Source organism: Tauraco erythrolophus, chromosome 1 (assembly GCF_009769465.1).
Source record: "Tauraco erythrolophus isolate bTauEry1 chromosome 1, bTauEry1.pri, whole genome shotgun sequence".
NCBI classification, from domain to species: Eukaryota; Metazoa; Chordata; class Aves; order Musophagiformes; family Musophagidae; genus Tauraco; species Tauraco erythrolophus.
Genome location: NC_141465.1, coordinates 36621358 through 36692670, shown reverse-complemented (window position 1 = coordinate 36692670; position 71313 = coordinate 36621358). Strand labels below are relative to the sequence as shown.

Below are 71313 nucleotides of genomic sequence, written 5' to 3'. Positions count from 1 at the left end.
TAGAAGACAAGTCTAGACAGGGATGATGATGGTGTTGCATTCAGAGACGAGCCAGTGGTATGGCTGGGTTCAGCTGCAAGTAAAGTGAACCCTAAGAGAGAGAAAGAGGAGATGAACATGGGAGGGCATCACATTTGGGCTTTGCCAAAGCTGGGAATAGGAGTCCAAGAGCAGTGCAGTAGTCACCAAAACCCCAGACCTCTGAGGCCTGGAGATGTGCAACGTTGGCTCTGCATTCATGTGCCACATGTAAAAGCAGAAAAGTTGCATGTTTCTAGGCGCACACCTAGACACTCATTTTGTGTCTGAGTGACCAAATTAATTAATTAATTAATTAATTAATGTGACTGGGCTGATGCTCCTGTCCCACTGCAGGACTTGTGGGTCCCTGGAATCCCCTCAGGCAGGCAGCAATAGGCAGGGCGAGAGGAGGAGGAGGAGGAGGGCCAGCCCCGAGCTGGAGCAGAGCTCGGCTGGCCTCGGGCAGCACCAGCTGCGCGCGTAGCCCTGGCAGCAGCGCAAGCCTGGGCAAGGCAAGTGTTGAGGTCTGTCCTCGGGCTTCCCAGCACTCGCTTTGCTCTTAAGCATGCTCAAAACCAGGCTGCCAAGGGTTTATTGCTCCCCTTTGCGTCTGTCTAGCTTTCCCCCCGCCTGTTTCTCCCTGTGGGAACTCAGCCAAGACAAGAGGAGGGCAGGGAGCGAGGAGAAAGGATGCCCGCTGCCCGCACGTGACCAGCGCTGCAGCCACAGGGATCAGGCTGTCCCCGACATTAGTGAGCGCTGGATCCAGCCTCTGGCCGGCTCATGATGACGGCTGAAAAGGAGTGATTAGCCGGGTTTGTAGAGGCGTGTCCGCCGGGACCAGGACTGAGATAGCCCAGCAGGGCCCCTTCTCGCTGTGCTCTTTGTTATTTGAGCCCCTCTAGAAGGATTATATCACGTGGCAGACAGTTTTTGGTGTGTGACAATACTTTCTTCCTGAATTTCCTGCTGAGTTCGAGCTCACTAATATTCCTCTTGGAGCATGGCAGATGACTTCCCGTACCACTGACACAAAATTTTAATCACATGCCCAGATGCAGCCGTGTGGTACCCGCTCCTAACGCCCCCTCTTGTCTCTGGGGAGGCTCCTGGGGAGCCAGCGTGCCCTGGGCTTGGGGCTGGAGGCGACCCCCAGCCCTCCTCGGCGGCTGGTCCTTCTCCTCCCCGTCCCACAGCCGCTGACATCCGCAGACGTTGGTGCAAAGCGGCTCAGGAGGCGGCACGAAAGGATCAAGGAGTAAAGCCGAAAATTGAATTAGTGCTTATTAGAAGGGTGGCTGGAGAGGCTGTGGGGCAGCCACGTGTGAAGTCCTGGGTCCGACATATCGCACATGAGCAGCTGTGGCACATGTGAGACAGCTGGGAAGTGCCCCTGCGCCTCCAGTGGGCTGCCTGAACCCAGCCACGGCGGGAGAGCTGGATCCAGCCCTTCTACTCCTCCTCCTCCTCCACTGTCTCCTCCTCCTGCTCTGCAAAGGACACACGTCAGGGCCAAGGCGGTGGCATCTGCATCAGAAATGCTCCATATTGGAGAGGCAAGGGGGGGTGGTGGCATTAGTGAGCTGAAATATCCCAAGCAGAGGTGACCTTGGCATCATAGAGGTGGTGGCCGTGTGTGTCCCTGCTGCCTCCCCCACTTGAGAGCAGCTGCTCACTGTTCTGTAAGCAGTTTTATTAACCACCGAGTGTGTGTGCTAATTGCATTACTAAGCATAGGCAAAGTCCCCATTAGAAAGGAGATCAAATGGGAGTATCAACTTAGTATCAAGCCTGTATTTGGGGAAAATTTACATTAACACTCATATTAATGCTCCAGCTGTGGCACACTGCAGACCCTGGGATAAGCAGGATTGATCTCTACATCAGTTGAAACAATCTTCATAGGAAACATCAGCATGATGTAGCAAGTCACCAAAAGTCCATTTTTGTCTGCTTCCATGTCATGGGCATCGGCTGCCAGAGCTAAGGAAGGCCTGTGAAGGGGCTGGGTGGGCTTACCTTAGACTGTCAGGTTTTATTTCTGTTGCCTTCAGCCCCAGATGGATCGACACATCCTCTGTAAAGAGGCCAGTGCCAAGGGGGCTGTTTGCAGCTCCACGCTTAATGAAAAATGCCTGGCTACTGTTAATCCTCCTAATAACACTAGGTCTGCTTGTAGACATAAGTGCTAGTTATTCATTCAAGGAGTTTCTTCTTTGTTCAAAAGACATAAAGATTTCTTTCACTGGTTTGTACCTGCCCATCCTCCTTGCAGGCAGTTTGCTTTGTAAGCCAAAAGAACTCTGTTTCACCAGGTCCAATCTGTTAAAAATGCTACCTGTCCCAAATACAGCATCCTAATATTAAATATTTCACAGTGCCGCGGGGGAACATGCTACCTCAAAAGCAATTTAGTGCTTGATGCTTTTGACACTGAATAGTTGAGAGGGCTCAAAACACAGGATCATGTGGCAGAAGAGGAAAACTGGGGGGGTCCAATGTGGGACCTGGTCAAGGCCAGCCTTCTTGAGGGAGCTGCTCCCTGGGACAGGTACTGTGCATGTGAGAGGAGCATCTCAGAAGCAGGCTGGAGTCCCAGACATGCTCCCCTGGTCTCACATTACTCCTGCGTTTGGGTCTTACAGCGGTGCTGGTAGGATCTTAAGTGGGAGCGAGCTCTCCTGAGCCTCCTCTCCCACTGACCCATATGGGACAGATTGATATTTGATGGAGCTGGTGCAATACCAACCAGCTCACCGCAGCAAAGGCTAAGTGTACCGCAGAGCCCGCAGCGTGTTAGCCCCAGCCTGATCCCTCCTGCAAGGCTTGGTGGCTGCTTGTTGGCTTGCAGAGAAAGCTGCCCCCATCCCCCTTGTAAACACCGTCATGCTGCTTGCTGATCATGGGCTTGGCATGAAAGGTTTAAGCTTCCAGCTTTATCTACTGCCTTGGTGTTTGGGAGGGAGACTGCAGGCTGGCAGGAGGACAGGGATGAGACCACAGGCAGGTGCACGTGGGGAGGAGGAGGAGAGGGATTTGACCTACACAGCTTCTCAGGGCTCTGCAGGGACACAAGGCAGCCTCTGGTCCTCTCACCAGCAGCCAGCATTCACCTCGGTTTCACCATGTACATGTAATTCTCCAACTTTATAATACGTCTTACCCTTTCCCTGCACTGTTTTGTTTTTTTCCCCATGCACTGAGCACTGGTTCAGACGATAACATATCCGAAATCTTGTGATTTCAGGATCTCTCAGCATATACTGGCAGAGCGTTGCTGTTTCCAGGTCCTTCCCTCAGGGCACACCGTTCCAGGCTGTGTCACTGCTGGACTTTGCCGGCCCAGCCAAAGAAGGGAAAGACAGTGTCATTGCAGATGGATGCAAAGGGCTGCCTTTCTTCTCTGGCAAATAAGAAACTCTAATAACTTTGAGTCACTTAAAGTATTTAATTCAATCACAATAAATGCTTTCAATGCTTTGCTTCTATCTTTCACTTTCTCTTCTTTATCCTTTTTAGTGATGTTGGGCAAGCTTTGAAATGTCCCAACAGTGAGCAGTTGTCTTTAAAATGTCAAAAAGAAAATGCTTAGATTTTTCCTTGGGCTGAAATATTTGCCTGATGGAGCACAAATCTACTGCAAATGTATTTCGACACAGGACTGCAGGGTTTCAGGACCTATAAATGATTTGAAAAACATGGACTAGTTTTATCTGTTGGGCTCAGCTCTCCATCACTCCGGTGAGAATACCATGGCTAACAGGAACCTCTTGAGCTCAGTTATATGGATATTAACATTTACTCTGCTGTAATGCTCACAGCTAGAGACGATAAGTGATTTTTTTTTTTTTTCCAGCATTACCTTAGCAATCCTGGTATCCACAGGGAAACACTAGCACATGGCATTTTGCACTGAGCACCTATGGCAAACTTTGTTGTATCGACTGACATGATTTGGCTCCAATCAGAAAAACACAGCTCTGCTACACCTTTGTCTGACAGGCAGGGAGTTTCTATAGTTACTTACCACCCTAATAAAACCCAACCAATCAGCCAATTATTTCTCTTTAGAGTCAGATTTAGTGCCTGATCCAGAACTGAGCAGTCAGCAGAATCACACTGTATGGGCTGGTTCATTTTGCACCAGACTTGTCGTGGGGCTGCATGGCAAAACAGCTCCTAGTGCACAAGCTTTTAATGTATCGGTCCACTGGTCCATGCCCACCCTTTGGCTTTTCGGGACAAGGAGGGAAGAGGAGAGGGCATTACAACACCTCTTGCACTTCAGTGCTGCATACATAGAAGACATCTCAGACATTAGCATTAGAATGGGGAGGGACTGAGAACCCAACACAAGCATGGGTCTCTAGGAGGATCCCTGCAGAGGTACTGTCAGGCATAAGCCTTACCCCAGAGCTTGCCAGGCACCAGAAGGAAGAATTGGCAGCCAGCAAGACAGGAATATCAAAAGGGGAATTTTTCAGCTGGAGACCCAAGCAAGTGACTTTATCCCAGTCCCCTGATATTCTATCAGCTGAGTACAGGTTGCCCAGAGAAGCTGTAGATGGCTCATCATCTAATGAAAGATGTCCCTGCTCATGGTACGGAGTTTGGACTAGATGACCTTGGAAAGTCCCTTCCAACCCAAGCCATTCTGTGGTTCTAAGAGATGAAAAAGAGGCTTGGACAACTGAGGAGATGTTGGAGTTGAGTGAATATAAACATTTCCAGAGCTCCAGGTGAAGAAAATTTCTCACGTCTTCCCCCTTCCAGTGCCCTTTTACAAAGATAAAATGAACATAGCCATCAAAAAAAAAAAAAAGGGTGAGGGGAGAGATTAAAAAAAAATAAGTTAAAAGCTCCTATCTTATAGTTCAGGAGTTCCTGCACCATCTGTGAGCAAGCTCTAGGGTGCCTCACTGGGAGCAGAGAGGTAGATCAGTCTTGCAAAACCCATGGCTGCAAAGCACTTGGCTAATAAACTGAAACCCCGGATAAAATCTTTGTCTCTGCTTTTGCCTGGATGAACTAGAAAAGTGTGTCTTCCTTTTCGAGAGACGATACTGCTACAGATTCAGCTGTGCCTATATAGGCTGCAACTGGCTGCTTTGTTTCTTCTTCCAATTTCCCACAAATATAACCTATTACCAACGCTGTGCTTTTCTTTTGTCAATGTATTACTGGGCTTTATCAGCAAAGCTTTTATTGCAGCTCTCCCTGCGATGAGCCGGCGAATAAAGGTTAAAAAGACCAACCCCGAGCGTATCTGCGAACGTAGACTTGCATAATCAGGGAGCGCTGCTGGTGCAGGGCTGCGTTGACGTAACCAGCTGGGGAAAATTACCGAGACGCCTGCTGAGGGACAGAAGTGACTAACTCTCATCAGCAGAGTCCCGGCTTCTGAAGGAGCTGCTGCTAAGGCGATGGGCTAAAATAGACCCACAGGGAAGCTGATTTTGAATGGCAAGGGCCTTTTTATTTATTTTTATAAACAGCACTCTGTGCAGATTGCGTGTGGACTCTTTGTGTGCCTCTGTAGAAATCGGAGGAATAAACAAACCTGGGAGCAACTGCTTGTGCTTGACATCCTTTTGTTGGCATTTATCAGCCGCTGGCAGGATCCCCGTGAGGTTCCCAAGGGCAGCTGAGACCCGGCCAGACCGCAGGCTGTCCTGCTCCAGTCCTGCCTTAGATAAGCAGAGCTGTCCTCCAGAGCATCACCCCGCTCTTAAAAGGAGCGAAGTATTATGGCTGAGAGCTTACGTAAGGAGTCACAGCCATCAGGCATAGGTTCTTCTCCAGCCGGCTGCGTGCTGCCAGGGATGCTGAGTGCTATCTGAGGCTGTGCAGCAGCACAGGTTGGAAGCCATGACATCTCAAGGGTGATAAGAGCTGGAGTAAAGCCCCGGTGAAAGCCCCAGGAGCCCACCCAGGGCCAGAGGTTCAGGGTTTGACCCTTGATCTAATCCAAGAACAATCCCACCCATGTTACATGGGGTGGACTGTACCTGCTCAAGGCTGGAAGAGGGCAAAGTTAGCTTTCCAGCCTTACCGCATGGCTTCGTGCTTGGTGGTAGGCCAGGAAGACCCTCCAATGCTTCCCATGGGACAGACAGGAGGAGCCGAGGAGAGGGGAAGTCCTTGGCCGTGAGCTCCTTCAGGGCCAAGCTCCAAAGCAGGGGTGTCTTTGCTCTGTGCCAACCCCATAGCCAGAGGTAAGGCACACCTTGTCCCCCTGACCTTGCAGAGAGACATGCTGGCAAGGTCCACATCCATGCTGTGACTCCCAGCCCCACACCTGACCCTTTCCCTGTGTGACTTCTGGGCTACAGATGTGCAACGACACTTTCCTGTCCAATGCCGTGCAATCATGAAAATCCATCTGGACTCAGATCAATAGGAAGTCAGACCATGTCTCATCTGCTGCCAAGGTGGAAGCCAGTTACAAATACAAAGCAGAAGCCTCCTGCCCTGGTTTCCTCTGGAAAGGCACAAGGGGCTGCACATAAGGAAAGCAGCAGATCTGTGCCGCTGGATCTGGTCGCCATTAGGAGAAGGATGCCAGCTTGTCCCGGCTGCAAGAGGTAGCACTGACTTCTCTTGCTGCCGACGGTGGGGACAGAGATGCTGCCCTGGTCCAGCCAGCAACTGAATGCCAGAGCCGAGAGGCACAAAGACATCTGAGGTGGGACACGCTTGCGCTAAAAGGGGCCTTGCTGGCACAGCTGGAGCATCACCTCCACCAGCTGTGAAGTGCACAAGCAAGTGGGATTCAGTTGCTGTGTATCTCCGGCAAGATGGATGCAAGAATGAGATCTGAGGCTGGACAGCCAGACCAGGGGAGCCTGGAAACATTTTCAAGGCTGCGCGATCTTCCTCCATCTACTTAGCAGGCACAAAGCTTTTGGACAAATGTTATCTGCAGTATGGGCCAGTGCAACGAGCAGCCACTTTCTACCAAATCCTGTGCACAAACTACGTTACTACCAGCATGTGTACAGAAGCTGCAGCTGTATTTATAGAGTATTGGCTGTTTTAATGTACCCATGTAGGCTTTCAATCCATGCCTGGTTTTCTGATGATTGGTTTAACCAGTGCTAATTGGCTGAAAATGAATGAAGCTACTCATCAAATGTTTCTCCCATTGTTGTTTTCCCTCAGGCAGATCAAGAGGTGCCTTGGGAGGGAGAGAAAAGCCCTGGGAAGTGAGGATAGCTCAAGCTGTAGCCACGAGTCTGTGGGGAGCCCTGGGGAACCCAGAGATGCCCATCACAAGCCCCCAGGAAGCCCTGTCCCCTCCATGTCCCGAGCGGTGTCGGCTGTCAAAACACCAATAAGAGAGACATAGAACTCTCCAGGTGAACCAGATCAAAAGCAAGTTGTCGCCATCAGATCTGTGACAGTAGAGAAACAAAGACTCCTTCTGTGCATCTCTGTCTGGCTTTCATGTAAATCTGATCTCTGCAGGGGGTCTGGGAGCATCCCCCAGATGCATCACTGTCCCTCATCCACAAGCAGGTCAGGCTATGGGAAGACATATGGTCATGGGGTCCTGGCCCTGCCCTTGATGTCATCTCATCTATGCCAGTCCAGAGGGATATTTTGCCTATTCAGAGAGCACACAGATGTGTGCCAAACCGTCAGGCTAGTTGGCATCCCATTTAAGGCCAACACGAGGCTTTTTGCTGTCTGCTCATACTCAGTAGCAAACACCACCAGCTTGTGCTGTGTTTTGTAAGAGGCTCTGAAAGGTGTATTCACGCGAAGGCAATGTGGGAGGTGTGCGTCGTGGTGCCATGTGGTGGATGAGTTAAGATTTAATTGCTGACATAACTCCCTCAAGTGAAACAGAAGTAGACACGCCTGGAAGTCAAAGAAATTGTCTTTCCCCTCCTCTTGATACTTGAATAATCTTTTCTACTTAGTTTTAACTCATCTTAGTTCTAACTCCTACCCAGGAGTGCACAGAATCACAAAGTGGAGAACTGGTCCTTCACAGGAGTGTCAGCCAGTCCTAAGGGTACCAAAATCTGCCCAGAAGTAAATGTTTAGGCAGTAGCTGTTTGCATTTTGTCATATTGACTAGACAAAGGCTCAAACCTAGTGCATGGGAAAGTGCTGCTCTGCTACGGTCCTTCTGCATGACCTTGTGGTGATCATGTAACTCACCGCACTTCATCTTCTGGAACAGCATCATGCATCACCCAGATCTGCTGGAAGATAACTCAGTAATTGCTAGTATGGTGGTTTGAGAAGCTTTCTTCTAGCATTCTAGAAAGAAATCACTATTGCAATTATTTCAAAGCTGAGCACCTCGGACTGGCTGGAAATGGTTCAGGACAAGAAAAATGGACTTTCATGACATGGGGGTCCTTTAGGGCACAGGATTTGAGCTGGATTAACAGTGAAGAAAGAATTCATTCATTGAGCAAGCACAGGTGTACTTCCCCCTGCACTGCAAAAGTTCTGTGGTTACTTCCTACAAAACAGGTAGAAAGAGGTCACCATATATTTGCTGTATCTAATGCCACTCCTTGTGCACTTCAGGGATGTTCCCATGCAGCCCACGTATTCTCATCCATTCTTGGGGCTTTGCACATCCAGATGACTGGTGTATGATCTACTCTACAAAGGGAATATATATTAGGAGATACAATCCATAACAGCAAAACATTTCACCACAGTGTTTCTTTTTTTTTTTTTTATTTAAATCAGACTCATCTTGGGGATAATGTGATGAGAGCACAAACGATGGGGTTTTTAAAGAGATCGTACTCCATCCTTCTCTCAAGCAAGTGGCCTGGGTGCCTGTCCCACCACAGCAGATCTGTTTCTCCATCCAGCTGCATCTCTGGGACATGTTTTATGGGGGCAGATGGAGCTTGAAGCACAACCTTTAGGACCCCCAGCCACCCACCCCTACCAGCACCCACCTTTTTTGCTGTAGAGTTTGTGTGCCATACTTGGCATGGTTGGTTCTTCCCAGGCTGCAAGTGGCAATTACCTTAGTGATTATGAGAGGTATCCGGCTCAGAGCTAGAAAAAGCTGGTGTCTCTCAGCTTCCTGCAGCATAACCAGAGGGAGCAACTGGCTCTAAGTAACTCCCAAACAAGTTCAGGAGGGCCAGAACAGAAGAAATGGATGGCACAGAGTTAATTTCCCAGCAATATTAGTCATCTATTGCTTTTCCTCTGTTTCCCTACTTTCTTTGTACTCAGATACACAAGCACACTGTGTCATTAAAAAAGTTTCAGAGCTCCAAAATGAGGAGGAGAAAGAAGGCAGATTTTTTCCCTTGCTTAAAATTTTAAAGCCACCTCCATTGTGCTGTCTGAAGGATTTTTGAGTGTGGGAAAAAATAAAGATAATATTGCAAAAACATTCTGAACTGTAAGAATATTATACCCACAAAAATGTCAGCCTGAGCTTATAAAACTTTAATGGTGATAGTATTAAAAATGCAGAGGGGACTAACAGAGAGCAAAAGGGAGAGCAGTAAAGAAAAGAAGAATCTGGCAGGGGGAAATACACAAAAATATGTGGCTTAGCTCAGGTACTTTAGGCATCAGCCCAACATTAGTAAAATAGTTTGTCACCCCAACATAAACTTTTTGTCAGCAGCAGCTATTGGGGACAGCACAGGGCAAAGGGAAACGGATGCCAATGCCTGAGATTTATGAGCTGAGAGAGAAGCGGAGATAAAGAAAGAGCACATCAAGTCAAGGGGACAAGGATATCTCTAACCCAGTGTGCGGAAAGGACCACCATTTGCAATCACAGGGCTGATAGCTATGGCTTTTCATGAAGCCACCAAGCTGAGGACTGTGGAAGGGGACACAAGAAGAGCCAACATCGTAGCTGGGAACAAGGAAGAAGGGACTAGGGAACGCAGTGGGGGTAGTCATGCATCAGTTCATCCGGCCAGCGCAGGAGAAGGGTGTTGGGACAAATTCTGCAGGAGGGATGGAGAAATACAAAGCGGCACATGATAAATCGAACAAAGGAGGTGATGGGTTTTCCAAATATAGTCTGTGCCTGGTTTGCTTGAGTCAGGGCATGAGGGAGACCAGATCTGCCTGATTCCTTGTTGCCAAGCAGGAATGCGCTCATTAAGATGAGGTATCCTGAAAGAGATTTAGGCTGGGTCAAGAACCAGCCAATGGGTAGAAAACAGGCTATGCTGAAAGAGGAATTAAAATTTGGCAGCCAGTTCCTGGTGGAGTTCATCAACAAGCTCTCTTGGACGCTATCTTAATCCGTATTTTCTTTAAACGACCCTAGCAGAGAGAGCAGGAATGACGTGAAGCTGGGAGTCACTGCTAGTACTGATAAGGGTTGGAATATTATGTAGGAGGAGCTGGGTGCCCTTAAGGATGAGACTGAGACAAATGGGATGTAATTTAGCAGTAAAAAATGCACCGCCATGTACTTGGACACTAGAAACAAGAATTTCTGCTATATGCTGGCAGCTTATCCACAAAGCAGCAGAGATAGATCACTCAGGCATGAGATGGCTCTGAGCCACAAGTATCTCACGGCTAAGAAAAGGCAAATGCAAACGGAGGTAGCATCAGCTAGAATATTTCCAGAAGGGGCTGGAGAGAGCAGTGCCAGGGGATGAGGACCCGCTGAGACCTTGGCAGTTGTTGGGACCGTGCCTGAGCTGCTGGGACATCTCCTTATGCCAGTTCAGCCCTCAGCCCTCTGCCCTTATGGACCTTGACAGCCCCCTGCAGGTTGGGGGGCTGCATGGGGACGTGGCGACTCTCTGTAATCACTTCTTTTTCTAACATGTCCACTAAGAAGGGAGATGAGTTATTTAAGCTTGAGGATAATGCTAGCCATTGAGCAAATGCCTCTAAGCTATTCCTGGCTATGTTTAGATGAGAAATGACAGAATTAATGACTGCTGGAGGAATGAAATTCTACAAAGGCTTTCCTGCAGGAACCCTAGGAGCAAAGTGCTGCCTGGTTTTAAGCTGGAGCTTTGCAAGCCTATGAAGGGGATTGCATAACCTGACTGTGTGTGATAGAAGAAGATGCGACACAACAACCCAGGAGATCCTGTCCAGTCCCATGATTTTAAACACATTATCTGTAAGCAGAGCTATAGAAATCGATAGAACAGGGACATCCAGCTACACACGGGTATTAAATCTGCAGACGAATCACGGCCAGTACTTTGGGGCAAATAAAAGTTATAATTTATTTCAGATTTATCTTCGGAAAGCCCCACTCATGACCTGAGAAGTTAGAGTCTTCAGGGCAAGGCAAGAAAAGGAAGCCAAGATAGAAAAAGCCACTGCATCAAAATGCCTCCTTTGAAGTGCAGTGTAGATCTCTGCTGTGCCTATAAAAAGGCAATACCAGGGCATACATGGCTCTTACCTGTGCCAGCTGTCCCACAGGCTCGAAGGGACCTCTATTCTTGCCAGGCCTGCCCAGACTAGAAAGCCCCAAACCAGCCCATCCTCTTAATCCAACTCATTAGTTACATAAGTGGGCAACATGACAAGAATCTACCTGAATGCTACCTTCTTCTGTGGTCTGGCCTCAACACAAAGAGAATTTTTATGGTGCTCACCTGGAGTCAGTTAAAAACCATAAATGTTCCTATTACATCCTTTTTAATCAAAATGACCAAAAGTCATGACCAACATGACAGTGACCAGCTTTACCCATCACTGCATGCCTTGTGAATAGGTTGGGAGGGCCAACGTGTGTCAAGGCAAGCAGGGTGGTCACCTCTCAGGACCAATGGTGGCTGGAGGGTTCAAGCAGGTCCATAGCAAGGGCAGCATCTCAAGGGCTATGGTGCGTCTCTGCTATCTCCAGGGTTGGGGTTTTGGGGCGTACTGAGCTTGAGGTAAGCCAAAGAGAAATGAGGGCCATTTCTGAGGCTGCGTGGGGTACCATCAGCATCTCTGGCGTGACAGATCCATCTAACTGGCATGCATACAGAAAAGGGAAATGGCTGCCTGAAAAAAGGATTGGTATAGCAAGAATATCAGAAGATCTGTGTAAAGGTAGAGGGTCTCCAGCCCATAGCATAGGGACTGACATCTCTAGAGGATGCTGATGATACCTCTAGTTACAGAGCAGATGTCTTCACCAAGAGGGGACACAGCATCCTTCAGGCTCATCTGTGTCTATGTTTATAGGGTGGCTTAGGCCAAGAAGGACACGGCCCTTCACCTTCACTGCACTATTAGGGCTGGGACATGCTACCTCTTCTGTTCCTTTTGTTTAATTTAAAAAGGCTCCTCCTGTCCCTATTATCTACTTCATCCATGGCACTATTGTCTCTTGTGAGAGGTTTTCATTAACCCATGGTCGCTCTCAAAGAGTTGTGGTCAACGGTTCAATGTCCACATGGAGGCCAGTGACGAGTGGTGTTCCTCAAGGGTCAGTACTGGCGCCAGTGCTATTTAACATCTTTGTTGGCGACATGGACAGTGGGATCAAGTGCACCCTCAGCAAGTTTGCAGATGACACCAAGTTGTGTGGTGTTGTGGACACGCTGGAGGGAAAGGATGCCATCCAGAGGGACCTTGACAGGCTGGAGACGTGGGCCTGTCAGAACCTCATGAAGTTCAACAAGGCCAAGTGCAAGGTCCTGCACGTGGGTCAAGACAATCCCAAGCACAAGTACAGGCTTGGCGGAGAATGGATTGAGAGCAGCCCTGAGGAAAAGTACTTGGGAGTGCTGGTGGATGAGAAGCTCAACATGAGCTGGCAATGTGCACTGGCAGCCCAGAAAGCAAATCGTATCCTGGGCTGCATCCAAAGAAGCGCGGCCAGCAGGTCGAGGGAGGTGATTTTGCCCCTCTACTCTGCTCTCGTGAGACCCCACCTGGAATACTGTGTTCAGCTCTGAAGTCCCCAGCACAAGAAGGACATGGAACTGCTGGAGCGAGTCCAGAGGAGGGCCACGAAGATGATCTGAGGGCTGGAGCACCTCTGCTATGAAGACAGGCTGAGAGAGTTGGAGCTGTTCAGCCTGGAGAAGAGAAGACTCCAGGGTGATCTTATAGCAGCCTTCCAATACCTAAAGGGGGCCTACAGGAAAGCTGGAGAGGGACTTTTTACAAGGGCATGTAGTGATAGGACAAGGGGCAATGGCTTTAAACTGAAAGAGGGGAGATTTAGATCAGATCTAAGGAAGAAATTTTTCACTCAGAGGGTGGTGAGGCACTGGAACAGGTTGCCCAGAGAAGTTGTAGATGCCCCATCCCTGGAAGTGTTCAAGGCCAGGTTGGATGAGGCTTTGGGCAACCTGGTGTAGTGGAGGGTTTCCCTACCCATGGCAGGGGGGTTGGAACTAGATGATCTTTGAGGTCCCTTCCAACCCAAACCATTCTATGATTCTATGATTCTATGATTCTATGATTCTATATCTGCTGTCAAAGTGTAGTTTGAGAGGGGACCTTCTTCCCTCAGTTCCTTCCTGTACCTCACCTTCCCCAAGGGTGTCCTGATGGTCAAGATGACCTGTACAGTAGACCAAGAGGACAAACATGAGAGGATGGTGGGGATCTGCAGAGGAGAAGTTCTGAGACTTGTGACTGCACTGAAAATAGCAGTTGACTTCTGTGCTGCAGATCAGCTTTCAGAAAGCTTTATCTGTCCTTTTACAAATATATGACTTAGTTTTTTATTCTGACAGTGACAACAGAGCCATCAGAAGGAAGAGTAAATGGAGAGTAATTGCAGGAAATAACATGCAAGAGATGATCACCTTTTGCCTGGGGACTGTATTTTCTCCCGTCTCTTAGGTACTCTCTGGAGTTAATAGCAGATAGAGCTTGTGGCATGAGAGCACGTCACGGGTACATGGATGCCTTGGGTCTCAATGCTCTACGACACTAAGGCCCTCACAGGGACTGACTTTCCAGCCACACCAAGAGCTATGCTTCTTTTTGTCTGCAGAAGTGTGGAAATCCAGTCTTGACAGAAAGTGTGTTGGGGTGCCCCTTCAAGCCTCCTGTATGCATGCACCAGCTTTGCTCTGAGTACTTCAGCTGTAGAGTACTGACTTTGGCACAAGTCCAAAAGTCGCACCAAATAATCCCCCCACCTGACTCCTGTCTTCCATGCCGTCACATCCCAGATCACCCAGCCCTGCCGTAGGTACTCTCTGTACCCTGTCTCATGGCAACCTGACAGCAAGATGTGTGTGCAGACTCTCGATCACCCGTGCGCTGGAGACCCAGGCTGCATTGGCACCTCCTCTGCAGTCACCCACCAGCCCCAAGCATATCCTCATTGTGCAGGCTGGCAAAGCCACCAGTCCCTCTTTTCAGGGACCAAGTGGCCCTGGGCCACTTGTTTGAGCAGACTTCAAGCTGTCCCAAGCCTTTGTTCTCCAGGGAAGTGAGACTAGGCTTCTGGTTAAATTTCTCAGTGATCCTTTCCCTTTTCTACAATGTCTCATGCCTTGAGGGATGCTGGCTGATGTGACAGCCCACCTGTGTAAGATGTACCCACCCTGGAAATCATTTAGCCTCCTTAACCTACTGCAGGGAGCAGCAGGAACTCCAAGCAGGAGAACTTCTGAGACTCTCTGTCTAGCACTAAGCCTGGAATATGGGTGATGAAGGATCAGCTGCCTAACGTTGAAGTACCCACAGCACTCCATCCTGTGGCAGCTGGGAAGATGCAATAACCTCCAGTGAAAAGATGCACACTAATTCCACTATCTTTGACCCTTTTAGAGGAATTTGGTTTCTTCCCGCAAGAGTGGAAGGATCGATTTAAAATCTAGCAGCCAATTCACTCTAGCCTCTAGATTGCTTTTAAAGCACCGGTCCTACGAGAATTCCCCCACTGAAGTTCACCTTCTGCCCTCCCTCCCCACTGCAGGGCGGACTCCTCCGGCTCCCCGCAGATCAGCCTGGCAGCCTTCAGTGACACTCCCTTCAGCAGTTTATCTTCTGCCAAACGAAAGAAAAATCAAACCCCTTGATCCTTGCTCAGGAAATGAGAGAGGTTCTGAATTAACTAGACGTTTTAACAGGCTCTGGCCCCGTTAAACCTGGCTGGAGGAAGCAATAACTTCCTCGGTAGCCGGCTCCTGTCTTCCCATGGCAGAAGGACTTGCACAGCATGGGGTGGGCTGGCTTGGGGAAAGGGTCAAGGTCATCCCCAGCTGAACTAGGGAGGGGTAAAGCAACACAGCCTGCTTTCCCAGACGCGGCTGGGTTGCGGATCTTGAAACTGGCCTCTCTCTCACACCAGGGGAAGCTGGAAATTGTAAGATGGCCAGTCGAAACACAGACTTAAGGCTACACAGCTCCCCAAGATGATGAGATGACGTGCTTGAGTCCATCCAGACTTGCCAGGGACAGGGAAGCGTGCCATGACCCCTGTTCCCCAGCCTGCGCTGCCTGGGGGAGGGCTTGGCTTTCACCCCTAATCTGCACAGAGTAGGAGTCAGACCCTCCCTGGGCCACCAGCCCCCACGTCAGGGCAGGAGCCCCATCCCTTCAGCCAGGGTGGAGGTCACTTAGCTCCTGTGGCCATCAGAGAGGCTTTAACCTCTTTCATCTGTTTCATTCAGGAAAGACTGACCTGTCAGAGGGTCTCTTATCCTTCGTACATTCGCTCCCTGCCCTCACAGCTGTGATTTTCAGAAACCCTGCTCTCTGCTCTTCCCACTTGGGCCAGTAAAGTTAACCAGAGGGGATGTTCCTTCTCCATCCGTGGGGAGTGCCTTCGACCTGCAGGTAACTGCAGGTGGGCTTGGGCACCTACCTGGGAGCACAGGCAGGGGCACGGGCACAGGGTGACTGGCAAAGCTCCCGATCCCTCTTCCACTTTACATTTGACTCAGACCCACGTGATGTCCTGATGCAAGAGACACGCTGTAGGAAAAAAAAATCAATGTAGCTGCATTACACCTTTCGTAAGTGAGCTGATCAATCAGTCTAAAGAAATTTGATTTGTTCAGCTTGTCAGAGGGAAAGTCAGGAGGTGACTTGACCATGGCTGACAACCCCTCCGGGGAAGATCTGTGTGCCCGGCAAATCTGCTGCTCTACAGGCAGAGGCACAACGTGATGCCGTGGCCATGCACGTGCCCAAGCATCCAGGCAGGCCAGCTCGGATCAGGAATAAAGGCGTGCATTCACGCCACGAGGATAATTAACCACTTCAACAGCTTACCCAGGGACACGACACAATGGCGTGAAGCCTTTAAATCAGGAGTGACTGCCTTTCCCAAAGATTTATTAGATCTCCAAAGAAAAGCCTGAGCTTGATGCACAAATCATGCTCTGTGTTATATCAGGGGTTACACTAGCCAACCGTAATGGCTCCTTCTGGCCTTGCAATTTATGGCTGGTGTCAGAAGGACAAATAACTACTCCAGCAGACACTGCTGGAGGAGAGAGACCTCCTGGGGCACAGCCTTCTTCAAGGAGAGCATGGCAGAAACGTGGCCCAGGTGACCCCATGCGTGGCTGTGTGGCAGAGGCACTGTGATGCTGTGGTGGGTAGCAGTGTGGGGACATGGCTCCTCCGAGCTTACTGCTGAGGGGGAGAGCCCGATGCAACTGAAAGCCCTTCCTGAAACTGGGAATGTGAGTTGTCTGAAGGAAAGGGATTATAAATGCTCTGCTTATCTTTTAGGCAGATTTTGTTTTGCAAATGAGGTTTAAAAAAAAAATTAAAAAATACTTCTGTCAATCCTGTTTTAATACCTTCCCAGCACAAGGATCTGCAGAGTCTCAGCAAATGTCACCTGCCTTGGGATGGCACAGTGAGAGGGGGAAATTCAGGCACCTCCCTCCCCATGCTGCTTGCCCCTCCCTAACACTCATCTGATGCAAATTTCCATGTCCTAAGTGAGCCACTCATTCCTCTTGTGCAGAGACTTCCAATTTACTCTCCGCACAATGATCACGGCAAAGGCTCTGCGAGGACTAGAGGAAAACCTCTGTAAAATGATAACCCTGGAGGTAAATCTTCGAGAGGACCTGCACAGTTTTAGCTGTGCAACTATCATTTTCATTAATGAGAGTCTAACAGCCAAATAAGCCTACTGGAAATACCATGGTCCCCAGCCACCCAGTCTAAGTAATAATAATAATAATAATAATAATAATAATAATAATAATAATACTACAAAGGGGTGAAGGAACAAAAAGGTTCTGTTCTCCCACCACAAGAGGTCAAGAGAAGACATGTGGCAGAAGCAGAGATATCACTCACTCCACACCCATCACGGAGCAGGGCAGCAGGGAATAAGCATTTGTGATGCCGGGAGAAGGCCGGCATCTCTCTGGGCATATGCAACTGTAAATTTGAAATAAGAGCCACCGAGGGGACTCAAAACAACAAACCCAGCTGCCGGCAGGGGTGCTGGCTGCCAGCAGAGTAAAGTGTCAATTATTAACATTTGCTGAAGGACGCTGCTTTCTGCAGTCATGCTGAAATATGTGTGAAGCGTGTCTTAATCCCTCCAGCATGTGGGCTGGCAAAGGCAACCCCAACTCTTCCTGCAGCTGGAGCAGGGTTTGATGTCGGGGCATTCCAGCATGACTCCTGGCCATGCTGGGATCTGACACTACGGGAATGGCCAGAGCTGCCCAGAAGTGTTGCCTACCCACACTGGCTCTCCCCGAGCCAACGCCAATGGCCAGGGCGGACAGCGGGGCTGCAAAGCCCCTTGGTGGTCGGGGCAGGGATGGAGGGGCACGCTGCCGGTACTGCCTCACATCCCAGCTCGTGAAATCGTGGTTTCCCCATCGAGATCAGAGAGCAGACAACACCCCAGTGCCCGCCACAGCATGGGCACAGCACTCCTGTGCATGGGGACCCATGCTGGGGACAGCCCCAGCTGCGTTCGATCTGCTTTTCCCATTGCAGTGGGATGCGCAGCTTGCAAAAGCAACACAAGAGGATTGGCATTTTATAAACTATGTGTGTGTGTGTGTGCAAATCAAACAGATGGTGAGGGTGTTTACATTAGCACTCATGCTGGAATTGCTTAGATTATCTTCCTTCTTAGCTTAGGGCCTTCCTTAAATTAGGGCCCAATTTGGGCTGGGAGCATCACTTAAAAAAATCACAGTAAAAAATCACTGTTCTTCCTGCCGTTGGTGAACATGGGCTCCCATGGAAATCTTTATTCATCAAAACTTTCCCCCAGTCTGACCAAAACCTTCTATATTTGGGGCCCTGACAAGTTAGGGCACTTCACAAGCGCCAGTGACTGCTTAATCACAGAGCCCTCATGAGTTTCAGTCATCCTAAATAAGTCATCAAGGCCATGAGTCATGTCACAGGTGGGCTCCACAGTGATTCAAGGATGAGATGCTCCATCCTGATTTATTTCATGATATCATTACCCAGAAGAAAACTTATGGAAAAGAAGTTTTTCCAAGCCTCGCATCCCACCTCTTCCACTTGAGCTAGCAGTCTCTCCTTGCCAGCTCCCTGGACAGCCGGCTGGAGGAACGAGAGATGCTACTCCAAAGTCTGGGCTTGAAGACCACGACAGAAAGGAAAGGTTTTAGCAGAGGTCTCACTTGACCTCCGCTCGCTTGCTACCTACCCAGGCTTTCCTCCAAGGGCTTGGCACATGGCAAGGCTTTTCCCTGGCTGGCTGGGACAGCGCTATCCTCTGAGGACTTGCAGCAGTCAGGCACGAAACGAGTGCTGCTTCTTTGATGATAAGCCAAAGGGGAGGTATAAAGCCCACATAAATCTATCTGTTGAAACGCCTTGGCTGCAGTGCTAACATCCCCGGTCCTGTGTCACCACAAGGACAGCCACACGTGATTGATGCTTGGCTGTTGGTGTCAGTGAATCACCACTGCTGGCTGGAAGCAGCTGTTTGCACGCTCTCGGTGTGCTCTGTGCACAGTGGCTGAGAGCCAGGAGGACTTCTATGGCCAGGCTTTCCATACTTGTGACTATTTGGGCAAGGGACTGGGTGCCTTGTGCCCATCACCAGTGCTGAGGTTTCGGGGACAGCAGACCAGAAACATGGGCAAGCAGTGGCCGCTGGCAGACCATGCCTACCTCTGGTAGCAGCACCCTGCTCACAGCCTGTGCACCTCCGTTTTTTTGAAAGCCACATCTAAGGCGAACGAAGTGAAGATATGAGCTTTCTGCATGTCCTAGTGAAGGAAAAATGCCTGGCTGTTCATTTTTGGGTCACAGGCAGGCAGTTTCTCCCTTCTTATTTATCAGACTGAGAACAAAGGAAACGTTTTTGCCTGTAATCTGTTATCGGAAATATTAGTGATAACTCCTGTGTCAGCATTTCTAGTGAAAGGTAAGACACCCCACACCACAGCAAAACTGGCTGAGAACTTGAAAATAAAAGATTCTTGATCTGAAGTCAGCCTTTTTTGTTATAAAATAAACAGGCATATGCAAAAAGACGAGACCCGTAAGATGAACGGCAGGGATAAATGGAACTCCTGGGTGTAATCCAGGTCTGCACCACAATCTGTGGGAATTTTGTCACTGATTTCAGCATGGTTTTACTCCATGTTGTAGTAGAGGTTGTGACCTGGGAACTTTGTACCGCTGGAAAGGGAAAAATCTCAGCATAAGGACCTGGCACTCACTTCTGGCCTCAGGAGAACCAGAGATGTCAGAGGCTGCTGTAGAGTATAGTTCATTTTATAGCACTTGTATGATGGCTGCTGTCTCCCAGCGAGCCCTGCACGTTTGGAGCCCAGGATGACTAAGCCAGCTGGCTTTGTAGGAGGTGGAATTGGAAAAAATCGTTCCATTAAAAAAAAATTAAAACGGTAAAACTTCCTCGCAGATAGTTTTCACTGCACTGCCAATGGCCTCCAGAGAAGCACGAGGAGCTGCTCTCTCAAAAGCAGGAGCGAGGAGCTCTCATGCTGCTCATGAGCAGGGCAGAGAAGAGCTGCACAACGCCGCACAAGAGACTGGTGACCTGGGTGAGCAGGGTGGGGGGCACCTGCATCCTCATGGTGCCCTGACATAGAGCTTTGCAGTGGCCTGGTAGAGACAGACCCCACAGCCCAATGTTTAGGGCCTTGGTGGTACCATGGCAGGAAGGACAAAATGCCACGCTGAGGAAATCTAATCCTTGTGAGACATGTCCCCACTCAACTGGCTCTAGCCTTTCTCTCCAGAGCAGTGTCCTGTCCCTGGAGGGCTGCTGTCAGGGACCTCAGCAGGACAAGGATCAGGTCCTGGGGGAGAGCAGGGACTAAAGCACTTCTCTCCCTGCTCCCCTACCTACTGTTTGTTTCTGTCAGGGTGGCCATGTACTGTGCTTTGAACTACAGTGATTTTATTTGTAGAGACTTCCAACCAGTGGAGGTCCCGAGCACAGAAAATTTTCTCTAAGAATTGGTATTTTGACAGCAACCTAAAGTAAGACAACTCAAGAGTTAAGGCAGTTCCCGCAGAAGAAATGAACATCAGCACCACCAGAGTAAGAAGTTTAATGGATAAGGTGCAGCTGAGGCCTCTCAGATGTGTGTTCCTTACACATCTCCAGCATGACATCCCAAGTGGGCTGTCCCTTCTTGCCAGTGACACTACCACAGTCTTGTTCATATCCCTTGTTCCCTTGCGAGCTGGGAAGATCACTGACTCTGCGAAGAAAGGAATGGGTCTTCTGTTTGAGGCTTGTTTGTGCAAAAAGATGGATGGAAACACATGTTTTAATAAACAAACTTGGTCAGTGGAACATGGGAACCATGCAGAAGAGGATGATCAATGGGAAGAACCGGCACTGAAATGTACCTCAGGCCTAGTGGTGAAAGCTGCTATTACCCTTACTGCTAGTCCTGCTTGCTAAATAGAGCAAGGAAATTCCTGAAGGTTGATCCAGATGAGGCCAAGGTCCTTCTGGGCTTTCACAAGAGGCTCATTGCTCATGGAAACTCTTTGGAAGCCAGGGAGAAGGCCATGGGGTCATCCTTTGCAATGTCTCCGCAAGAAGGGAGATGATCACCTGATCACTCCCACGAAAGTTGAACACAGCTCCAGGTGCTGCTTTTGGGGCTCATGGCATTGCTGGCACAAGGGTGGAGAGGGCTGTGCCATGTACCACAAAGTTTAAGGAAGCTCTAACCCCTTTGCTGCACCCCTCCCCACTTTAACCAGCCAAGGGCAGCAAGACGCTCAGGCTAGTTAGCCCAAATTTTCTTGACCATCCCATGAATTTTCTTGTGATTTGATTCATCTTATTTCAGTAGCAGTCTCATTCTTGAGTAATCTCCTTATTTTGCAGACGACAATGTTCCTTTTGTATAGTAATTCAGGCAGCGGTGAGCTCAGTAGAGTGCGAGGTGGCTCCCTTCCCTGCCCCCTCACTCCCCTCCTGCCCTCCTTGCCAGACCCAAGTCTTGACACCCATCAGCTCTGGCTCTCACCTGGGCACAGAGAGGGCAGGCAGGCAGCATTCAAACAGCTACTGCCTTGGGTGAAACATCAAAGGCAAAAGGTTTGACTATTGACTGAGAAACACACAGGCAATCTCGCTACATTTGACTTTCTCTTGCTTTGTATTGACTTTCGTTTTCTCGTTATGATAACAGGTAAGAAATCACTGCCTGCATTTTCACTGAGACAGCTCTTCTGTCAATAGACCTCAGTTCTCCTGGTCTCCTCCTCCCTCCCTATTCGCAGATTAGCTTCTCACCGAAATGGAAAATTATCTTCAGACGATGCTGGCAGAGGCAAGGCTGACAGGAAGACAAATCAGACGGTGGGCATGGACCATAAATATTGTTAAACACTTATTTCAGCTTGTGTTGCCTGACTTCTGGGAAATCATATATAGCATTAAAAAAACACAGCTGCCGGTGAGAGAGTTCGTGTGTGTGTGTGTGTGTGTGTTAAAGATGGCTTGTCAAGAGCACAATGTCTTGTTTGCTTCTCCATATCAAAGTAACGCATAGGCACCCCGGCAAGGAAGAACTGAAACCCACCAGGCAAGGGGTGCTCTTCATCAAAGACCAGAATCATATGGTTGGAGAATAGCTCCTATAGTAAAGATAGGGACAAGAACGGGGAAATTACAGCTGTGTTAAACTGATCTGTCACACATGGGCTCAGAGTAATCGTTTCAGGAAATAATAATTACAAGTGTGGTAGTAAAGGAGGAAGAGTCATGGGTCAGCTGAAAGTCATCCACAGGATCAAGCTAACCTCTATCCTTCACAGAATTAACCTATCTTAAAATGTTTTTAGGCTTATCCTAAAATGACATTTCCATTAGGGAAGGTGAAACCGTCAATGTTGTTGTACCAGTCACTTCTGAGACTTAAGCATGAACGTACAGGGCGCGCTGCTGGTCTTCCAGTGAAGTGACTTGACTCTGGCACTGGCACACCTCCTCACAGTGACCTGCTTACAGGAGGAGACAGAGAGACCTGAGCTCATGCTTCTTCTACATGTTCACAGTGAATGTAAGGGAAGAAGAGATCTTCTCCGTATGTCAGCCTTACTTTCTAAAGTGAATGAGTTAAAATAATCAGAAAAACATGTAGGCTAGAATTTAGTTTTGAAGACTGGGCAGGTTCTAGAACATTTTCCAAAGTGCAAGTGAGACAAACAAGAAACCCCCCCCAAGCCTCCCAGCATCTGTATGCTGCAACCTGGTAAATTTATGTACAGGCTTATGCGACTTGGCTGTCTGCCACAGCAGGGACACGAATTCAGTGACCCAGGCGTTCCTTTCACCTCTGTGCTTTGTATGTGCCTCTGACACACAAAATCGTGATGGCCCTCAGAGTTTGTAAAAATACTTCTGTTAATCCATCAATAAATTCTCCTTGGTGCCCACAATGCAGGGGTCTTAAAAGCTTTGCAGTGCTGAAGTTTTCAGAAGGATGTTGTGTTCTGGGCTCTGTCAACAGAAGGCAACGAAACCTGTAGGAGTCAAAGGTCTTTAATTTTTGCAGGGCCTCAGCATTTCTGGATTGACTGTCAGGGAAGAGCTTCCTTGATTCATAGATATTTTTATGAACTGAAATGACCCTGCTGAGTGGTCATATTTTGTCTAAGAACTGGGTTTGCTCTCTTTGTAAGAGATAACCAGACACTAGCAAGGGCCATGAAGGTTCAGAGGGGAAAGAGAGACCAGGAAAACTACATTACTTTTTAAAGAGAGCATGTAAATGGGGAAGATGGAAATCAGACACCTTGTCGTTGCTTAAAATGCCTGCCTTTGAAATTAGAGAGCAACAAGAAAACTAGAGGTCAGTACTACTAAGCCAAGAATGGCCTCATCGGAAAGACACTCAAACTCAAATCCATCGCTGTCATAAGCTAAGCAAGGCAATGAATCATGTTTTGCTAAGGAGTCTCTATATTAGAGATCTTTATTTTTCTAGGAAAGTCATGTAGGAATTAAAAACCAGACAAATAAACTACGCTTTCAAGTGCACATTTTGATCTGAAAGACAACAAACACCTAATATAACTCTTTCACCTTTACTGAAAAGTAAAGCCTTTTTTGCCTTTGTAGCAGTCTTTGCACATGTGCTCTTCTCTACCAACTTTTCTTCAAGCCTGGCAGACTAGTCCATCTGCTGCCTTTGTTTCATTCTGCAAAGATAATACATATTCTTGATCCCTGTTTTTGAAGAGCCCTTAAGAAAACATGACTTGAAGGAGGAATAAAAAGCTATAGCAAAGGACTCCATTTCTAGGTAATTTCTTCCAAATCCTGCTTTCAGTTTATTACCCTGACAAAAAGTCTCTCAGCTGCAGAGAGGAGCCTTACCTCCTGCAGGGGATATACCGAGGATTATCTACCCTGAAATGAAAGTCTGTTGACCTAGGGAAAACATTTCACTAAAATAACAGCAGTTGTGAATTGAAGGGACGTGTCGGGTATTAGACACTGTGTAAAAGCAATATGAACAGAGTAAGGAAAATATGTGGAAATAGTTTTGGGCAGGAAAGCTAGGTAAAGTATGTAAATGAATACATTTGTGGGATGAGTAGAAGTTATGCAAAAGGAAAACACCCTCGCTTTTCCACCGCTGCCCTCTGAAATGGCAATTGCAGAGGTATTCCAACCTGAGCAGAGTCCCACAGCCTCCAAAGGGTGCCATCACCCAGTGAGGGGTGACCTGGCCTCGCCATATTTCCCACTCACTGATGGGACTCCCCGTTCCCCACGGATGCCGGGATGCTCCCTATACCTCTACGGCATCTCTCTGCCTGCACTGTCTTGGGACATCATGCCTGCAGGCATCACTCTGCATTTTGGATCTCCATGGTGTTGGATATGGCCCCTGTCGCGTACTTCCCAGATGACCTCACCTTGGCCAGGAGACTCCATGTTTTCAAGGTAGTTATGAAGCCACGGACGCTTGAGCTATACCAAATTAAAATTAGAGGAAGGAAAAAAAACATGAAAAACATGAAAACTATTAGTCTTGAGCCTATCTTCCCAGTCCACAGCCCAGTGGAAAATCAGACCTGCTGGCAACCTTGGCTAAAGTGACTTGAATGTCAGCAACCCAAAGAGAGAGCAACCATTGGTGCCGTGACGCTCTCTCTTTGGGTCACTAACATTAAGCACAGGAGCACGTAATTTGCTGACATCCCACAAGGCCCCTGGACCACAGGAATGAAAGCATTTTTTGCTGTTCTGAGGAGAGTTATGGAGATCCTGTTGCCCTTTTGCCCTGTGTTACAGTGATAATCTGGCAGTTTTTCTTAAACCCCTACCCAGAGAAAATTGGTTAATTTGCTTTCAGGGTAAAGAATTTTCTTAAGGGTGGCATCACAGAGGGAAGAAATGGCAGGAGATCTTCCAGGCTTGGTCTCCATGCTCATAAAGCTTTTTTATTTTTTTGTAAAATCATGCATAAAACAAAAGATGATGTGAAATATGTTATTGGATTGGGAAGTATCTCTGGCAGGGAAATTTTTCAGTTGTTGAACTGAGGCAGTGATGGAATTGCTACAGCCTAAGTCATACAAAATGAGGCGGAAAAAAAGACCTTGACTCTTTCACCGAGCTTCTACAAATCCAGAGCTCACCAGGGGCTCCACTGTAGCCAGCAATTTAAGTTACAATAGTGGCAAAGGCTTTTGAAAGTGACCAGTGATGTTCATGCTCCTCAGATTTTGGAGAGCTTCCTTCCAAAAGCTCTTTTTTTGAAACCTGATTTTACTTTCCAAATATAGCAGCACCTATGAGAAAAAAAAAAAAAAACAACCTCCATATATTAGATGTTGGTTGAACCAAAGCTTCAACAGCTAATTGCCAAGACTTGACCAGAGTTTTTGTTAAAATAAAATGTAAAAAAAAAATAAATTTAAAAAGGCCATTTGCGAAAAGCGTGAGGCTGCAATGCCAGTTACACCACCTCCCTGGCAAGGCCAGTGTAAGAAATACTGTTATGCTCTGCATCACCTGAACCCAAAATAAAAAATTGTCCAAGAGAGGTTTATATATGTTCCCTCTAACTGAGGGCATTTGATGGACGTGCAAACTGTTACACTGGGACAACTGAGGAGTCCACTATATGTCCTTGGTCTGGACAAGCAGAGCATAACAGTATTTCTTACAAGGAAATAATTTAAGTTACAATAGTGGCAAAGGCTTTTGAAAGTGACCAGTGATGTTCATGCTCCTCAGATTTTGGAGAGCTTCCTTGCCCCACAAGCCCTCGCCATGGCCAAGCCACGGAGTGTTCAGCAGCGGGGCTGGAAGGATTTGGGATGCGCAGGGCTGTGCTGCGGGGAGGGCAGCCAGCAGCCAATGGTGCAGATCCCTGGGTGCTCCTCCAGCCCTGCCTCCTCCCAGTGCTTGTTGCTGTCCTTGTTGCACATTCTCCTGTGCGGGACGCTTTGCATGACTCAGCCAGGGATGAGTAGGAAAATGAATGTCATCGTTTTTATCCAGATAAAAATATTCTGGCTGGTGCTTTCTCTCCATCCTGCTCCCTCCCCCCTCCCCTCCCTTTTTTTTTCCCCTTCTTTTTTTCTTGAAAAGAACTATTAGTGCATATTTAGGAAGGTAAATCGTCCCCTGAGTTAAATTAGCACCTGATCAAATGTGCCCAATGTGCTAATTGCACTTTGCAAGCAAAAACGACTGAAAACAAGCTTTTAAGGCTCCAGCAAGCAAGTATGAAAATTGAGGCCATCCCAAAGAGAAGGGGAGCCTTTTCAGCCAGCTGACTGCAATATTACTCAGCAATAAAAGTCAGACCCGTTCATCCTGAACAAAGGGAGCAGAGGGGCAGTCATTTCCAAATAAGTCTGTGGGACAGCTCTTTTGGCTCACACTCCCCACTTCCAGATAGGACAAAATCTTGCTGGAAGGAAGGAGGAGATCCATGTGTTTGGTCCCCAGAGTTAGGCACATGTATTTCTTACAGCCCATGTAATCATCTCAGGGAGCACTGCCTTGAGGACCAATGCTGGCTGCTTCTTGCACGCTCGCTCCCCCGTTTCTGGTGGTGTCGGTGGCAGGTGTGCAGCTGGAGCTGCGAGGAGGGCAGAGGGGACAGCAGCGTGGCCATTCCCCAGGCAGCAGCCTGCTGGGACAGCCCCAAAAGATAGTGGAGGAAACTGCTAGAGCACTCCAACGCTGGGTTTCTAGCAGAACTAAATGTCTGTTTGGTTTCGCTGAGATGGCAACTGCTCAAAAGCTGCTGTTGCTTTTCTCCCCCTTGTGCTCCTTCTGACAAACTGTAAATTTACCTTAAGGAAAAAAAGAGCAACAGAAACCTTGGGAGTTTTCAATCAAATAACAATGAAGAAAATGTCATTTAGACTGAAAATCCAAACACTCTGAAGGTGGGCAGGGTAAAGGCAGCCTGCACAGCCTCCTCCTGTGTAAGCTTTATGAAACAGACTTATTTCTATGAGTACCTACGATTTTTTTCCATCTTTAAATGTTTAGGATATGCACTCAAAGGGCTAAAGTTTGTGGTCACTCAGGCAAGCATAGATGTGGCATGTCCCACTACTAGCATTCCTGATGCTGACAGCTTTCTCTTAACATCATTTTTGTGTGTATCACTGGAGCCTCATGCCTCCGTTTCCACCCAGAACAGCCAAAGACTCCCTTTTGTTTATTAAAGCAGAAAACTAAAATAGTCTCACTATCCAGCTGGGACATAAGCAGCCTCCTTCCTCACTGACACCGGTGGCCATACAGAAGAGCTGCTCTTAATGCCATCCTTACAGCAGTTAGTCTATACGATTGGATCGATACTTAGGCATTTTTTTCAGTCGTCCTTTCTCCTAATTTGCTTGCTTCAGTAATTACCCAAATGATGTTGGTACTTCTCCCCCTCCAAGTAATCTTCACCTTTGTGCAGGAAGCATGCTAATTTGCCAGAAAGCTACACAGCATTTGCATGTTTTTCCATCTAATTTGGCAGCCTCGGTGCTTAAAGCAGGTGCGATGCTAATAAGGCAACTTGAGCAATCAGCCCAGGTAGAGATTTATGGATTGCACCAGAATTTGTTTGGAGTGTCTTTCCATGTCTGCACTCAGTGCTAATTATAGCTGGGAGAGAGGGGAAGGAGGGAAGCTGAGAGAGTAAAATGGGCTAGTAGGAAGGCCATAACTTTTGGGTTTTCCGAGAGCCTTTAAATGGAGGGTACCTGTGCCTCAACTCAGCCTGAACATCTCCTCCAGGGCGATGCTCAGGAGTAGAGATGCTTCTAGGAGGAATGGAGGGTGTGTGGGTCCTTGCTGCCTCCTGCCTTTGGTGCTGAGCAGAGTACACAGATAAATAGGGCCAGGGATGGAAGTGCAGGGAAAGCTGCTGCTGGGAGTTTTGGCATCCACGGTCCTGTGGACCCATGTTTTCTCACAGACACCACTATTTACCTCGTTAAAACCCTAAACTGCTCCACATAAGTCTCGCAGGAGTCTCTAGCACATCAAGGCGGTGAGGCTAGCAGCAGGTCCTACTCTGTTCCAGCGGTCGGTGTGATGAGGTTGAACCAGGCTCAGCCCTCGTAGGTCACCTTGGCACGGCACTGGTGATCGTGCTTCTCAGCTTCTTCCAGCCTGGGAGCGCCTGGTCCTTCCTTGTCCCCCCCAGTCTGCTCTTGCTGTTCACCCCGCTGAGCTGTTCAACCCCAGGGATGTGTGACCCACACTCTGGGGTGGATGTGGGGTTTCTGCCAGGGGAGGGACATGTGCTGCTTGCCCCAGCTGAGAGCCCAGGTTCAGGACCTGCTGCAGTGTGCTACCCAACCCATTAGTAATAGCGTCCTTTGTGCAGGCAGGGGTGTCAGGGCTGTCTAGGTAAATTAAATCCATTCAGTCTGTGCTGTCACATCAGCTCCTGCTCTGCCTTGCTCGTTTGCTTGCTTTTCTCACTCAGTTCCTGTTGGCATTGGAGCACTTAAGCTAACAGACACCTTGCAGAAGTTTTCCACAAGCTAGACTTCAGAAACCGCTTTTCTTAGGCTAAAGAGATTGATTTTCCCCTTCAACTCTATTATTATTGTTGTTGTTGTTGTTGCAATTTATATCATTACTTACACTATTACTATAACTATTGTTATTATTACTAGTATTTTATTCCATCTATGCCAGGCTACAAGTTGAGAAAGCCTTTGAGGATAACTCTTGCCTGCTTTTTGTCACTCCAGGCACTACGGAGCTAGGATTCTGGGTTTTGTGATGGAGCAATCTATCTCAGGACATGGAAACAAGTTTTGAAGATGGTCTCGTTGTGTGGCTCTGAATATCTCTATTGACGATGGTGGTGGCATCTGACTCAAGCCTGAGTTACCCAAATGACCTCTGTCATTATAATACTGATGAGATAGATAGATCAAAACCCTGGACTCTGATCCTACCTTGCTCTGCAGTGTTTGCCATCTGGATCTAACAGCACCATGTATTAGACATCAGCAGGGAAAATCTGAGGATTCAGTTGCTTTCAGGCACCCGCTGGGGAAACACAGCTCATGTCAAAACCCTTTTGCACCTCAGAAAATGCTCCCATCCTGCATAAAGGTGTGGAGAAGCAGGGCACTCTCACCCGTCTCCCTGCTCTCTATTGGACCAGAGCAACAACTCCAAATCAGCTAGAAAGGGATATTTTTCCATGGAATTTCTGGCTCGATGGCAAGCAGGGACAACTGAGTGCTTCATGGACAACTCCTTCCCCTCCTGCCGTCTCCCAGGCTGTGCTAGACCAGGGTAAAGCTCACTCCAGAGGCAGGGCAGGGTGTCACGGCCATCGTGTTCCGCACCGCCAGCCCTGCAGATGCTCCCACTGCTCCCAGCACTACTCTGAGATTAAATCTTACTTGACTTAAATTTCCTTCCACTGCAAACATTTCCTTGAATTAATAGTTTCGCAACAATAGATAATCAAAACACTTGCCTGTATTTTATTTTTAAATAAACCAGGTGAGGGTCAAAAGCAGATAGAAAACAGACTGATTAATGAAAGGGGGTACTGGGGTTTTTTTAAACTTTCAACAGACGGAAAAGCAATTAATTTTCAGTCTGATTCTGTTGTTTTGATTTATTCTTCATGGGAATCCTTATAAAGGCTTCCAGCGAGTTGTGGCCCCAGTTAAAAGCACGGCTGGGAAGGAGGCCACAGCCCAGCTCGCTGCAGGAGGGCCAGCGCGGTTCCCTGGGGAGGATGAGAGAGGATGAGATGTGTCAGCTAGTTGAAGCAAAGCAGGAACCCTCGTTTGTTTCAAATACCTTCTTTAAACAAGAAAGAGGATCCTGGGTAGGAACACAATTAAAAGGAATATCTCTCTCTCTCAAGGAAGCCAAATCCTGATGACTTTTACCTCTATCCGGGCAAAACTTCCTCTCCGCATTACCTTGAAAGATTTGCCTTAGCAAAGGGTAGGCAGAAGACCCAGCAGAGCCCTGGGGCTTGGAGCTCTGGCCCTGCTCTAGCCTGTGCAGCATCTCCAGAGCCACGTGGCAGATGCCAGCAGCAGAGGGTGGCCCATCCCTGGCTTTATACTGGAAGATGGGTTTGGACTGCGAGCCATCAACCTCCGCTTGCAATCGTACAGGTCCTTAGGGTGGGGTGAGGTTCCCAACATTTTACTTGGGAAGCCTCAAACACATGTATTTTGCGTGCTTTGATTTCGGTGGGGAATGAGGAGCCTCAATATTTCTGAGCACAGGTGGTCTTAAACTGGAAATATGTTTTCCCAGTTGCTTCAGCCAGACATATGATCACACAGCTCAACAAGAGCATGAGAGCACGGAGAGCAGGGGCTGCCTCCGAAAATCGTCTCACCCCGAACTTCTGCCCTTCTTCAGAGAAAAGACAAGCCCTGCTTTTAGTGTGGTTAAACTCACCGACCTTAACCGAGCTGACCATGCCCATGACCTTGAGCCAGAGGAACCTTCGGGCTCTCTCACATGTTATTTTTGCCCATAAACACCTGGATTAAGTGACCCATGCCCAAACACAAAACAGCAGCAATGCAGTTTGCTCAGCACTCACCCATGGCCACATACTGCAGCCCTTCCCAAGCAAGAAGGAGGGATGGCATCCAACTGGCAACAACTTGTGGCCGCACTGGCAGACCTCAGCAGTGCCAAACGCGGATGACCAGGGGTAGAAACAGCCAGTGGAGGGTCCCCACTGCCTCCTCCCTGCACGAGTGGCTCAAGGAGCACTAGCTGCTCCCAGCTCTCAATGGCTGGTGACATGAGCTGGACTCGTGTTCCCGAGCCAGTGTCAGCACAGTTTTTCTTTTCCAAAGAGCACACGCTTGCTGGTGAGTTGTCACAGATTTGCAGTACCAGGAATTAGGGGCATTTTTTTAACCTAAGTGCAACGTTATCTCATTACGTGTGCTCTCAGGGCACCGCAGCGTGAGGAGAGCAACGAAAACATCTCTCCCCCTAGGGCAAGGCAATTTTCTAACTGGGACAAGAAGAGAGTTGTCTTGGGCCGAAGCCAGGCGGAAGGGATTGCTGGCCAAGGGAGAAGCTTTAGTCCTCTAAAGTCTCTCCAAAATCCCATTGGCAAAACTGAGTTACACCACTGAGAAGTAAACATCCTCATTTTAAGATGAACTGCAGCGACCGAAGCTGTACAAAACACAGGCAATGGGCACTGGGACTTGGCACAAGTCCCTTGCATTTGACTTTGTCTCAGTCAGAAACAGTTCTGGACCTTTTGCCTGGCTCGACCCAAGGTAATATTGCTTTCCTAAGATCAAGAGAGTTTTCTTACACTTGGCCCAGACTCATGTGATTCTCACTTCAGGCTTACCCAACCTTTATGTGCCAACACTTTGATAAGGCTAAGGGACTCCAAGGTTAGTAACTAGACCTGAAACTTGGGGACTCTCACAGAGCATGGCTAAAAGCAGAAACAAAAGCTTCAGACTGTCCACTCGCAGACTCCCATCAAGACTTAAGGTTGCACTGTGGAAACACACTAAATAAAATCTTGCCTATGCTAAAGCAGATGAATGACCTGTGCTACTTTAAAAAATGCATACGTTTCATCTCTTTAGCTTGCAGCACAGGAATATGTCTCCTCCTATCAGTGAAAATCATCCTATTGTTTATTTTAGTGGGTAGACTTGCTGCCAGAAAGGAAATGAGAATATTATCTCTAATGAGTCTTCTCATAATGGCAATTTTCTAAAAGAGGTACCAATTCTAGGTTTGTGTCAACAGTCCCTTATCTGCAAGCCATGGAGTAAACCTCCCAAGCCTATTACAGTATGCAGCCTCACATCTCCAGTGCCAATGTGGTAATGTCTTGACAGAGCAGCAATTCCTGTTTTAACAGCAATATAGATTCTTCCCGTGCGTTTACAAACACATCTAAGCCCAGATTGTATCTCTGGTCTCCTCTAAACCAGTCTAACCCACATTTCTCTTCTGTCATTTATCTGTTGATTCTTCACCACATTTGAGCTGCTCACCACTTAAAATACAGCACTGTAGGGATGGCATCCTGCCCCATTTCTTTGGAGGCTCCCCATTTTAAGTCATTTGACCCAAGTCTGACAAAGCCATTTGAGCGAATTAAGCAATGTCTCAGGAGGTCTTTCTGGCATCCCTGGAAGACATGAAGTCACAATGTTTCTCACCATATCTACAAGTGGGCCAAAGAGTCCACCTGCCTTCTTCTGGATCTTGGCAGCTGTTGTGAGTGAATAAAGCCCTGATCAAACAGCCCTCTTGTTTTCAGGCTTTACAGAACCAAGACTCATCTCCTTTTAAACCTGTTTCCAGGTGCGACTGAGATGTGTCAAAAGTCTTTGATCTTTGCATCATGTGGCAGGTGAGGTGAACAAGCAAGAACAAAGGCTGCAAACTAACCCCACTGCTTTGAGTTCACGTTTGGTAAAATTCTTGCAAAACCATCTTTGTGCCTGACCTTTGCACAAAAGTTTGAGTTGAACTGGATGCCTAATTGGTTCAGCTGGTCTAGGTTTGATCACTCTGGGCTGCTTTTCTCCATTTCTAAAGTATATGTGTGTTAAAAAATTAAGAAATGCTTGGGGGGTACTCAGAAACTTGGAGGTCCTATATACCTCCATGTGGAGAATGCTGTTTAATATATGGCGACACTGTTACTGATAAAGATGTGTAGCTGAATAGGGCAGGATTTTAACAGATTACTAAAACAGAAACTTTAGCCGTGCAGCACATACTGAACATACATTACACTGGCTTGTTTATCCCAGCGTGCAAAGACTCCAGCAATCTGTTGAGAAACCAAGAGTACCTGAAACCTTTGCAGGAAGCCCTTCAGCAGGAGGCCCTTCAGCAGGACTTCAAAAACGAGCACTCCTGGTCAAGGGCATGCTTGTTAAGTACAGCCCCAGTGAGAAATTCATTCCTGTGCGCTGGCAGTGCCTGCAGACCCAGGAGGTACTTTGAATTGTCCTGTGGTGGCAGGATCCAAGGCTTCCTCCAAGAGCACAAATGCCTCCTGTCCTCTCCTGGACAAAACTCTCCATGGACACAGGGCCCCAGTCATGTGTTTGACTGCATCACCCTCACCTTCTGATCTGCTGTTTGCTTCTTTGAAGAGGACTGTGGTTGGTTTAATCCAGTTTCTCCCAGTTCCCCCCTTTTCTCTACCTCTTGGGAAAGTGTGGATTTGTGTCCAGGTCATCACTCAGAAAATGTTGAGGTAGCCTTGGACCAAAGAAGAAAGGTATATTTCCTATAGAAATCTGTGCTTTAAACCTTCAAGGAAAAGGAGATTCAACTAAAAACTGGAAACTCAGAGCCAGACCCTCTGTAGAGATGAGAACTACAGACCAACGCGCTGCACAATGCTTCCACAATTGCCCAAGCCTTCGAGATCCACACTTGCAAACGTCGCGCTGGCATACATGACTATGCACATCAATATGCAGCAGTGAATTTCTTGTACTTCATCATAAGTCTATAAAAGAAGTGAGCCAAAACTGAAGGTTAGTGGAGGTTCACAGATTTTTCAGTCAAGCCAAGGCTAAGTCTAAAGCAAACTTGAGACAATGCCTTTCACGTAGAAAGTGCAGAGTAACTTTAGAATCTGATAGAGCTATCAGCACAGAAGGTTTATAAATCCAAATCCACTGGGTTGTTCTGAGACCCTTTCAAGCCCAGAACCATGTGTCCAACCCTTTTTCTAAGTCCAGACTTGATTTTCATATGTAAGAAATAGTGTCGCAACATGAATAAAAATGGACAAAGGTTCAATGACAGACCTCACAGGACGGGAAGTGTTGTGGTTTAGCCCCAGGCAGCAACTAAGCACCCTGCAGCCACTTACTTCTCAAATCCTTTGGGATGGAGAGGAGAAAAATGTAACCAAAGGACTGAGGGTCAAGATAAGAACAGGGAGGGATCACTCACCAACTACAGCCCTGCCAAAACAGACTCGACTTGGGGACAAATCAATTTAATTTGTTACCAGTTCATTCAGAGAGGAAAACAAGAAACAAAGCCAGATCTTCAAAACACCTTCCCCCCACCCCTCTCTTTTTCCTGGCTCTGCATCCTCCCCCAGCGGCGCAGGGAGACAGGGGATGGGGGTTGCAGGTCAGTTCATCACACAGTTTCCGCCTCCCCTTCTTCCTCAGGAGGAGGACTCCTCACACTCCTCCCCTGCTCCAACGTGGGGTCCCTTCCCATGGGGAGAGAGTCCTCCAAGAACGTCTCCGACGGGAGTCCTTCCTGCAGGATGCAATCCTTACACATCAGATTGCTCCAGCATGGGCTTTTCCCACAGAGTCATAGCTTCTTAGGGTGCAGCCACCCGCTCTGGCATGGAGTCCCTTCCCGCGGACTGCAGGTGCATCTCTGCTTCATTGTCAGTCTCCAGCAGCATGAGATCCTTTCCCATGGAGACAGTCCTCTGTAAACTCCCTTGGGCACAGACATCTCTGCCCCAGTGTGGGCTTCTCCACAGGCTGCAGGTGAGTCTCTGCTCCACAGTGTCTCATGGGCGGCAGGGGGGCCACCTGCCATCTCACCACGGGCTGCAGGGGAACCTCAGCTCCGGCACACCTCCTCCTGCTCCATCTCCACTGACCTTAGTGTCTGTGTGGCCATTTCTATCAGATCTCAGTCCTCTCCCTGCTGCAGCCATGCTGGGCCCAACCGGCCCAACAAACCTCAGCAGTCCCAGCAGGACGAGCCCTGCCCAGCAGGCACCCTGGGAGTGGGGCACTTCAGAGCTCTCCAAGCTGTGCCGCCCCAGCCATCTCCAGTCGAGTGACAGCAGCCAAAGGCAGGTCCAACTCACCTGTCCAGGTATCATTCCACGATTTTTGGAGCCAAGGATGTTTCTGGCTGCTCCTTACAGGGGCTATCCCTGCAGCCTCTCCCCTGCTACCAAAACCCCACCACATAAACCCAGCACAGGAAGAATGATTTATTTTAAAACAAAATTAATTTAACTCCCTCATATTGTCGTAACCATGTAATCCTAAGCACTGAGAAGCATGCATCCTCCTGATCTGGCCAGGATTCATTGTGCTGGCACAGAGCAACAGGAACACTGGCTGCCCAGTCCTTGCTAAGTCTCCTGAGTGACACTGCCCAGGTTCAGATACGACATTTTTTCACCTGTTTAGAGCTGACAATAATGAGTCTATCCATCCTGCCCCATGTCTCTGTGAGTCGTTAGGATTCTGTCTTCTGAGTCCTTTGTCTCCTGATCTAGGTGTCCTGAGAACCTGTGCCTAGATGTGCCTCTCAAAGACCCGTTAGCCCAGCTGCCACCAGCTGCCATCTCTGCTGTCCCCCTCCTGCCAGTTGCTCCTTTTGGAGTTTTGCATCTCAATATTCTCATTCACTCTCCTTTCGTACCAATCTTCACACTTCTATCACAAAGATCTCCACTGCCACACAGGCTCCACATGAGGCTGTTCTGGGTACACCTTTCAGCTGAGCTCCAGGATGCTACAAAGAGGGAGAGCCCAGCCCTCACTTAATCCACAGGTAGGGTTCAAGGGGCTCAGACAAGAAGCCAAGTATGCAACAGCCCAGTCACCCTCAGTGGGTCTTCTGAACTCAGTTCTTCCTGAGCACAATGGGTGCTCTGGATAAGATTCATCTGCTCAGATGTAGACACTTGCCCCTTTCTGAGCTTGTTCCCTAGCTGATGGACATAGCCCATTCTGGGAGCAATCCCTCTCTTTCTGTTGGAGATGGCTAAAATGAGTTAGGTGGAATGTGTCCATAGATTCACTATTTCTCTCCATTGTCTACTCAGGGAGACAAGGACAGCGAGCTCAGACGGAGATGCCTACTCTGGAGACCTCTGAAGTTAGGTGAGCTGAATCTTACCCCTGCAGCCCAGACAGGAGCAGGCAGTGGGGATGGGAAATGCATGGGTGGTGGGGCTCGCCCTTTGCAACCTGATCCAAAGCCCTTCTTCAGCTGCACATTGCATCTGCAGGTTGAGCTTTCCCACACTTTCTACAAACTTCCTAAAAGCATAAACAACTTGAGATCAGGTTTCCAGGGATTCTTCCTCTGCAGACTTCTCCCTGCATTTTCATCTCACAAGCATCCTTCTTCTGCCAAGCTGCTGGGATGCTGGCAAGGCCTTGGAGTTCGCCTGCCGTTCTCCTCCACTGCAGCAGAATTTGTGGCTTTTGATCTTTGATCCTATCGATCTAAGTTGGCTCAAGGCTGGTCAGGAAGTGCTTTGTGGTCTAGGGTGCATTAAAGCATGGGAAGAAAATGTTCTGCAGACCCTGCAGGGCAGGACAGGCTTTCATGTGGTTGCTCTAACAGCAGGGAACTGGATGGGGTGACCCAGGCGGTCACTTCCCCACCAACATTCCTAAGTGCACCGGTGGGACAGGTCAGCAGCTTGGCAGTCTCCAGTTTACCTGCCCTATTGACATGCACCTCCCTTGTGATTTTTGCCCGTGGCTTTGATTCTGGAAGGACAAGTAGGGGAAATCTCACATTACTGCTGGCCTCTTCTAAGCACAGGGGAGTTTTGTTGCCAAGCAAGAACAAACTGCAAGTAGAGTAAATGTACAACCCGGGTCCAAGGGGAGCGCTGAATGCCAGCCAGCGTGTCGGTGGCAGCCAGTAAGTTTGTGGGCTCGGGAAGGACGTTGCTTGGAAGTGTTACAGAAGACCTTGATGACTCCAGACACCTCTGGTGCACTTGTGCGCAATGGTTACCTCAGTAACAGGTGTTAAAAAGTCCCAGTTTGCTCAGGAATAGGCTTCACCACCCTCCCTCTCCCCATAAAATCTTCTTCGCGGCATGCTGGCAATAAATAACCCCCTTGTCATGCACCGTGGGCACACCAAGTGCTCAAACAGGGCCATCCTTTGGTGGTTATTTTCAGCAGCAGGTTTTATCTGAAAAGAGGAAGCTCTGAATATAGGTCCTGGCATTTTGCAAGGCTTAGCTGAATTGTTCGTGCCTGCTGGTTCCCAGCGTCCTCCTGGTATGGTGGTGTCACTGTGCCCACAGGAATGAGGGTAAAGTGATCATTTGATTAATGTCAGCAGTCCAGCATCGGCGGAGGTAGAGCCTTTGCTCTTTCCCCAGCTGAAAGACAATACGGCTTTGTCACTCTTCAGCAGTCAGCGGGGATGCATCCTGAGAACCAGCTGAACCCAGCAACTTGGTGAGGGGAAAGATATGGGGGGGGGAAACATTTATTGTTTTGACAGAGAGATGCTGTCTCTGAGATGCCAGGGAAAGGAAGCACCAGATGCCATGTACAGTTAATGGTCAACGGCAAGTATGATTTCAATATGACAGGCATATCAAAATGGCCCTCTAAAAGATCACCAAATCAGTTCCTTCTTCCTAGAGGGGACGTGTTTCTTGGTTTCCAATTGCAACTTGAACATATTCCTTCTATATTAGAGGCTTTAGGAAACCACACTATCTGCAGGGGTATTTTCCTCAGGGAAACTGAGGCTGGGCAGGACTTTGCACAAGGGCAGATACGTGGCTAAAGCTAGCCTTGCCTCCTGCACCTGGCAGCGTTTTAGGAGCGATCTGCCACGTAGGAACAAAGCAGTCATGGTTGGGAGAATCTGAGTCCTTTGATGACAAGAGGGCAGCAAGACTGTGGGTTTCTCCTGGAGATGAAGCCCTGGTTGCCACCAATGCATAATGGAAATGCACTGCATATACATGTAGCTGCATCCATGCTACCTCTGTCACTTCTTTGGCATTCCCACCGCACATGTACAACGTAGGAGTCAGTGTCTTCCGTTATCCACACCAGATGTGTCCATTCATTGCTCTCCATCTTGCCTTGCCAGCTCAAAAGGAAAGGCTCTAGTTCTTGGAAAGCACTGCTGCCAAATTCATCCTGCTGAGCAGTTGCCCCAGGGGTGCAACATCAGAGATGAACACCACCAGGTGAGCAGGAGCGAGCTGCTGGAGGCAGGGCAGCTGGGAGCTGGCTGCAGAAGGGAGGTGATGCAGAGGAAGAGTGAGAGCTGGAGTCAGAAAGGCTGCGGCAGTTCGGGTGCACGGCAGTACCAGGGACTGGTGAGCGGATCAAAAGGCAGTGGCCTTTAGGGGGAAGATCATGGCCAGAAGGAAGGTTCAAAGGAAACCCAGTAAAGAAACCCCTGAGCTTCTCTGGAGCAGGGAAAATTGGTGCATTGCTGCAGAGCACACAGGACGTAATAATAATAAAAAAAGTTGCTGTTGTGCCCTCTCTTCATGCTGTCTCTGCAGGAGACCAGCTAATGCTCTGGAGATGCCCCAGGCAGCATTGCTGTACCCTCGCCTACCAATCCAGCCCAAAGTCAGGCCATGAGCCCTTCCCTTGGGGTGAGTAGAGGAGTTTCCACCTATGCACAACTTTGTGTTCTCCCTTGAGGCCTCTTCTCCACCGCCTCATGCTGGGGATAGATTGAGGCCTTCCCAGGGAGTCTCTGAATTGCTAGCTACAGGGACTGTCCTTGGGAGTATTTTCTCCCCACCAGGATGTGTCTGAAGTTTTGTCCATCCCGTGCGAGCAGATGCTGCCAAAAAAGCTGACTATAACGGGAGTAACACCACCAACACTTTTTCCCAGGGCACTCACCCACCTGGTCCAAAATACCACGAAAGTCATCCTCCAGGCACAGATGTGCCTGGCTCGTGGGGGCACAGCAAATCCCCGTGAGCATCACCAGCCGACGATACTGGTGCCCTGTTGGTGCTAATGAAGCTAACAGAGGAACTTCAGCTCAGTTGACCTCTTTCCGTAATATCCTCCTGAGTGCTGATAACCAAGTAGCTGTTCCTCATCTCTGGTACCTTCCTGGGCACTGGGTGCCCTTGGCAAGAGCTAACTCGCAGACTGGCCCTGTAAAAGAAAATGCAGCTGCCAGGAGCCCCCTTCCTGCCCATGCACTTGCTCATGCAACTCCTTTTCTGCTTGTCCACTGGCTTCTGAAATCTTGTCACCAAGCTCAAGCCTTTGTCCCTATTGTCAGAGGGTTCAATAATTTCCTCTCTGTGACTCGGCTCTGCCTGCAGAGGACTCGTGCAGCCGCCTGAGCTTCTGTAATCTCTCTGCACGGAGCCACCCAAGCAGAAGCGTTTCATGCAGTTTCAGTACCCAGCGCTTCCAGGCTTAAAGCAACCCCACCTACAAGACGAGTGTTCTCTCTAGCACTTGTATATTGTACATTTACAGAGAACTTTTTAATATAAAAAATATGCCCAATTTTCACGCTTGTCTTATTGGAACAGGCTGCCCAGAGAAGTTGTGGATGCCTCATCCCTGGAAGTGTTGAAGGCCATATTGGATGAGGCGTTGAGCAACCTGACCTAGGGTTGGAACTAAATGATCTTTAAGGTCCCTTCCAACCCAAACCATTCTATGATTCTATAAGAAATAATAAGTACCAGTCTTTTTCCCTCTGTGTTCTCCAGACCTTCATCTTCTCTTTCTGTAAGATCTACCGGAGAAGCGAGCTAGAGATTAAACCAGATTTTTTGCTGCTGCTGCACCATCTCCTAATTCTGCTCCCATTTACTGGAGGACACCTTGTTTACCTAAGTGCTGGCAGTGCCTGTGAACCCCTGGAAGGGCTGCAGTGTAGGCATTGCACAGAGAAATTTTGGCACAGAGAAATTTTGGCAGATAGTCTAACGCGTCTCACTGCTGCCACTGGCCCCTCGCGTGCCACCCTGCCCTCTGCAGAGGCGAGTGCTGCAGACCAGAACTTACAGCAGCAGAAGCGGGTAATGTCTAACCCAGCATAGCAACCACGGTCAAGGCTCATCTCTCAAAACCCTCACTGATTTGTGGATTGGCTTCGGTGCCCAAAACCTCCTCTAATTTTTCCAGCTCTGCTAGTGGATATAATGAAAAATATTCCCTCTGCCTACAAACCTTTGACTCTGCTGTGTCCTGAGACACTGCAGCTACAGCAAAATATTCTGGAGACCTCAGTGTCTGGTTCTTTTCCAAGGTAAAGGGAGCATTTTGCCTCAGATGCTTGAGAAACGTGAGTTCATGTCTGATTTATTGGGAGACTCTGTTCTGTGGTGCAAACACGTGGTGGGTAACTCCTCTGTGCCTCAAGCACTGTGGGGGGTCACAGGGAGAGGGAGTTTTGCCACAGTAAGGGCTCACCTCAGACTGACTCCCTCTCACCAAAGCATCCCTGCATACAAACCCCTCATGCAACAGCTGGCAATGAAAGGCCTGTGCAAATGACACCACAAATGCTATGGATATGCATTTTTTTCCTTCCATTCACACTGTTCTACTCCAAAATTTACAGGTAAAATGCTGTCAGACTCTGCTGTCTTGATTTTTTTGTTTTGTTTTGATTTTTTTTTTAATTTCTCGGTTAAATGAACGCATTTTCAGATGCTTGGTTAATGACCTAAATGTGCAAGTCTACTTCTGTGAGGCTACCTTCTGTGGTTTGCCAGGCACAAAATCGAACGACAAGTTTCAATGACAATTAAGCCCACATCGGCTGGGGAGAGAGAGCAGTCCAGTCCAGTCCAGCCACACAATGATTGCGCACTGGTTTCTGCTGTACTCTGCTGGAGAGCATTTACAAGTATTTCCAATGTTAGGGGGACTCCTGCGCTTTACCTTACCAAAGGAGGAACCAGACGCAGATGCACATAGTCTGTGTCGTGGAGGGGTTTTTTAAGTTTGTGTTAGTGAACCACAGACGAGTTGATCTATACTTACCGCTTTAGCTGAAGACTTTGGCTCTGAGTTCTCCGTCTGCTCCCCAGGGGAAAAGGTGGAGCGAGGCTGAACTGCTTTTTTCAAGGAAGATGGAAATCCCTGTTTTAGCCAACTTCACCAGTTCACTGATCGGTACCATTTCTTGTTTGGGTCTTTCATGCATCCCAGTCTATATCTCTCTCATGCTCCCTTCCTTTCTCAGTAAGTTAAAATGACAGGGTATTAGCAGTGCCTGGAAGAGAAAAGCCAGCCTGGCAGGCTCACAAGTCACCTCTGGTGTGTACTGTTAGAGAAACTACTGCCTAGCAAAAAACCGTGAACGATCACTTTTCTTTACAAAATCCTTTCCCAGACTCCTCTGAATCACCCTGCCATTGCTAATTAAGTTCATTGTATTCCATTTTCTCTGTGTTGATGTGACAGGGTATTTGTTTTGTATTAAATTCAGGTGAGACTTTGAGCTGACATGTTGAAAATCAATGAGAAGCAGCAATCGTCGGGGGAAGACGAAATACTACAGAGGCTGAACGAGCCCATCGGGCTTCCTGGTTTCAGTCCTATGGACCGAGTTACATGTTCTTGGAGTCGTGAACCTCACAAGGGAAATAATGACATATCCAGAGATTGAAACAATGCTATGTATAGCTTTTCTTACCCCTATGGCCCGACGCAGTACATAAATAAGTCAGGCATTTTGTGTTACTGTTTCGTGGACTGTTTGGAAGTAGTTCATAAATTATTGGAGAAGAAAGGCCAGGCTCTTAATGAATGCTTTGGAAAATCAGCATCTTTGGGAAGGACTTCACACGCTTTGTTTACAGTGCAAGAGAGTTCAACATACAAATCCTCTGAAACACCCAAGGAGCCTTCCAGCAAAACCAGTGGAGACAAGGCTAGACGTTTCTCCTTAAATAAAAACAAACAACAACAAAAAAGCAGGAAATTAAACCCCAGACCTTTCCTTAGTCAGCACTGAAAACTCTAAAGCAGGCTTCTCTCAAAGGTCTTTATAGCTCACCTCCGAGCTCTGGCGACAGGCGTCTGGTGAGATCTCTCAACATAAACACCAGCAGAACCAAACGCCGCTCTGGTGTAAGACCTCAGCCGGGTGGCCCAGGCTCACGTGAGGAACAAGGGTGGAGGAAAAGGGACCCGTTTGACTAGAGCCTCCTGCATGGCAATGGCCTGCATGTGGGGACAGCAAAACACTTTGGGGGGCATTTTCCCCTCAGTTCTCCTTTGTTTCCACCCCAGCAGCTCAGTGGCATGATGACCATGTATGTCCTGTCCTCCAGGCACCAGTGTGGTTCAGCATGGCTTGGGCTCAACAGGGAGGAAAAGGGCTGTCAAAGGTGGGAGTGAGGTTTCAGCTCTAAGCAACTTCTCCGGCAGAAAAAAAAAAAAGAAAAAAGGGGTTGCAATTAGCAATTTGGAGGGCAGACAGCAGTGCATTAAGTCCTGCGGAGAAGGGCTGACATCAGCCTGAGTGGGTGGAAAACCAACACAGTGCAGACAATGGTGCTGCTCTGCTTCCTTTTGAGCACATTGTCAAAGAAAAAAAAAGGAAAAAGAAAACTGAAATAATTACTGCTGGGGGGGGAGAAAAAGGAAGGAAAAAAAAAAAAACCTAAACCCCAACAACCTCTGGAGGAACATACAGGAGATGCTCAGAAAAATACCGAGCGTGACCTTTCAGTTGGGTGTTTCCTTCAGCACAGGGGAGGCCACTCAGTCCCAAAAACGAGGGACTGCTGCCACCTCTCGGCGCTCCCGCCCGCCGGGGCTCCAGCAGCGGCGGGGGCGCGGAGCCCGGCCCAGCCCGGTACCGGCGTCCTCGCCGGGACGCGCCGCCGAGCGGCCCCGCTGGCCAGGGAAGGACAGAACCAGCCCGCTGAGAAAGGAGCGAGATGAAAGGCCAGGGCCGGTTTTTTGGAAAGAAAGCAGGAATAGTTGGACAAATTAGTGACGGGTGATAGAACAAGAGGAAATGGGCATAAGCTTAGTCAGGGGAGATTCAGGTTGGATGTTAGGAAGTATTTCTTCTCTGAAAGGGTTGTCAGCCACTGGAATAGGCTGCCCAGGGAGGTGGTTGAGTCCTCATCCCTGGATGTGTTTAAGAATAGGGTGGATGATCTACTTGAGAATATGGTTTAATGGGGATTAGGGATGGTTGGACTCGATGATCTCTAAGGTCTTTTCCAACCTAGAAATCTATGAATCTATGAATAAATACGTAAAAATCCTTTGGTCCGGCGTCTCTGAGCACAGCGTTTAAGACAAGGAAATAAAACCGTCTGTGTGCAACCATTATGTCAGACACGCAGAGCTCTGTGTAGGCTGAAATACGTGTGTGTGCAGATCACTACGGCTTTCCTACATTGATGTCCTTAAAGACAGAGCAGAGACTCTGATATAAGCTGTGCGCCTTTTGCCCTGACAGGAGGCTAATGAAATGATCGACCACCTACGAAATGTTCACAGCAAAGCACAGAAATTTCCTTTTTCCCAACAGGGACCCGACTACCAGCTGGGCCATTGGTCCCCCTGGGACACACCAGTCCACCTCACACAACAGCTCACTCTCCATGAGCCCCTCGAGCAGTTGCGTGCTGAACCTACCCCATGCAGGACCCTCACACAGACCAAGTAACCATCCCAAAATAGCTCCATCAAGCTATGGCAGAGCACTCTGGAAGCAACAAGTGCTTTAAGGAGAAGAGTCCCTGCACTGGTCCCCAGGGACTTGCAGATCAGCCTCTGCCTATAACACAGGGGCAGCTGTGACTCTCGCCGGACCCCAAAGCAGCCGATTGACGTGTACCGGCCCGTGGCCCTCAGACCTTCCCATTACCATCATTGCAGTTTTGGTAGAACACCTCTTTGCACGCAGTGGGTTGACAGCGGGGAACGGGCACAGCAGGAAGCACTGCTCCTTTCTGTCAGGATCCCAAACACGAAATTTTAAAAATCAGCCCTTCTCAGAGCAGTGAGACAGCCGAGGTCTGGTTTCCCCAGGATTTACCCTAAAAGTGAGGGCTGCACGGGTCCTTCAGCACCCGCTGCATTGCAGCACCAGAGCCGCTACCAGAGCTGCTGGTCCTGATTTCCTCTTATCAAAACTTTCACTTTCTGCCAATCAGACCAAAAAAGGGGCCCAAAAATGGTTAAAATGTTATTTCATGAGACAGACAGACATACACAGTCCTCAAACACCTGCAGGTAACATCTGCACGCAGATCACGCTCAAAATATGTTTCCCTATTTCTATGTCTCTGAGAGGTTTCAACAGGGGCTTAAATGTTCAGGGCTGGGTTTTGGGTTATTTTCCTCCTAGCTTTGCTGAGTTTGCGTCAGGAAGGAGAGAGCTGTCAGCACACGGCGAGGAGGCATCGAGGCTCCGGCAGGAAGATGCCTCCGAGGGGAAAGGAGCAGAGGGCCGGGGCCAGTTAGCACCAGGCAAAGTAGCGAGAGGCAGCTTTTGTCAAAATGTCTCTTCCCTGCCAGTAGTAACGGCTCCCTCCTGGTACAAGATCACCCTTTCCCCAAACACGCTGCTTCAGGCCTTTCCCCTGGAGATGAAAATGCAACAGGGCTGCACGTTTTTTTCAGTAGAAAGCTTTGGGATTGCCCAATAATTAATCTCACTAAAAAATAGGTTTCAAGCAGCATTAGATGCATGGGGATTCCTTGCTTTCTAATTACCAGACATTAATCTCCCTCCTCTCCCTCTTGCCTCTGCTTCTGTGGAGCTTCCCTCATCCTGCAGCCTTGCCCCTCTCCCTGGCTCTCCCCAGCCCTCCTCCAGCCACCCCGTCCTGGGCACACTCACTTTCTCTGGATAAGGGGCAATGTCCTTGCTCCTGACTTGAGTCCTCTCTGGGTTTTGGCCTAGATGTGGTGGAAGAAAGTGCTTTTAAATTTTAAATAGTCTCAGAGAGCTTCTGTGTTTAGGGTTCATATTAACATTTAAGCTCTTGCCATGAGAAAATAACCCTGCATATATTTTCTCTCTTTTTCATGGCTAATCAGCAGCAAAGGGGAGGAGGTTGGTGGGCTCATCTGTTTGGCAGAGCAAACGCTCTTTCTCCAGCTGTCCTCACCTCCCGATGAGGGCATGGACCTCTGCCCTTTCCTGGGAAGGATGTGCTTGTTTTGCTGTCACCCTGCCTTGTTCCGTAGGTACACTTGATACGAGAGCACCCAGGGACACATCAATTGAGACAAACTTGTGTCTGGTCCTGGGGAAACAGTGATCTTAGGAGCCAAAGTGGACCTCAGAAGCTCCACTTCACATTGCAGGTCTTCTTGGACGTGAAGATCTCTACCAAGTGGAAAAGCACTCACTGTCCACGTTGGTTTTACCTATGGGGTTAATTATGGGGATGCGGGGCTATCAGTGATGCTATACTTTTTCTGAACACCCCAGATTTCCATCTGTGTGAAAAGCTATTTGAGTCAAGCATGAGTGCTGAAGCCTTCAGTCTTGAGTGCTCACATACGTGCAGTCTTGGAAGATATGGATTTCACGGGTGGCAATTGCAGAGAGAGCTAGTACCTACAGCCTACCTGCCCTGCCATCGAACAGCTTTAATCATTTGTTTCAAACGAAATCCTTCACATCTCATCACGCAAACGAGGTCTGCATTGCTGTCTTTACTGCTGCAATGAACTTAAGAAATGGCGCGGTTGTTGGGCTATTGAGTTTTCTTCTTTTTTTGACCCTTTTGTTTTGCTTGCATGAAGGATAACAGGAACACAAAAGAAAGGGCAAGTCATCACCACAAAACGTTCTTCCAGCGGTGGAAAGCACGTCCTTCAAGCGGCGTTAGGCACCGCGCTAACCTTTCAACCTCAAAAGCCTTAGAAAGGAACAAACGAAACCCCCAAAGCCAATTGCGTGTTTCCTATATCTCTTTATTGACCGCCACTGACCGCGTTCTCAGATTGAGTGCCAGATACCAGTGGAAGAGGTGGAGCTACCCTAGAATTACAGCAAGAGCAAGGGAGACGGTGTGTTACGCACAGGCTGGGGAGAGCTGGCTGGGGATGTGAAGCCTCTGCACAGCGGTGAGCCCCCCTCTCTCCCCCAAGGGCCTACTAAGACAGTGGAAAGACGTGCTTGTCCTTATGTCAGTTGTCCCTAAGGGAAACGACAGGGTAGTGGTGTGAACAGACACACTTAAACACTTTGCTGAAAAAAAATATACGTTGCAGCCCCCAAAAGTAAGACGTTATTATTTCTCCTGCAGTTGCAAGGAACCCGTGGCACGTTCATAGAAAGATCTCAGGTGTGGGGCTTGGCTCTGTTGCTTTTTTTTTTTTTTAAGAGCAACCGGTTTAACTCTGCATGGGGTAGAGCAAGTCTGCAGAGCTTTTCCCCTGCTCCAAGCCTCGCTTCAAGACTTGGTGCACCAGGAGCCAGTTTTACTCGTGCACTCCCTCCTACCTGATGGTAGTTATGGACTACAGCACCGGACAAAGACCCTTTCAGCAAGTACAACAGCATGGCACCACACGCCATCCATACCATCCCCACAGCACAGCTCGCAGGTTTAAGCTTCAAAGTCCACCAGCCGCTCACCCAGCCCCTCGTCCCATCCAAGGGTAAGGGCAAAAAAAAAGAAACAAAGGAAGGGAGGGAGGGGAACCAACAAAATAAACCCCTCTAGATATTCACTGATATCTATGCAATGGCTCTGGGAATGAGACCTGCAGACAGTGGCAGCCTGCGTACTGCAGTGGTAGGCACGCTTAGGAGGAAGGTGCGGAGGTGGGCTTCTCCTCCCGGGACACAGGGATGGGCCTCTCGCTGTGGCCGGCGTCCATGTTAGAGGGGACCTTGGGGCCCGAGAAGGTCAGCATGCCGTCGTTGGACAGGGAGCAGGTGATGGCAGCCTGGTCCACGTTGGCGGGCAGGCGGTACCGGCGGTGAAATTCACGGGAGATGTAGCCATGGTCATCCTGAGAGGCAGTGGGGAAAGAGGGAAGGGCCATCAGAAACCTCCCAGCACCACGCTGTGTCTCCCTCTGCCCGACTGCATGGCTCTGTCAGAGGGGAGTCCACATTCATCCTGGCTTATCATGACACCGTACTGCCGGTATCACCGGGCACACCTCTGCTTTTTATTCTGTTTTACAGGTTTGTAGGGGCAGATTTCCCCTCGTGATGCCCGTGAAGCTGCAAGAGCCAAGCAGAGCAGCGGGGTGTGATTTCGGCCATGTTACAGGCGGGGATCTGATTTGGATGGAGACTCTGCTGTGGCCTCCAATTTCAAAGATGTTTGGATGGAAAGTCTGGGGTTCTGTGAAGGTAAAAGCAATGCACGCGTGTGCGCCTGTGTATTTCCTTACTAGGCAGCAACGCTGTGTGAGCCAAAGTACACACCCTGGCCCCCTTTTTTTGTGGCCAAAAGAATGAGAAATGTGATTTTTTTTTTTTTTAAGTTAGCCATGAAAACGGCTGCTCTCTTCCTCTGGAAAAAATAACTATATTAAAAAATACATACTGTTTCTAGACTAGAACTTTGTCTGGCCAAAAAAGCGTAAAGAAGAATTAAACCCCTGCTGGTATAATTCACTTTTCAACCCCCACAGATATTTCCATGACATACGTGTTAAAAGTTTCCAAGCCTGAGGCACTTGGTTGTTTTTCTTTTGTTTTGTTTGCTCTTGCTTTTCTCTCCCAGATCAGCTTATGAAAACTCTGTTTTCACTAACTATTCTGGCTTATGAAAACTCAGCCATGCTTCAGCAGTGCCAGATGATGTTCTTTGTCTGGTCCAGTGTTATTAGCGAACAATGGACATCGTCATCTGACGGTTACGGAAGATGATGATTGAAAATAAACAAAAGAGGAGTGGATTAGCTCCTTATTGTCAGCTATCAGGTTGGAGCTCTATGGGAACGGGCCATGTCAGTAATGACAATTGATAAATAACTCCTCCTTTTGATATATTCTTTTTGTTTTCCTTCAGCTGAGGACCATTGGAAAGAAAGAAAATGGAGCTCAACTCCCCAGTTGCTCCACTGTCACCATCACTTCCACTTACCTGTCTTTCACTGTGCTTGCCATGGATTTCCACAAAGTCATCAATAATCTTCACACTCAGGTCTTCAGGAGAGAAGTGTTTTACATCCAGCATGATTGTAAACTTGTCCCGGTCAGACCTCACCTGCAATGAACATTGTTAGACAGTAAGACCCGAGCTCTAAGTGCGGAGGCAGCGCCAGTGTCGTGGCAGCTCAAAAGCTGGAGAAGGGGTGGTCTGGCAGTGGCACGGTTTCCCCTTCTGTGACTATGGGTCTCAGCGGGGGTCTTCCTTCCCATCACAGGGATCCAGGGACACTGGGAGGCCGTGACAGGCACCTGCACCATTGCTACTGCTCTGGGGAGAGATGTCACTTCTCGCCACTATTCTTGTGCCAGAGACCCCTTTGCACTCAGCGATCTGCCAGATGCACCAGGCATTTGTGCTCAGCAGCGAGAGGGGATGGAAACCAGCGTAATATTCTCTGAGAGCACACATTTCATCCTTTCAGCAATTTATGGTTTCTTTGTGGTCTTAGCTCTGGGAGGAAACCAGTAAGAGAGAGCTAGAGAAAGCACCGATCCCTGAGCTTTGGACCACAGTCCCCACGGCTACGCGCTTCTCCTACACGCTGCCTTCGGACAACTGCTCCTGGGTCCTCCAGCGTGGGCTTGCAAAACCCACCAAGCTCCTGAGGCAGAGGAGGGGGTCAGAGGAAGCTGCCGCTGGCTGGGGTCCTTTCCCATGCCGAGCTGCCCTTGCGGGCTCTTACTCCACGAGCAGCTCAGCTCTTCCCTCACCACGTGGCCAGTGGGCGCAAGGACAGCAAAGGCAGCCTTTTACGTATCAGAAACAACTGTCAGGAGCCCAAACAGTTTCCGTTTCTCAAAGGGAAGCCTTCTTCCGAATCAGGTTTTCCTTCTGTGCCCAAGAAGGGGTGGGCAGGCTGTGCTTGGTGGTGGCCCAGAGGTCCTCCTCGCCCTCTTGCACCCCAGCATGGGGCTACAGCCACTGGCATCCACCAGCGAGTCTCGGGTGGGGAAGAGCGGGCAAAGGTGTAAGGAGGGAGAGGAAGGAAAAGGAGAGGAAGCCGAAGGGCCCTTACCTCTGAAATGCCTGACTCCAGCACACTGCGGAAGAGGGACTGCCTGTAGTAGGGGCTGATAGTAGAAGAGAACAAAGGCAGGAGATCATACTCGAGGAGACCCTCTCCAAAAAACTGGTCAAACAAACGGCTTGGAATGAGGGGTCCCAGAGCACGCTTGAACCAGGGGTGCTGGATGGTAATGTCCATGCTTGCTGCTGCTGCGACCTGTGGCTGCAAGGGGAGAGCGGTGGGGGCAGTGCAGCTGCTGGGGAGACAGCGATGCCTTGGCTGGACTGCGCAGTGCAGCTCCAGGGAAGCTCCCCCTATATATACCGGTCTCGCAGAATGAAGGCATTAGCGGGATTTCTCTGGAAAGACATGATCTCATGATGGAGGCAACATGGTCAGCAGAAATGCGGAGACTGACCTGGAAACGACAGTCTGGTTGGAATCGGCGCCAGATCTCCCGGAGGGACGATGCCAGGCAGCTGGCTGTGAGACACGGGGTGCCCAGGGGTACTGGCAGGTCCTTCATGAGATCAAGCAGACTAAACAGGACACCCCCGTGGGCGTCTCGAGGATGCTTGTGAAGGAGGTCTGCTCAGTGGGTCTTTATAACCCGCCCTCGGCTTTTCGTTGATTTGCTTCTGGTTCTGCCCCTCCTTGAAACAGAGACACAAAGCCTCTTCCGAATTGATGAGAGAGCTTTCTTCCAAGTGAGGAAAAAAGGTTCGATTCAGGTTGAAGAAAGGGAAACACTTTTTGTGACCTGCTTTAAAGTGTCTCTGTCACTTGAGAGGGGCCTGACACCCCCAGCCTGGCGATCTTGGCAGGACTGGCAGGGAAGCTGGACTAACACATGATGCAGAGCATGAGCACAAGTTTGACAAAACAGAAGCTTTTAAAAAACAAATACTTTGTCAAAAGAAAGAAGGAAAAATAAGTTTGGTCACCGACCGTGACAGCAGCCCTGAAAGCTGCTCTTGACAGTGTTCTCATTTTGATTTAGGAGTATCGTGGGAGATTTCTTTACCTCCTGGTGTCACAGCACAGATCCTGCCTAAAATGTATTTATGGTTATGGCTGTTTTGTATTTCTGTTTCACTTGAAGTGGCCTTTAAGGGGTCATCTGCCATCCTGGACAGATCAGCGAAGGGACAGGTGGACAGCCCACTGCAGAGAGGCAGGCTCTGCCAGAGAGTTGAGGCAGCTGAGTGGCAAAAGGGCGGAAAGGCTGCACAGCTCCACAGCAAGGCTCGGAGGGAGGCCACAGCCACAGCCAAAACCTCCTTTCCACTGGAGCCACTGATGTAGGGACTGTATCTGGAGAGCAGAATCACCTACGTCAGGAGCCTTGTGCGTCTTAGCACCTTTCGTGGTCAGCAGAGAGCGAGGAAGAGAGATGAGAGGGCACCTCCAAAAGGCACTTCAGAGCTGAGGGGCTGAATCATCCTCTCATGGTGCCAGGGACTAAAGAAATGAGATTGGCTGAGATCCTAGCATCAGTGCTTTGGGAGAAATGGGATCGACCCATGTCAGAGGGGCTAAGTTCAGAAAAGGACTGAGGCAAACTGACATTCCACTGAGCATGACCTAGTGTGGTGGTTTAGCCCATCTGGCAGCTCAGTTGCCAAGCTGTTGCTGGCTCTCACTCCTCCCCCTCAGTGGGGTGGAGAGAAGAAAAATGTAGCAAAAAAACCTGAGGATGGAGATAAGAACAGGGAGGGATCACCCACCAACCATGGCCCCTGGACAAAACAGACTCCGCTTGAGGACAAATCAATTTAATTAATCATCAGTTCAGTCAGAGAGGATAAAGAGAAACAAGGCCAGATCTTCAAAACCTTTCCTCCAACCCCTCCCTTCTTCCACTCTCTACCTCCTCCCCCAGCAGCACAGGGGGACAGGGAATGGGGGGAGGTTGCCTGTCAGTTTGTCACATGTTGTTTCTGCCACTCCTTCCTTAAAGGGGGAGGACTCATTACACTCTTTCCCCTGCTCCATTGGGGCCCCTCCTCATGGGAAAATAGTCCACAGACTTCTCCAACTTGAGTCCTTCCCACAGGATGCAATCCTTACCCATCAGATTGCTCCAGCATGGGCTTCTTCCCCACAGAGTCATGGCTTCTTAGGGTGCAGTCACCCACTCCAGCGTAGGGTCCTTCATGGACTGCAGATGCATTTCTGCTTCATTGTCAGTCTCTAGCAGCACGGGAGGTCCTTCCCATGGAGGCACTTCTCTACAACCTCTTTCAGGCTCAGGCATCTCTGGTCCAGTGTGGGCTTCTCCACAGGCTGCGGGTGGGTCTCTGCTCCACCGTGTCTCTCATGGGTGGCAGGGGGGCCACCTGCCATCTCATCACAGGCTGCAGGGGAATCTCAGCTCCGGCACACCTCCTCCTGCTCTATCTTCACTGACCTTAGTGTCTGCGTGGCCGTTTCTTTCAGATCTCAGTCCTCTCCCTGCTGCAGCTTCACCAGGCCCGACTGGCCCGATGAACCTCAGCAGTCCTGGCAGGACGAGCACCACCTCAGGCACCCCAGGAGCGGGGACCTACAGAGCTCCCCAAGCCATGCCACTGCAGCCATCTCCAGTCAAGTTGCAGTGGCCCAGCATGGGCAGCTGCCCACCCGGGAGGCTGGGGCAGGGCCAGCCCCCTGCGTCCTCCCTCTCTTCACTGTAGGTCAGCCTGGTTCAGGCTCCTTTGTCCCCTTCTTAAATAGGGCATTCACAGAGGTGCTGACTGGTTCAGCCTTGGCCAGAAGGAATGGGGAGTCCAACCTGGCCAGAGACCAATCCAATAGGTTTTGGAGTGGAGAAGCTTTCTTGCAGCTTCTTACAGGGGCTATCTCTGCAGCTGCTCTCCTGCTACCAAAATGCCATCACATAAATCCAGCACACCTGCCATCTAGGTGCCACGTGGTCTTGGAAAGATCTTGGCCTTGACTCCCACACAGTGCATGGAGGCAGGCAAGGAAAAGTGGGAACCAGAAGATCCTGTTACAGAGACTTTCCTTCATGGAGAGCAAAAAGTTGAGCAGAAAAAAAAACACAATAAGGCAGTAGAGACTGCTAAGAAAACAGGTACGAGTTTAGATTCAACCTCATCTAATTCCAGCAAGAAAAGGTTCTGTGGTCTGGCCTTGGCTCTCAGGTGTGAAGGCTTTTCTAAAATCAGGTGTGAAAATTAGATCAATCCCTCCTCAAGACATGGAATAAAAAGCACAACAGACCGACCTAACCCCAATTCAGTCCCATTGTTCCAAACCTGTCATTTTGCTTAAGAAAATGGCGGGAAAGAAAACAAGAGTCATAAAGTGCTTCCAAGATTTTTCTTCAAGAGCTCTATGAAGTTCATGTCTTTGCCCCAGGAGAGAAGATAATCTTGCCTCAGCCAATGAGCACCAGAGACCTGCTAACTTGTACTTAACCAAATGGTAGTAGTGACCTGATATATGCAGAATGAAAGGAGAGACACAGGAACAGTTTCAAATCCCAAGCCACTCACTGGAGCACACAAATAAACAACAAAGTCTGGTAAAAGATTTCTTTGGCTGCCAAAGGAGCAGGTGGGAATTGTGTCCTAACACAGAAAGTAAGACAAATTTAAGATCTCGAGAGTAATGGCAGACACACCATTTGGGTCCCAGCCACATGTAAGGAGTGGAAGCAGTCTCTGCAGTGTGTTGGGAACATCCCCTTTGTGTTTCCCAAACCAAGGGTTACACCAGGAGCACAGGGAGCAACGCACACAATGGCAGGCTCCTCTCTGGGCATCTTTCAGTCATTAAGAAACTGCCAAGCCCTTGAGCTCTGACCTTCACCATTTTCCCCGTGCAGGAGTGGGCAAGGATTATTGGGGCAGGGAGAAAGACAAGACCCCAGGCAGACTGTACCTCTCTCAGTAACACCGACCAGCAGCACATCAGTGCTCTTAATTAGGCACCAGGAGAGCAGCTGCTCACCTACACACCACCACTTATCTCACAGGGATGCCCAACAAAATCCATTATCCACCTACAGCCTGAAGCTTGCTCCAGGATCAGAGCGTGTGTGTTCAACATGTGATTGGAGCATCCCATATGTTCAGCAGGATGATGGGAATGGGATGTTGAGAGAAAAATGGCAAATATATCTTCTCCTAAATTTAATCTAAAATTATATATATTACCACACATTCAAATACTTGAAAAGTGGCAGCCAACTTTTTGGGTTTATGCCTTTAGTTTCTTCTGGATCCACATTTTTATCGATCTCTCCAGAATTAATCATATGCATTTTGTCTTTGACGAACATTTTCATCTTTTATGGGCAAAATATTTCACTGAAATGTAAATGTCATTTTACATAAGTTTTCTTCTGATACAGACTTCGTGCTGCCTGCATGCCTCTGGGCAACAAGCAGTCTCCTGAGCCTCATCACATCTAACTTCCAACCGTCTAAAACTTAAGGGTCCAGTCCACATGAGTTGTCCAGGCTCCCTGTCCATTCAGCAGAGAGAGACAGGTGCCTCCAGAGGGCTCACAAGGTAATCAAGGTAGCTAGGAAAGGTGAAATCAGACCCCTTTCAGCAGTGCCTACTTCTCAGCTGTCTAAGGAGGCAGCCTGGACAGCTGCCTTAGGGGAGGCAGTTTTAATGTTAACATTTTGGACAAGCAGATCTGGTGAGATAAATCCCATCCAGTGTGATTTGTGCCTCCTCTCAAAAGAAAACTACACCTGGGAATACCAGGAAGAAAACAGAAGTTATGAACACACTGGCAATGGATTAAATGAAGAAATCAGTATGAGAGGAGAAAGCAACCATTTCGCACCAGTTCAGAGGAGGGACTATGTTGCTCACCAGCCTGGGCTGCAGCTCCAAGGATGCCATTGCATCTTCCACAGCCAGGAGGAAATGGCCTGCCTTTTGTAGGCAGGGTCTAAACCTTAGTTAATTATCAATTCAAGCCAGCTGGGTAATAATAATTGGATGCCATAATTCCCCCTTTTTGTTTTACAGTTTTTTGTTTTCAAAGGTGTTTTCAAGAAGGCTTTGTGGTGAGCAGAGACCCAGTCCATTCATTCCAACTCCAGCACACTTCCCTCCCGTGAATATCACATCAGGGCTTGCGGCTTTACCTTCTTCACCAAAGGACTCTGGCTCTTTTGGCTCTGGCTCTCAGCTCAGGCATCGGGGTCCTCAGGGTCTCTTGTGTTCATATCACATCAGGGTCACCAGATGTTGCTCACCAGCCTGGGCCACAGCTCTAAGAATGCCATTGCATCTTCCACAGCTAGGAGGAAATGGCCTGCCTTTTGTAGGCAGGGTCTAAACCTTAGTTAATTAGTTAATTATCAATTCAAGCCAGCTGGGTAATAATAATTGGATGCCATAGGACCAGACTTCTCACAGGGTGCACAACATTTGTGCATCATTATCACCTACTGAGCAAAAGCAGTGAGGTCTGTTGGCCTTCCTATGGAAGGAAGAGAAACTAGTGCATATGCTCAGGAGCACACCCAAAAGCAGTGCATCAAAGCAGTGCATCAGGCAGGTCTTCTCAAAGCCTCATTGCAAATTTGGAATATGAGTCTAACTCAAGAGGTCTTCCAGCAGGATCTCCTGTCTAGCTTACCTTTGAAAGAATCCCTTCCTAAACTATCATGCATAATTGCCAGCACAGGAGACGTTTAGTAAAGGATGTTTCCCAGGATAAGCTGCAGAAATCCTAGATCACATTTCTGTGTAAAGAAGGAAACGGTGATCAAGCACAGCCCTTGCTTGTATTTAGCTGTTATTAGTTTGTCCACCTGACTGACTCTCACCTGCCAATTTCTAAGTGAGTCCAGCGCTGTTTCCTGTGCCAAGCTCTGTATAAGCCCAATGTGAAGAGAAAAATACTGAAGTGGAGCAGTGACTGGTCAGGTGTAACTGTAGAGGGTTTGTATGTGATTTTCAAGCACTAATATAACTGGGATTACTGTTTCCAACTGGTGTGTTGCAGCCCCAGGAGAACCAACCTCTCTGCTCAGATCTGCGTGTCCTCTCGTGTCAAGTGGTCTCTGTTAACCTGCAGAGACTGTAACTCTTCAGATAGTTCTTACAGGAAACAGGAATGAGGTCCAGTGCTTCTTCCTTCAAATAGACCTGTCAATCCAAAAAGGTACAACGGTACTCATTTAGATCATAGAACTATAGAAGCATAGAATCATAGAATGGTTTGGGTTGGAAGGGACATTAAAGATCATCTAGTTCCAGCCCCCCTGCCATGAGCAGGGACACCCTCCACTACACCAGGTTGCCCAAAGCCTCATTCAACCTGGCCTTGAACACTTCCAGGGATGGGGCATCCACAACTCCTCTGGGCAACCTGTTCCAGTGCCTCACCACCATCAGAGGGAAGAGTTTCTTCCTTAGATCTAATAGAAATCCACCTTCCTTCAGTTTAAAGCCATTATCCCTTGTCTTATCACTACATGTTCAAGGCCCTTTTCAGCTTTCTTGTAGGCCCCCTTTAGGTCCTGGAAGGCTGCTAGAAGGTCTCTCCAGAACCTTCTCTTCTCCAGGGTGAACAACCCCAACTCTCTCAGCCTGTCGTCATAGGAGAGGTGCTCCAGCCCTCAGATCATCTTCATGGCCCTCCTCTGGACCTGCTCCAACAGTCCTCTACATTTAGATATAAGCTGTTTAGTGACAATATAAGGGAGTGAATAATCTCTGCCAGTATTTAATGATAAAATTGTAGCAGCATGCTAATTGAACTAAGTTTTCCCTTTGGAGGAACATTTCTATGAGGTACAAAAAGGAGTTCTTGACAGCCACACAGAGCTAGAGCAGGTAATAAAGCAATTTTGATGCAAGTTTTCTTCCTACCCATCTTCTCATGGTGCAAAATACTATGTAAGTGTGTGAGGGAGCTGGTGAGTGGGAAAAAACGACCACACTTTTCTTAATCTTACATAGACTTAGTTTTGGAAAGGATGCAAGAAGCCCATAGAAGTCAGTATGCAAGCAGCCAAGCTGAGAGGGCAGGCTCACTAGGGAGCCAGAGTTATGAGTTTTGGCTGATAAGCTGCTAAGCACTTACTAAAAACTCTCCCTAGAAATGAACACAGAGCATTCATTTCTTTCTTTTTAAGGGAAGAGTCCTTTCTTCAGAAGACTCATTTCCTGTTCCTCAAACACATACATGCCACCCAGGGCAGTGCCATGGTCAGGAGCTCCAAACCTGTCTACCACATCTGTCCTGGGATGCTGATGGAGGAAGGAGCAATTGATTATAACTGCAGCTAAACTCATTTTCCTCTGCACTCAACCCTCACCAAATATGATGGAAAGCCCCAAAGTAGTGACTTCTGCCAAGTTTTGAAGGCTGTTGGTATCTTGGTTAAGTTTGCAACGGGTGGGAGGAGAGGAGGCCATGTTATCAGTGCAATTTGCACACCATGCTTAACTGTGGTTGGGGCTGCAGGGCTAACGCAATGGGAGGGCTGACATGAGAGAAGGCAGAGGTTATATTCTTTTTTTGTTAGATGAATAAGTGTTTCTTGTTAAAAGCAAAGAGAACACTTGAAAACCCCTCTTTGAGAATAGTTCATAGCAAGAAAGAAGCTAGTTAGCAGGAGGGTTGCAACATGCTGAGCACCTTTGAAAATCAGGCCATATATTAAGAAGTTTAAATATAGATCTAGGAGCCTAACTTTCAGCAAGTGTATTTAAAAAAAAAAAAAAAATAAAACAACACACAAAAAAAACCCCACCTTGGCTTGCTTTTCTCTTAAAGAGCGATCACTGTGTCCCTAGAGAACTCCACAAATTCCCATGCTTCCCAAACAGCCATCAGCTGCCCAGATTTGGAGCAGGTGAGCAAGTCCCTGCACTCCAGCAGCTTGGCTTAAAGAGCCAGGAACTAAGCCTATCCTGGTGTAAGTCATCATAGCTCTCCTTTCCTCCATCTCTGCATCTCTTGCTTGATGAATGATCAACCCCTGTACCACAGTTTTGTCCCAAGTGGTCCACACTCTCACTCACAATAGTTTTTGTCCCACAGGGACTGTGGTTGCAAAGTTGCAGGACACTGGGGCTGGGGAGAGAGTGATCACAGAGGGGACAGGGTGTGGAGGTGATGTTTCTGGTCTTCTACCTAAAAAGAAATCTTTGTCCCACTGTTTTTAAGGCACAATCCTCTGTTTTATTGCTGGCCTTTGGGATTCTTTTCCACTTCAACATCTCCTTCCACCCTATTTTAGAGGGATGGGACAATTTTTATTTCCTGACTTATAGCAATCCACAGTCAGGTTTACTATTCAGCTGTATACTGGAAAAGTTAAATATCCACTCTCCTCATGCAAAGACTGATATTTATTTTATCTAAAGAATTTATATAACACCAACAGTCTGCCTTGGTGCAGCCAAAGAGGCTTAAAAAATTACTAGCAATCCCTTTTTTCCACTTCAGAGCCTTCATCCTAAACACTGAACAAATCCCATCAGTGTTTAGGGCACATAACATCATTGTTGTCAAATCAATGGTGAATTTACGTGCTGTTAATCCTTGGCATTTATTCAAACAAGCTCAGCAAGTTTCAGCAGCACAATGCATTTTATGTTTTCATCAACGGATTTGCATAGGGAATGAGAGATGCTCTTTGCTTCCCAGTCTGCAGCAGCACGCCCAGGGAGTGGGAGATGCGAAGAGAGCATCTAGCACGGCCGGAGAGCAGGAGAACTGGAACAGGAGCGGGTTTGGAAATTTACAGCTGCTAAGCAATGATGCTTCTCCCCATCTGTAGATCTCAGAGCACTTTCCAGAGGAGGTAAGTATCATCACGGTGACTAGGAACAACAAGTAAAATGACTTCTCACCCAGAAAGGCAGAGGGACAAATCGAGCCCTTTTCACTCCCCTAGTCTTTTCCGTGAATAAACCCACCTCGCTTGCAACTCCACAGAGCTTGCTGCTGAGAGTCCCTCTGCCTTGCAATCAGATCTCATCTCCATGAGCTTTCCATGGCCCCTTTTCCTGCAGTATAAAATATCCCCTTTGTTCTAGAAATTACACCCATTTTTTCAGATCAGAGAATTTGAGAGTGTAGGGTTGTTTTGTGACATGATGTTTACTCATCTAAAGCAAATAATTATGCTAAGTGATATAACAATTTGAGGAATTAAAATCTTGAGCATTTTTCAGAGGAAAGGAGCAATTATGTCCATTGGGGTTTTTTTGGTATGAATCTCTACCAAATAACTAATGAAATAAATAAAATAGCTATATCTTCAGACTGAAACCTCTTTTTTTAAAAAAAAAAAAAGAGTAATTTTTTAATTAAAAAAAAAAGAAATCAAAACTTGCTAGACGGTTCTTTGTTTTATAAATTTTTTTTTTTACTTCCAGTGCTTTTAGATGTGAGTTATTTCTGCATATTTCTTCATGGTCAACATAAACAGTCTCGCATTGAGCAGATCATCCTACAGAGGCTATAGCAGAGCACTCCTATAGATTTTTTCTCTCCAAAGGATCAATACCCAACCTCTGCACTGGGAAGGTATGGCATACAGGGAGGAGCAGGGGTATCCCAGGGGTATAACAGGGAATGCTCTACCACAGATATTCACTCGACAAATAGGCAATGTGGAAGGGCCGGGAAGCAGATGAGACTAAGGGCAGTGTCTGGAGAGGGGGATAAAAGAGATTGCAGGAGGGGTTAGCCAGGAAGAAAAGTGGTGGTCCAGGGAAAGAGGGAAAACGAGCAGGTGGAGCTGATGTAATGGGGAAGGAGAGGCAGAAGGAGGAGGTCTGGAGGACCACTGGAAGAAGACTGGAAGAGATGATATTATGGAAAGAAGGTGGTCTGAGCAAAACAAGCAGCTCTGTAATGGGTGTTCTGTAAACACGGCAGCCACTTGCTAATCCTGTAGTGAACCACAGAGTCCTGGTTTAAGTTGACTCTTCTCACTGACTGAACAGGGCTTAGAGGGAAAACACTAGAAACCAAAGGTAGATGCTACTAGCAGATGTTAAACTAGCCAGGAAAGCTCAAAAAATTGCCTAATCACTGGTGATGATGCAGCAAACTCAATAGCAAGTCCGAGAGTAGTTGTTTTGTGCTCAGGTGTAACCTGGCACTGGGAACTGAGCTGTTTGTCGGTGCTAGAGGGACCGTGGAGGTTGGCTCACAGAGAAGACAGCAGGTGGATGGGGCAAGAAGGCAGTGTCGGATACAAAACGGACACTGGTGAAAGGGGGTTTGGGGAGGCAAGTTGTGTTATTGATTCAGGTTACAGAGTGAGAGGCATTGACTGGTACTGCAGAGGCTGAAACCAACACGATTCTCTGCCAGGTACTGCATGTACACAGGCTACGTGTATAACTGAGCTATTTAAAGTTAAACTAGATAACGTACCGCGATTGCACAATACAAACGGCATCCAGATTCTACTGCAGCGAGCACATCCTTTAACAGGCAACCACGGGGGTGAACCTCCCTGAACCTCCACCAGGTTCAGAAGTACCTGTGCAGCACCATAGGACCCACAAATCTCCCTAAGCTGAAGAGAAGCACAAAATAATCACAGCTTTCATCTGGCGCAAAGGGATCCCCTCTATCCATCCAGCAGCCTAACCGAGAGCAAAAAAGCTAGCTCTTGACAGGCTTGATGGGATAACGATCCCATTCCTTACGCCCGGATGCCAGGCGAGTCTGTTACGGTGGCAGCTGTCTGGTGACTGGGAGAATTTCTTTTTACAGTAGCTGGGTGATGGGAACCTTAGAAAAAAACATCACTTGGCAGAGAAAGACCCTAATGAACCGTTTGTCTAAGCCGCTCCCAAATCCTCTTGCTGGGTTTATGTGCACTGGTGTGAGGATGAGCATTAGTATGAGGGCGGCGGGGGTCAGTGGCAAAAAGATTAGCGTGATAGGCTGGCGAACACAACGCTGAGGCCGGCTCTGCGTGCGTCACCGCGTGCGCGCACTGACGACGCCAAGGCCCGCTCCCAGCAGTTCTGCCCAGCTGCTACGCACCGCGGGTTTGTGGCTGTTTTGCATCACCGGAGGAGGGAAAGGAGCTGGTACGAGCTAGCGATGCCCTTGATGTCTCTTATGATCTCGCCAGGTAAATAGAGCACACAGGCTGAGGACTGGAGCGTGCTCCTGGGGATATGACCGCAAACTGAGGGATAATCAAGCTGAAGAGCATCACATTTCCCAGACTTTAACCCATAGGAAAGTGATACGCTCGGGCACAGCAGATGGGATGAGATTTCAGAGTTGATGTAACACCAATGACCACGGCCCTGCTGTGTACAATTAAGGTTAAATGATAAAGATTGTCACAGCGTTTCCAGTCTAAAACAAGCACTCTTTTCCCCTCGTTTTTTTTTTCTCCCCAGACGCTTTATGCATTTTGTCAAAAGGTCACAGCCGCGGGACCAAATACGGTGACGGAAAACAAGCAAACAGAAAAATCCCCACTGCAGCTGTTGAGTAAAAGAAATAAAGGAATTTTGTATGTTACATCTGGGAAGAGCCATGCAGAGGAGGGGAGTTGCAGCCGTGGGTGCAAGAATAGGATGGAAATTTAGAGCAATCACTTTTAAATGCAGGGCCCCAAATCTAAACTCACAGCGGGCAAACACAAAAGTCCTTGCATAACATTTCTCACTTACAAGGGTGATACAATGACCTGTAGATCACAGAGGAGCTTTTCAGTGACCCAGTGAGGATGCTCTCGGTTATAAGGGTTTAAGTACTGCACTTTATGAGTGGCTGTGAATGTAGGAGAGCTGTTCTGGAGGCTTCTGACAGCATTCGGGCAGATGAGCAAATAAAAATTTGCATGAAGTGATGTTGCCCAACGCTTGGTGTTCTTTCTCCACCTACTGCATGACAAGAGGAATGCTCTACGGCCTCACTGAGCTACCTGCGAAAAGACCCTCTGCTAGTGCTATGCACTGTTTTGCCACTAACTGAGTGTGTCCAACCTTCCTTTCTCACTCCGAAGTCTTGTCCGGCTCTCCCCTCTGACTCCCCTCTATCCCAGTATTCACTGGGATCCCTCTGTGTATTTCTGTGCTGCTGAGTGATTAAAACTTTCTGTCAATGCTATTCAGTCTTCCTCTGGGCCTGTGTTGCTTTACGGTCCTGTTCCAGGGTACCTAAAAAAGTTGTTACTTCCAAATAGCTGCTCGCTCTTCACCACACTGCAGCAGGCCGCCATCCTCTGAAGGACATGAAGATTTGAGTGGTTTTATGACCATGTTGTGGCCATCCTCTTTCAGTGTCCCAGCCTATGTTGGAAGCTAGCTCCCACTCCAGGGACAACCTAAGGGTAAGGGGGATAAGAGAAAGAGGATAGACACTAAATCTTCCATGTGGTGACAAAATATGGTCCTGGGGGCTCCATCAGCTCTGCTCCTCTCTAGGATGCGCAGTACTCCCAGCTGGGAAGGTCTAACCTGCAAGGAGACATTCAGACATTGGTACTAACTACCCTGGAAAGGGAAAAAGGGGAACCAGACACAACCATGTTGGCTATAGCACTGGACCTGCATACTGCCCACTGTGCTCCCCCAGAAGGGGTGGAAAGGAAGCATCCACAGAGGGCAAAGGGATGTTTCCTGATAGGAAAAGCATTCCCAAGAGCCTCACAACTCAGCCTGACAGACAGCACCCTTCCTTCCCTCTGCTCTTCCAGCCCACACTGCTAACACCAGTCTTCACTCCAGTCCCTGTGCAATTCACTCCTCCTCTCTTCCTTTTGCTACCTTCTTCTGGAAATTGTGGGTTTCTTTTTTTCTGAAGACAAGAGTTTCAAGAAGCTGCAACCGTGAATGGGCAGCCCTTCTGTGCACTGCTGCAGTTGTGCCACTTCATTTCATCCCCCTGCCCTCATCTCTGACTTGCTAAGATCCAGCTTGGTTGAAGACGTAAACAATCAGCAAAGAGAATACTTGCTGTAATCAATAAAAGCATGAAAAGAGACTGATGTGTATCTTTGAAAAAATGAGGACGGCCTTCCTGAAAACAGCTCCCCTCCCCTTGGGATTCCCAGAGCCTGAGAATTTCAGGCCGTGTAAGTAAAAGTGCAGCCTTTGGAATGCTATGTAATAAATACCTTCGTGTGAAGCAGAAGAGACATTGCCCTAAAAAAACCTGCCCTTCTTCAGCGAATGTTATTGCAAGGGTTTTGACATGGCCACTCCATGGCTTACTACAGTTGGCAAGCACTTTTCATCTCCATAAACTGTAGCGCCGGCAATTTTTCCAGTGTGTTCACAGCATATCAGAAGCAATGTGCAGTCTTCGGTTGAGATCACAATATGCTCTACATCCATTTAGCATCTATTCCCATAGGTTGCCACACTGCAGAGTTAGCTTTTCCTTTACAAAGCACTCGGGCAAAACATGCTCTGGGGTCTGAAAATTTGCACAACTCTGGAAAGAGGTTCGGCGGGGTCGTCGTTACAGTTCCTGGTCACACGTAAAAGACTTTTTCGAACCTCTGAAAAGCACCAACACCCAAATTGCCTACAGCATGACCTGAGTTAGCTTGTCAGGAATCTCATCCATCCCATCAGCTTGCTCTATCAACATTATTCTCTATACAAGGGACCAACATAGGTGCTCATTTTCAAATGAGCTTAGCTTTCATTTTCACCCATAAACCAAGGTCTGATTTCCAAAATGTTCATCTTGCGTCTCATTCTGGGCCTCAGACAACTAGATTTACCCAAGCAGCCCCCACCAACGTGCCGTATTCTTCCAATACCTGGCCTAGGGCATAGGTAGGCAAAAGTGTGGAAGTGGTGTTATCAGCCAAACAAATGAAGGTGCAAAGGAGAGAGCCATATTGTACCCATTACCCCTCATCTTTTCCATGCAACTCCTTGTAAAAAGGAAGTCTTTATCCTGAGCAACAATTTCTTTTTTTTTCCCCCAGCCAATAGCTGGACTGTAGGAGCACTCAGGACCAGGCACACAGTATCTACCCCATCAAAACAGAATGAAGAATGACAGCTGTATGATTTGACCTTGCTAATCCAGCTCTTTAGTAGAATGTGTAAGTCAATAGCAGCTGTTAATAAACCTGCATCAATACACCTGCTCAATAAACAAGCACTGCTAGCAGGACATTTTTTGCAGCTGTGACTTTAAAACCACTTCTGGTCTAGAAACACAGTACAGTAAAATTCCCATGACATTCCAGTGAAGACAACTGCTTAGGAAAGCAGTTTATATGGGGAAAAAAACAAGCAGGCGCTTTTGTAGGCATTGGCATACTGATGAAAGTGCCATGTATCTTGCCTTAGGGTGCTCATTGTAGCTGCCAATTTGTTGAGAGACAAAGGGCAGAGAGAGCATGCATGGAAAAGTGCACAGAAATGGGCTTGGATGGGTATCTGCTGCTGTTCAGTCATTGCAAAGATGAACGCAGTCCGTTTTAATGACTGTTACAAAGGTAGACCGGCAATCCCTCCATCTCGTGGAGATGCCTCCCTCAACATCCATTTCAAGGTGGTGAACACCCTGATTACACACCACGAATGCCACTTGCTTCAAAAGAACCTTTTTCACACTGTTCTTCCAAAAACTGTAGCAAGCTTGGGCCAACAATTTAGCCATTTAAAAATAAATTCCAATGTCCCATGTCAGATGGGGTTACAGCCAGCCACTTTCAACCTCTGGGTAATAACCTCTTCCCTAGAAGTGTTTCAGGCCCATGGAGGAGTCCCAGGTGGAGCCCAGAGGTCAGGTGGAGCCTGGGAGTGCCTTGCTGCAGGCTCCCTCTAATCTAAGTGTATCCTCAAGTACGAGCAGTAATTTTATCTCTTGTTTTGGTAAGGAGAGTAAAGGAATACAATTCAGGCCTTTTTGTGACAGATGAGACCTGGAAAATCACTGGGACCTGTGAGACCAGCTCATTGAGACTGCAACGCCACAGCTATAAAGTCTCCTGACCAGTGCAACATGCTCCCAGCCCATCCTTGCAGTCTCTCTGAGATAAGGCTGGAGGGTGACCACCAGCAGCATCAGTGAAGGGACAGGGAGGCATCTTTAATGGAGGATCAGCTAAATGCCTGAGCAGCCTCATGCCAGTTGCGGAGCTACTGAGCCATGCTGCAGCTTCAGCTGCCCTGTCCTGGCAGAGCTCAGGTTCCCTCTTCATGACACTGTTACCTTCCAGCTCTCTCACTACCTTGTACTAACAAAGTCAGCAAAAAATAATGCTCTCTCTGTGGGTGTTTTAAACAGATTTTCATCTTCTGGGAAAAAAATTGTCTAGTGTTACTCCAGCATTCGGTATTGCTCAGCTCTGAAAACTAACTCTAAAACTAGGCTCCTGGGAAACTCCCTTTGTCTTTTGATAATCTAGATGAAGAACGTAGATCCTTTCCAGGACCCTGGTTGTGCTACACCCAAAGGATATTTCAACAGCTGTCTAGTGTTGTGTAGGTTTCCTGCAGCAGATTTATACTCCTAGTGCTACTTACTGGGCTTGTGTTATTTCAGCTAGAGCTATTTTACAGTGCTAAAACTAGCACTGTAAATACTATCGATCTTGGTGCCTGCTCTGAAAAAAAACAGTTCTGTTGGATGTTGTGAACATTTATTTCTTGCTAAGCTCCAGGGCAATGCTTTAAGATAGCAAACAACTTAGCTTTAACAATAGTGACCTTTTTTTTCTAAGCCTTATCAGTTCTTTAGTCAGGAGATAGCAAAGAAGTCTGTTGTTGCAGTTCCTGCCCTGAAATGAAGGGCTAAAACAACAACGAGAAGAATTCACACGAGGCAACAGAGCTCTTCAGCTGCGTCAAAGCCAGCAGCTTTGATGCTTGTGCTTTCACAGGACTGACTAAACAGATCGATTAGATCTGCATCAGCCATTCTGCAAGTCATAATTGGAAAATAATATTTTCACAGGATTAGAGCTTCTTGCTTCAAAAATAAGCTGCTTGGCTTTGGGTGAAATTTTCCAAGGCACCTATGTGATGCAGAGAGCAGAGCTCGATTTCAGCACAGGTCATCAGACCCATGACAGCTTACCTGGTCTCTGAAGGGTGACGGTGGCAGTGGAGAAATGATAGCTTGGGCTTGGGCTTCACCTCACCCTGCCCCTCAGAGCCTGCTTGCTGGTTTCTACTGCAATTGCTTTGCAGGATGAATCTCCTCCTCTGCCTCTTTACCTGTGTCTGACAAAGGCCACAAGCACAGCGCCACATGAAGGTTTCTCTGCCACCCACCTTATGTACCTGTGCATTCAGATTGGACAGGGAGGGACAGCCTGACTGGGGCTGCACCCCACCTCTTGCTCATGTTGGGGAATGATCTGTTTGAAGGCAGGATGAGCACTCCACAGCGTGAATACCTGGACGGTGCTGCTGCATAGGGCAGAGTGAACCTCTGGGAGCTGAGCAAACCCCATGGCAAAAGTGCAGCCTCCCTTGCGCAGCTCTGGGCCCCTGGGGAAGCGAGAGGGGCTGCAAGCAGGCTCCATTGTACATTGTAGATCACCTGCCTCTGGTCGGGCTGTGTGATGCTGCAAGACTCTGCTGAGAAGTGGGAAAGCACAGCTCACACGCCACAGCCTCTGTAGGCCAGGCACACTGCACAAGGCAAGGGGCTCCTGCTTTCCTCCCCTGAGCTCCTGAGGTGTGATATTCCCCTCACCTCTCACAGCCTCCCTGCAACCTTCCTGCTCCTCTCTTTGCACCAGGAGTTTCCCCACAGATGTCACCTTACAACTCCAGTTGGTCTGGTAACACTTTCCAGTACAGGGTCAGGTAGCCCTTATCAAGTTATCTTTCCCTCCCCCAAAGCACATCCCATATTCTTGTCCTCTCACAGGCATCTTCTGTCCCCTCAAGATCTCCACATCTGCCAAACGACACATCAGGGTCCCCCAGCATCACTCAGCATTTATGTATTCAGGTGAACGCCGGCAGCACAACCCTTGGCGCCTTGTTTCACACGCCAGCAGAGAGCTGGGAGTGTAAGCTCCCCCATGCATTGCTGGGGTCTCGCTGCTGCTCAGAGAGGGTCCCAGGTGAGGGCAGGGCAGCAGCATCCCTGTTGCAGCCCATCGGGGAGAGCCCGAGGCTCCAAAGCAGCAAACCGCATGCTTCATGTGTCAATACCGGGGCATCCTGGGTCTCCTGCCCAGGCTGCTGGGGCCCACAGGAGGGGAGCCTGGGCCCAACACCTCGCTGAAGCGACTCTCCTGCTTCGGGAGCACAGGGGTCACTCGCCACCCTGCGCTGGGCCACGAGACGTGCTCTGCCGTCCCCTCGACATCCATGCCGAGCACCTCCTGCCGTCAGCAGGGTCATCGTGGGAAACGCTGCCCGGGACTACGTCCAGCTCAATTTCTGCCAAGGTTTCGTAGCACTGCGTTGGGTGAGCCCTTCTAGCAGAAGGCCACCGGAGGGAGCCCCAGCAAAGCAAATGAAGGCTCACGGGAGCTTCTGCATCCATCATTTAGCGCAGTGGCTTTCACCGGGTCATCCCCAGGCCCTTGGGAGCCAGGGGATTATTTCGAGGGAAGGGAGTCATGGAAAGCAAACCGAGAACAGCACGTCTGCTGTCAGGATGTCCATCACTGTGCATCAGGCTGCTTCTTTACTAGACCACGGGGCGCGGTGATGCAGAAAAGCTCTAAGGCACCCATGGAGTGCATGTGCCACGGGGTAACGGAGCAGCCTGTTCACCTGCGCTTCTTAACCACGTCGGGCCCAGGAGAACTCCTGACAGATTTGGTGGGAGGTTTGTCTGACAAAGGGAAGCAGCAAGAAGCTTGTTGTAGCTGTATTGTGCCTTGCCTTTCTGCAGGCTGTTATGACTGGGCACTTTTCCTAAACAAAACATCTTCTGTAAATGTATCTCAGGATAAATCTGGCATGCTCCTTTTTTTTTTTTTTGTGAATGCGGAGCTGTGAGCAGAGTTCAACTGCAGGCAGCAAAGGGAATGTGCAGGAGGTTGCCCCCCACCTACAACAGCTTGCTCTGATATTCCTGCTCCACTTCGCTGGCAGAAATACCTGCTATTTTAGGTCTAATATTTGCTGATAAAAAAGCTCCACTGTGAGGGTACAGTCCCATGACGGGCTTGAGCTGAACAACTTTGCTGCTACAGAAAGGGAGAAACCTTACACTCCATCTTCCTCCTTCCACCCTATTCTTCCTGCTTTCCCTCTCTCCTACTGCCTTGCTCCCATCTGTGCAGTGCAGCCTCATTTCCCTTTGCAAATTTTGATTGCAAGATAAAATGATTCAGCTTATTAACCCAACCATTTGAGCAAGTTCAGTCTGCTTACCATGCAGTCAGGCAAGTATAAGAGATGGAATCAAATAAGCACCAGGAGAGGTGGAGGGAAACCTGCCCCTTACACCATGGCTGAGATAATGTCAGCCAAGCTCCTGCTGTATCAGGGAACCATAACAAAATGAAGCCATCTGGAGTCAGGCTGAAAACAAATGAAATGATGCAATGGGGATAGCAGATCTTCAGGATGCTTTCCAGAGGACAGCATATGCAAAGAGCTTGCAGGGACTCAAGGGGCACTAGACAAGTCCTTGGAGGAGAAATGTAATAAGCGGTACTAAACTGATGAACCAGTAAAGGCTCAGGACGTCCCCTGGGCTGAAAAAAGCTGAAGGCTGGGAGCGTACCTGGGGAGAGAGGGCAGCTCATGTATGCATACCCTGCTCTTCCTCTCTCTCAAGGAAATGCCTTTTCTTTCACCAGGCACACACACTCACTGGCGATCTGCTGCCTCCTGCCAGAAGGCAGCACATCCTCCTTCAGACAGGGAGAGGATTTTCAGCATTCTCAACCCATCCATCCCTCCTGATAACCACGCAGCCAAGGAAGAGCCTGCACCAGGCTGTGCTCCACGCTGAAACAGCTGCTGGCAGGAGGACCTGCTGACGTTTCACTGCTGCTGCTGCCACCTCCATGCACATAGTCACCCGCACTGAGCTGGATGCAGCCTCTGAACATGTACGCATCACTCCTCGTAGCCTTATCAGTAAGCTCCTGCTGCACACCTAGCACCTTATCCCAGGGGACTGCTTCCGACAGCCAGGCAGTTGGAAGCCAGGCAAGTACTCTGGCCAAGGCCAGACCAGACAACTGTTGTGATGGGCTCCCCATCACAGAACACAGCAGTGTGACTGGCAAGGCTCCCTTCAAATTTGCCAAGGTTTCCACCAAACTCTCCTTTCACTGCCATGCCGTCCTCTCAGTCCTCTGACTGCCGCGAAGTCAGAACTTTCTCTGGGGGCAGCAAGCAAGCAATACCTGGAGAAATTTTCCAAGAGTACTCAGAAAGGTCTAAAGACATCAGCTTCTCCCATAAAATGTTCCATCCAAACTGCCCAGGACAGCACAGAGAGGAATTTCCCTCAAAGGAGCAGCTGGATTTGCTTGTCAGATGGACTTTAATTACTTTCCAATCAATCTTTTTGGCCCCTGGGGTGTGCAACGGGGATGATGTGGATCATGGACAGCCCCGGGGCAGGACTTCACGAGGCTGGGAAAGGATATCTGAGACAGGAAAGCCAGGATTACATTCACAGGGGCTGGCACTGAGAGCAGAAGAAAAAAGGTTTTTCTCCTTTTCTGGGGGGAACAACAGGGATGCCATCCACCAACAGCACAGTGATGTCATTGAGTTGCCCACATTTGGGAAAAGTGCTGGGGCTGGCATAGCCAGAGGGCAAGGGATGAGGCTTACCTCTGGAAAACCACCATCACGTTCTTAGTGCTCTCTGGCCAGGTTAATACTGCTACTGTCTCTGCTGACTTCTCTTCAGGGTCTAGATACCACACGTTCTAAACAAAACCTGAATCCCTGCCTGGCAAGGGAAGGCTAAAGGCTATGGTGAAAGAAAACAGGGAGAAATCAAGTGATTTGCGCCCAGGTAAGGAGAGTGTAAACAATAGGGTGCAAAAAATCAAGCCTTAAAAAGTGGTTCTGGAGGAGCCAGAAGTGAGGCTGCAGCCTTGGGCACTGGATGTACTTGTCCACTGAAGGCTCCATCTTGGCAGGAATGAGGAGAGGCCCCAAACACACCAGTGCTCACCACTGCATGCACAATGTTCCCGCTTTTGCCCCCTGGGTCATGGGACCAGGCCTGCACCCCTCACCGGGGTGTTTCACCCCCACTGCCAGCTAAGAGGTCCTGCCACTTCGTCTGTGAGTCAGAACACAGAGCAAGTGCAGCACAAGCGCAAAGAGGTGCCTCCACAGCATGGTTTGGAGGCGGAGGGGCTGAATGTAAGACCTCCCTCCTAGTGCGCTTGGGTTTGGTGAATCCTCCATCTGAACCGCCAAGGCTGTTCCTAAATTTTCACCCTGATTCTAAACGTCTCTGGTCCATCTTGCTGTTGGGGAAAATCACCTGACTGCTATGCCTCCTCTGTAAAGGGAGGAGGACGGCATTTTTGTCTAGCTTGTAAGCTCCTCTGGGCAGGAAGAGAGGGCCCTACACAGGAACCAGCACAAAGAGCATCATGACCCCAGACCTCACAGCAGCTTGCTGGATCAAAATGCTAAACACAACATCAAATAACATGTTGAACTTAAAAGTCCTGCAGCTTTATTAATTTTCCTGTCTTTCAATTGTAAGACGCTCTCTAATAGCAACAGTTAACAAATCAGCCATGCTCCTAATCACAGGTTGGATCTCAAAAACTCTCCAAGGAAAAGTTTCCATAAGACACCCAAATCTCTCAGCCATGCTCTGCAGTCTCTGCACCACTGCTTCTCTAAGGCGGATTCTTCGACTCCACATTTCCTCTCCTCTTCCTTGCCATTCATCCTACCCCACTGACTGCCCCTCTGTCGTGGTTTTGGTCGCTCCAGCAACTAAACTCCACACAGCCGCTCGCTCACTCTCCCCCACCCCCCCGGGATAAGGAAGGAAATTAACGGAGAAAAGGAAGAGAGACCGGTGGGTTGAGATAAGAACAGTTTAATACTACTACTACTACTACTACTATATGAATATATACATATGTGTACAATGATAAATATATACAAACAAGTGATGCACAGTGTAGTTGCTCACCATCCCTTGACCAAGGCCCATCTTGTCCCGAATTAACGATCCCGAAACAGATAAGTCCCGACACCACAATCCCGGACAAACGGGAGGCCCGAAAATAGAGAGCGAGACAGAGAGAGCACTCTGAGAGTCTGAGAGTGAGACCCCCAGAAGAGCAAAGGCCCTTCTTTCCAGCTGACCCTCACTTTTATACTGGGCATGATGCTGCATAATATGGAATACTAATTGGCCAGTTTGGCCCTCAGTCCTAAGTCTAAGTACAAATCATAAGGAGAGTCGTGGACCCCCGATCCCAGCTATGCTCCCCACTATCCTGTTGTGCTCCTGCACACTGGGAAGAACACGGCAGCTGAAAAGTCCCTGCGACCTCAGTGCCAACTACAAACATCAGTGGGCCATCAACATTCTTTTCAGAGCAAGTCTCAGACTAAAACCAAAACACAGAGCTCTTCTGGCTGTCAGAAAGAAGCGCTAACTCTGTCCCAGCTGAAACCAGGACACCCTCGTATCAGACTAGTTAAATTTACCTTCACCCACGGCATCAAAGCAGTGCCCTTACACCACTGATGGTGATTAGCGCTCAACTGTGAGTGACCTGGAGGACTCAGAGAGGTCCTGCCCTCACACATTCAGTGGCGTGATCCTTCATCCCTGTGCATGTCGTGCTGACACATGAAACAAAGCCACAGCCAGTTTGCACCAGACACACTCCTCCCCCAGACTCATATGGAGAATACGGCCACAAAGACCTCACCCTTCTCTCTGCTCTGCTGTGCAGCATTTGCTGGGGTTGCTATAATTAAGGATCTTTGATAAGATCTGCTTATATAACCATGGTGATTAGTGAAGTATAGGCATGAAAGCAGATTAGATGAGATTACTAGCTAGAGCTGCTTTCTAATGTACATGAGTTGCCTTCTCTGATTAATTTTTTGACGTTACATCTTAAATCGGTTCTCTTTCCTCACGGTTGTGCCTTGTTCCAAGAGGTGTCAAGCAGAGAGCTGGTAAAATTGTTCAAAGGGCATGCTGGCCGTGAGTTACTAATTATCCCAACACATGCACTGTTGGTGAAATCCCTTTAACCTGAAAAACCAAGTCCTGTGCACTGGCCTGGAACTGCAGGTACCTCTTTAATTAACACAGAGTTCTGGGCACTGGCAACAAGAAGGTGCTATTTTCCACTGAATGCATTAAAGTACTTTCTGTATTGACCCCCTGGATGTGCTTCTGTGTTTGTTTTAATCTCTTTTTTTCTACATCCAAGCATTGCAGTCTTTCATTTCACAACTATTTTTTCTTCCCCTTTCCTCCTTGCTCTGCCTGTCTTAAAACCGGCTGCTTCCCTACCGCCTTATTTTTTTTCCTCACCTCTTTATCTCCAAACTAAACCTGGGTGGCACCATTTTCTCTCCACCACATGTCAGTTGGTATCCAGTGATGACACTGGGCTTAAGGAGGCAGACCAAAACAGAGGAGGGTTTGTGGCAGCATCTCACCCGATAGATCTAAGCAAGGTGGGGCGGTGGAGTAGC

The 71313-nt window shown here is 48.5% G+C and overlaps 1 protein-coding gene across 1 annotated transcript; it reads right to left on the bottom strand.

Annotated features, from left to right (window-relative positions):
* Nucleotides 1–46362: 46362 nt before the first annotated feature.
* Nucleotides 46363–48933, bottom strand: CRYAA (crystallin alpha A). Its single transcript, XM_009990095.2, has 3 exons — nt 48745–48933; nt 47661–47783; nt 46363–46572 (listed from the first exon to the last, which is right to left on the bottom strand). Exons 1-3 carry the CDS (start codon nt 48931–48933, stop codon nt 46363–46365), a joined length of 522 nt encoding a protein of 173 aa, XP_009988397.2.
* Nucleotides 48934–71313: the final 22380 nt, after the last annotated feature.

Coding starts and splice junctions, on each gene's coding strand:
- CRYAA (XM_009990095.2), bottom strand. CDS start 48,933: ATGGACATTACCATCCAGCACCCCTGGTTCAAGCGTGCTCTGGGACCC. Junction 47,784..48,744: donor TGGAGTCAGGCATTTCAGAG/GTAAGGGCCCTT, acceptor TGTTCATTGCAG/GTGAGGTCTGACCGGGACAA. Junction 46,573..47,660: donor GCAAGCACAGTGAAAGACAG/GTAAGTGGAAGT, acceptor ACTGCCTCTCAG/GATGACCATGGCTACATCTC.